Below are 72,089 nucleotides of genomic sequence, written 5' to 3'. Positions count from 1 at the left end.
TCAATTGTTGTTTCTAGTTACCCCCAAAATTGGGTATTTATACTAACTTAATAAAACTAGGGAAAAATAGAAAAAAAAAAAGAAAAAAAAAATAAATTAAAAGGGAAAGTAAAAATAAGAAACTAAAATAAAAATAAAAATAAAAGAAAGAAAATTAGAAAAAGGGAAAAGAAAACAAAGAAATAAAAATAAAAGAAAACGAAAATAAAAATAGAATAAACCCACAAATCCCCACCAAACCATCAACTACCCCCATTTCTTCCTTCAAACTTTCGAATTAAGCTGCTTAGCTTTGAAGCGCCTTCACCATCACCACCGTTCATCAATAATCATCATCAAATCGAGGTGGTTCGATCCTCATTAAAAACAATGTGCGAGTCTCGTGAAATGGTTCAATCGAACCGGTGGCTACTTCGACCGAACTACGGGGTTGGATCGATCGAACCAAGGGTGTGTTCCACCACTCCTCTTCGAATAACAAAACCCCCAAAGTCTCCGATTCGAAGTTCGGTCGAACACTCATTGGTATGCTCAAACTTGATTAATTTTCTATTTGCTCTGATTTGTGATGCAATGGTGGGCGATTTGTTGCTGTGGTTGGAGAAGTGGAGGAGATGCGGCAGGGGTTGATTGGAGATGGACGTAATTGTTGTTGTGCTCTGGTTGTTGACGGTGGTGTTGGTGAGGGTGAGCAGGGGCTGTTTTGGGCTGTGGTGGTGCGGCTGCTTGTGTGTGATTGCTGTTTTTGTGAGGTGAATTGGAGTAGGGGATAGGAATGCGTGGCTGCAGTTGGGGTTGCGGGTTGGTTTGGTTGGTTGAATGGTGGTGTATTGGTTGATACGGGTTTGGTTTGGGTGGTGGTGGTGCGGCTGCTGTTACGGCTGGAGGTATGTGGTGTTTGGTTGTGTGTGCTGTTGTTGGTGGTTGTGGGGTTGATTGTTGCGTGAGGGAGGCAGCAGGGGATGTTGCGGCTTGGTTGCGGTGGTCAGGTGGTTGTTGGCTGGTGCGTTGATTGGGTGGCAGCAGGGAGCACGGGAGTGAGGTGTTGTTGTGGGGTGTTGGTGAGGGGATGCTGTGGTGTGTTGGTGAGGGGCTGCTGATTTTGGGATTAGTATATGTGTGGTGGAGCAGGGGCTGTTGGTGTTGGTGCTACTATGGGGTAAAGCAGGGGAAGAGTGCTGCTTGTGTTGTTGGTGTGTGTGTGGTGTTGGATAAGGTGTGGGGTGTGGTGAAGGATAAGGGGCAGCATGGGTTGGCTCAAGTTTTGCGCCTCGAACCTTGGACCTCCGAACACGAACATGACCTTGAAACCCGGGACACCTACAACCAAAAACACGAGGGTATTACTAAGAGATAAAATAAAATAAAATAAAATAAAGGTAAAATAAAGTAAAATAAAATAAGATAAATAACACTAAACTAATAAAAAATAAATAAAACTATACAAATAAAGAAAGTGAAATAAAATAGACTCAAAACTAATTAAAATAAATAAAAGTATATTAGAATACTTTCAAGGGAAAAATAAAGAACGAAATATAACAAATCAAAAGCAAATAAAATACGAAAATAAACTAATTCTAATAAAAACTACGAAAAGAACTAAAACACGACAAAATTACCAAAATAAACAAGAAATGTTATTAAGAGAAAACAAGAGAAAGAAAGGGAAAATAAGATAAAATCAACGGGAAAATGACTCTAAAAATACTTCCTAAGAGTGACATAAATGTCACTCATCACCCTCATCATGGATTTGCTTTCTTATATGCATTTGGATTGAATGAATATGATTTGTTGTGTGGATATGGTTTCTTCCTCTCCCTTCCCCCCTTTGTGCCTCTTTTTTGAGCATTGAGGACAATGCTCCATTCTAGCTTGGGGGAGTAGCTATTCGCTAGCTTGGGGGGTTATCTATATCTCTTGGTGGTTTCTTAATCCATAATCTCATGATTGCTTGATTTATTTCTCCCATACTTGCCAAAGTCTATTATTGAGATTGGTTTTCTATGTTTTGATAGCCGTGAGCGCCTTATTGAGTTGACTTTTGGTATTTGTAGCTTTGATTGATCATGCTTTCATCTTGCACAATTGTATATGTATTCTTGAGTATTGTTGGTTTTGTGAATATTCGTGTGTATAGTGTCTTTCCATGGCATTCAAGTCAAGGTTTCAAAATGTTTTGTTTCAATATTGGACATATTTGGGCTTTAGCACCGAGAATACTCTCTTTTCTAGTTGTTAGAGCTTTTTGTGCAATTGGATGTCGAGGTTGGTTCACACATATATCATTGCCAAGGTAGTAGAACTTAAGGGCTATGAGACCTTAGCTCACTTGGTTTTGTGGTAAGATAGTTGTCACTTTCTAGCTAGTTGAAGCTTTAAAGGTGATTTTTGCTATTCCACTACCGTCATTTTTGTGAGGATGTCTCTATATTGTTCTAGCCTTCTACATTTCTTGCATGTGTGGCGTTTGGATCCTTGGCATTTCTAGCTTATATCGAGAATTTGGCTTGATTCTACCCGAGACCGAGACCGAACCAACCTAGGGGAAGACGAAGGCAATTAGGATTTTTGTTTTATTTTATTATTTTCCATTCTTTTTTCTTTTACATTTGCTCAATTAGTACCCCAATTTGAGCCATTTTCCTTTCTTTGGCATAACCACATTACAAACCAATGGACCTTTGCTTTATTTTAACCTTTATTAGTTTTTGTGAAGCATTATTGGGACTTGATTTGTATTTTTGGTTAATGAAAGTGAGAAAAAGAATGAAAAAGAAGTGAACTCAAATTTTGGTACTTGTGATTATCTTTGTTATGTTGAATTGTTTGAGCAAATGAGAAGAAAATAAAGGAAATGAAAGAAAAAGCCGCTCAAAGTTAAAAGAGGCAAGAGCAAAAAATTAAAAGAAATGAAAAAAAAATAGAAAATAAATTTTTTTTGAGAAAATAAAAAAATATTTGTTGTTTGGTTGAAAAAGAATAAGCTTGGGGGAGGAGTTGCTAAAATTTTTTATTTGAAAGTTGCTAGTTTATTGAGTTTGAATTGAGGAATGATCAACCTTGCTTCACTTCTAAGTTTACCACCAATTTCCAAATTTATTTCCACGCCCTTTACCCTAGCCTAAACGTTTCAACCCTTTTAAGACCTTTTGACCTTAATTAGTGAGGTTTAGTCACTACCGGTGGAGGGTAATCAAGCCAAGCCTGTTGAGCGAGCTATCGATGCCAAGATGTCGGGTAGCCTTAATGTTTTTCATTGTTTATTTCTTCCGGTTCCTTCGAGGAATCTCGAGATATCACCTTAAAAGTGGATGCAAAACTAGTGAGGACGCGGAAGTTTGGTTGGAGATAAGGAGAAGTGTAAGTCCCTTTAAGTTCTCTACCCATTGCATGCTTTATGTGTGTACCAACCTTAGCTATTCTTTTGCTTGGCTACCTTTAATGTCTAGAAAGGTTTATATTCTTGTGCACTTAGCCCGTTGTTTGTGTTTGGTTTGAAATGTCAAAACTCGAGTTTTCTTGATTTCACCTTTTCCTTGAATGTTATGTATTGCTAAGAGTTGTGGGTTAAACCACTTAGGAAACCCTCACGAGAGCTTACTCGTCCTCTTTGGCAATATGGGGGTTTAAAGGGCTTGATGCATACGCTAAATGCGTCTGTGATTCCTACGGCAGTGAGTTAGTGTACATTCTTTCTCTTTGTTTCTATTTTGTTTCTTTTGCTTTCAATAATTCCATCTTGTTCTCTTTTTCCTTAGCTTTGCTCGAGGACAAGAAAAGGTTTAGCTTGGGGGAATTTGATGAGTGACATCTATGTCACTCTTAGGGAGTAGTTTTAGAGTTATTTTCGTGTTTATTTTCCCTTATTTTCCATTTTATTCTCTTATTTTCTTTTTAATAAAGTTTCTAGTTTCACTGGTAGAAAAATTCAAAAAGGCAACCCTCTTTTGGCACCGGTTCAAGCCAAACCGGTGCCAAAAAGCGACCCAATTTTGGGCGGGATTAAATAAGTTGGTAAAAGGCACCGGTTCAACTCAAACCGGTGCCAAAAAACTAAAAAGCACCGGTTTGAACCGGTGCCTTAGTGAACCGGTGGTTTTTTTTTTAAAAAAAAACCCGGCCCTTTTCATTCAATTCCCTCCTTTCTTCCCGCTTCTTTCTTCCTCCTTTCCTTAACCATTCACCTTCACTGTTTCATTCGAAAAACCCAAACCATTGCTGTCTCCGTCCCCTCCTTTTCCCTCCACCACTGCTGCCACCTTGAACACCACCAGAAAACCCGAACCTAGTCTCCGTCCCCTCCTTTTCCCTCCATCTCTGGTGTTCGAATTGAAGAAGCCGCGCCGCAGCCCTGCTGTTCGAATTGAAGAAGCCTCGGTCTGCTGTTCTCCTCTTCTCTTCTCCTCTTCTTTGCCGCCGCGCCACCTTCAACCGCACCACCTTCAACCGCCGCGCCGCAGCCCTACTGTTCGAATTGAAGAAGCCCTGAACGTCGCCGCCGCAGTTTGGTCTGCTGTTCTCCTCTTCTCTTCTCTTGTACTCTGCGCCACCTTCAACCACACCACCTTCCACGGCAGCACCACCTTCCACGGCTGTTCTAGGTATAATTTTTTCCTTTATTCACAATTATTTTATCAATTATGTATTTTTATTAATTTCTTTTGCTTGTTGAATTGTTAAGCAAATTAAAATTTAGGGGCTTCCTAATTAGAAGATAAATATGATAATCAAATCACATTGAGATCTTAAAATAGTTTCACTACTACAAAAGGCGTGTATTTTAGACGCTTTTTAACCTTATTTTCGACACTAAAAAGCGTCGCAAAATTTTCGACACTAGAAGATTCTTGACTTCTAAAAAGCGTCGAGAATAAGTGAGTCGAGAATTTTGTTGGACATCAAAAAGCGTCGCGAATCTCGACGCTTTATTGTGTCTAACTTTTTATACGAAGTGTCACAACTTGCAACAGTTGGCGCACTTTCTTAACTTTGGCGACGCTTTTTGTAGTCAAGAATCTTAGGATTGGTGACACTTTTTTATGTCCAGATTTTCATACATTTGTTGTCTAACATTTGGCACGCTTTTCCTGTCCACGTTTTCTAATTTGGGGACGCTTTATCTTGTCCATATTCTTTTTTAAAAAAATATCAAAAATACTAAATTAAAATATTTCATTCACTGATTTCTAGTATACTAATATATATTACCAAAAATTTTAAGAAGTACGACAAAATTATACCAAAATTTTTATATTGCATTTAAATATATTATAGCAAATATACAATATCTCATAGTAATGAGTTTCTATTACAACAATTATAATTGCAACTTAGAATTCATTCGTGACTAGTTGTAGTGGAACAAATTCCGAATCACTAATTGAAATCTATATACTAATGCTGACTACAGAAATTACTACAAAGAAAATGAGAAAATTATCATACGGTTGAAAGTTTTAGCTCGAAGGTAAACCCAAATTTTCCATACACATAGTTAATAAAATCCAGTGCAGCCCTGACTTCATCCTTCACCTGAATTTATGCAAACACAAGTTAGTATTTGGCACATGCAAAAGTAACATAATTCAATTTACAACCATCAGCAGATCCAACTTACTTGGCCTTCTCTATAGAAGATATGAGCATCACCCTGAAACAGGAAGATAAATATTAGGACCAGATCAGCAATTAAACCACATGAATTGCAAAAGATTTAGGGATCAAAACAATGGCAACATGAAAGCTTTGTGAAACCATCACAGTATCACGCTTAGCAACTCGCAAAGAAGAATTGATGATGAGGTTATTTTAGGGGACACCACAACCTCCCCTTAGCTTATGTGTAGTAGATTCTATTTGTGAATCATTAATCAAGAATATATTGACAATAACTTAATATCTAAAGAATATACCAGCAAACTAATCAAATTGATAATTGTACAGTGAGATATACAATGAGAATCATTAATCATAACCACGAATTATTTTTGGACATAAGTTCCTGCATTTTCTGGTCCGTAGCTTGCATTCAACAACTTCCATTAGTCTAACAAATAGAATTACATATGAGATTCTTATTGTGCTACACTGTTACAAAACATGACTGACTAATAGTCTAAACTTTATAAAATATAAAATAAAATTAAAAAAGACGAAAAAGAATAACTAAATCATTTGTGTTAATTGAAATTAGCTGACAAGTGCTTCTAAGTTTTAATTATCTAGATTGGATGAGTTGGACCATGTCCTCACTATAATCAGGATGCTTGTGAAAAAGAAAATATTAGAAAACCAACATAAAATGATAGTGTTTTTGTCATAAAGCATGCTACACCACTAACAACAATGAAGAGCACTACATGCTTCTTAAAATAACTAGCATAATCAAAGGCATGGATATTTGATAAAGCCAACAACTTGAATCAAGAGCCCTACCATTTCACGAGGAGATCAGCAAAAATGATGCAGTGCTTCTTAAAATTAATCCAAGCCAAGCAACTGTCACGAATAGACAAAGAGAATCATTTGCATCTTCCAATTGCAATAAATAAGAGTCTTGCTTAAAAGAAGTAGACAGACCTCAATCATCATGCTGGCTAAGAATACGGTGGAGACAGAGTAACAGCACTTCGATCAACAGAAATTATAGGTCGCGTCGACAAGGCTGCTGATCTGAGGGACTATCTCTTTCTGAAGGGTTTAAGTCAGATCTGGTAGTAACAGATAAGTCAGAAGCAGCATTTTTTATCCTCGCTGAAGGTGGGTTTGCATCTCCCTTACTAACTTGACCAGTGAGCCCTGCATTCGACTGTAATAAATAAAACAAAAATGTAAAGTAGCTCACATTTTAAGAAAGAGTTTAAAACTTTAAAAGTAGCCTATTAACAGAAAGAGTTTAAAATTATTTTAGGTGGAACTTTTAATCAGAAGTTGCAAGATGATAATATGACTAGAACCGAAATTAAATTGTAAGAAGCAGGAAGTTCAAGGAAAAGATTATGCAATATAAAATTATAATAAAAATGCAATATATTTCTCACAATTAGTACTTAAAATGGCCAGTTTTTTTTTATGATTGACTATAAATATATGTTGCATTTTTCCAAGCAGATGAAGAAGGTTCACGAGTACTAATTCTTGAACAGAGTTGTGCCCTAGCCTCGTAGATGTAGTCACATCACCTAAATTAAAAATTGAACTAGCTAAGCCATTTTCTATTTAGTTAACAATAAATACTTGAAAAAAAAATGATATTGATGCAAACAAAGATACAGCAAGGCAAAAAACATACCTAAAGATTTTGTCTCAATGATACAACCATGCTTTCTAATCATGCATTCACAACAACAGATTCAATAACATGCATAATCAAAATTTATGTTAATCAATTCACGATATGTCAAACGAAAACTAATCGAGCATACAAGCTAATATATTTCCAAGATCACTGGTGGGAGTGACCAAAACACGACCACCTTTTCCAGCCATAGTCAGAATTTCAACAGTGTTCTCCGGATTAGACTACACAAAATCAATCAATAACATCAAAACCCATCAAGTAATATTCACAATTAACTACCACATTCATAAAAAAAAACCATTGATAACAAATTGAACCCCCAAATTGTAAATTTGGGTTTAAAAGAAGTGAAGAGAGAGAAAGAAAACCTGAGTTTTAGCGCCGCGGATGAGTTTAATAGCATCAGAAAGAGCTTGAAATCTGGTGGGCGAGTAATCACCATTACGCATCCACTCTGAATTGACGATGCATGCAGATTATAGTCGCCTGAAAATTCCAATAAAAAAGGGGGAATAATAGAATGTCAGTAAAATTGAAAACCCTAATTTTGAAATCGTTTTGGGAAGCAATTTAATATGAGATTGAGTAGAAGGAAAAACCTCGAGCACCATGATTGAGAAGAGGAGAGAAAATCCAGAAATTGAGAGATCGAAGAAGAGGATTTCAATGACGAAGGATTTTGTGTTGAGGTGCTGAGATCTAAGAGTTAGAGAGAGAGAGAGAGAGTTATGCGTGTGGTACTTTGGGTATATTCATGGGTATAAGCCGGTTTTTTACATTTCTTTTTTTTTTTCTGTTTAATTTTCCTTGGGTTGCCTTGAGTCACGTGCAAATCATACAAATTTGTGGACAGTTTTTCTTGTCAAGAATTGATTCGACACATAAAAGCGTCGAAAATAAGCGGGAATTTATTTTTACGTGGACACCCCATACACAACGTCAAACCAATAGCGTCAAAAAACTAAGGGATTTGTAGTAGTGTTTGGTATATATAAATGAATTGAACAGAAGGAAACAAAAAAACTTGAGAACAAGTGGTCACATGACTCTTGTTATTATCCCAGTTTGCGTCTAGTATTTGTATGCTTCAGTGTATATGGTTTGGTTCTGCTGCTAGATGGCTGTCATCGCTTGTAAGAGCTGTGTAAGTGAATGTAGATGCGGGCTTTATTTAGGAGTTGGGTTGTGGTTTGGGTGCTGTTGTGAGGGACAAGGAAGGGGTTGTCAAGGTAGTAGGGGTGCAGCAGAGTAGTGCTAATTGGGAGGTAAGGGTGGCAGAAGCAAAAGCTGTGATGTGTGGGCTTTGGCTTGCTGCAAACCCGGGGTTGCGACAGGTAATCATTAAATTAAGAGCTATTGTTTCGTAAATAATTTGAGAGCGGTTGTTTTGAGACTAATTGTTTTGTTGCAAACCTGAGGTAATGTGTTAATTATTTTTGCAAAACCTATATCCTACTAGCTGGTTCCAAGAATTTATTTCAAGTAAAATCTGATTCATAACTATACAATGTTTGCAAAAAAATGATCACTAACCTAGATTAACGTAGTATAGAAAATTATCTAATGGGATTCAAGCTGCACCAGATTGATTGGGATCATTAAGATTTAAAGCATGCAACTACTTTGGCCATTAGCCCCTTTAATTTATATATATTTTTATTATTTTTCTAAAAAATTTGCACTGTTATTTTATATTTATTAATTAGTTTGTGCGAGTTATGTTTGTTCCCTTTACTTACCCTCCTACTGATTGCTTCGACATATATTTATTAATTAGGTTTATTTTTGTATATTGTTTTTTTTTAACAGATTTGTGAGTTGAAGCACGAGTTTAATTAGCTTGAGGACTACATATTGAGCTCAAGTGGGTAGTTGCTATATTGGTATGACTCATAAACTATACTTAGCTATATTTTTTTCTATTTATCCATTTAATAAAAGGTGATTCATGAAATTTCAAGTTGTGTATTGTTTAATTGCAAATAAATACAACAATATATAGAATACTTGAATTGCATCATCATATGCCTAGATACCCATTCAAGGCTTTCTCATTAGGAGAAAGTCTTGAATAGTCCCCGGTTGGGACTGTTCTTGAATGTGTACTCTCACTTAGGTGGTGAATGTATGTTTTCTTTTCGATTTTAAGGAACATCTTGGCTTACCATTTCCTCACTATGTTCTCTGGGTACATATGTGGGTAATTAATTATCTACATCGTGTACTTGGAGAACTAGGGGGAAATGCTGCCGGATTTTCCTTAAAATTGGAAAGTTGACATACATTCACTAGTGAGAGTAGACATTCAAGGATGGGTTAGGTTGGAGTGATAAGGACCCTTTGGAAACATGCATTTTTTCACTATATGAATGGTATATTCACGTTTTGTACTTGAATTTGATTTACATAAAATATGTAGCACTTACACATTATAAATTATATGTTGCTATATATGTTTATAGACAATTTACTAAATGGAGAAGGATCGTGGTTGGATGTATGGTAGACGCGATACATTGGAATTTTGGAATGGGGTTCAAGAGTTTTGCGAGAGGGCTTTAGCTTATCAACGCAAACTGGGAGGCAAAGGCCTTTATTGTCCTTGTGTTGATTGTAATTGTGTAAATGTGGTCGATAGTGTTGAAATCATTAGAGATCATGTATTATGTCGTGGGTTTAGGCAATTATACCATGTGTGGATTTGGCACGGAGAAAGTGGAGAGTACAGTGGGGATCTTGATCGGAATGATGTGCGTGTTAGAAGCACTGAGATTCATGTGGACGAGGAATACGAGAATGATGAGTATATTGTTGATAATGGTGAGGATGGAGCCGATGAAGATCAGGCGGATGAGGTCGAAGATGAACAAGTGGATGAGATGTTGCAAGGTGTTGAAGGTGAAGTGTTTGAATTATTATCGGAGGCTTCCAAAAAGCCTTTGCATCCCGGGTGCAAAAAATACTCAAAACTATCGGCCGTGCTAACACTTTTCAACATTAAGTCGAAGCATGGGTGGACGGACATCAGTTTTACTTCTTTGTTGACCGCATTAAGTGATATGTTGCCTGATGGGAATGAAATTCCTAAGTCTTATTATTACGCAAAGAAGCTCATGTGTCCCTTTGGTTTGGAGTATAAGAAGATACATGCATGTCCTAATGACTGTATTTTGTATCGAAATGAGTATGAAAAACTACAGGAGTGTCCACGATGCAAGCGGTCGCGGTACAAGCGCATGAGTTGCAATCCTGGCACAGAGGGACCTCCTGCTAAGGTGTTGTGGTATCTTCCCATTATTCCAAGGTTTAAGCGTCTGTTCTCAATACCAAAAGACGCTAAAAACTTGAGGTGGCATGTAGAGGGAAGAAAGAAAAACAGAATGCTGAAGCATCCAGCTGACTCTCCACAGTGGAAGAACATTGATTTGAAGTTTGAGGAATTTGGTAATGAAGTCAGAAATTTAAGGCTTGGGTTGTGCACGGACGGGATGAATCCATTTGGCACTCTTAGTACCCAACACAGCACATGGCCGGTACTTTTAGTGATTTATAATTTGCCTCCTTGGCTGTGCATGAAACGTAAGTATGTAATGCTTTCATTGCTAATAATTGGTCCTAAGCAACCTGGAAACGACATAGATGTTTACCTTGCGCCGCTTATTGACGACTTGAGAAAGATGTGGGACGAAGGGGTTTCCGTTTTCGATGCTCATCAGAACGAGATGTTCACATTGCGTGCAGCCCTTATGTGGACCATGAATGACTTCCTTGCATATGGAAACTTGTGTGGGTACAAGGTCAAAGGGAAAAAAGCATGCCCCATATGTATTGATTACACATCAAGCGTATACCTGACTCATTCTCACAAAGATGTCTACCTACGGACTCGAAGGTTCCTTAGGCGTGATCACCCGTACCGTAGGCAGAAAAAGGCATTCGATGGAACCGTGGAAGAGGATACTGCGCCTAGACCATTGACTGGTGCTGAGATTAGTGCTCGGGTGAAAGGGATACGAACGGTGTTTGGAAAATCAGAAAAAACTGTGGTCTCAGCTGCTCTGTTTAAGAAAGAATCAATCTTTTGGAAGCTGTCGTACTGGAGAGAACATGACGTTAGGCATTGTCTTGATGTGATGCATATAGAGAAGAATGTGTGTGATGCTCTTTTGGGGACGCTTATGAATATCCCAGGCAAAACAAAGGACAGAAAGGGTGCACGGTTAGATTTGAAAGAGATGGGGATTCGTCCAGAATTGTGGCCTCAAGAAAAGGTTAGAAAGTGGAAGGAGCCGAGAAGAGCAAGGGAAAGGGAAAGGCCAAGGATGCGTCAAAGAAGAAAGTTAAGGGTAAAGGGTAGGATGAAAAGAATTATTTACCCCCGGCTTGCTATACATTGTCAAGGGTAGAGAAACGTATGTTTTGTGCATGTTTGTACGACATTAAGGTTCCATCAGGGTACTCATCTAACATGAAAAGATTTGTAACCTTAAATGGAGAATTGAAGCTGACAAGTATGAAATCTCATGATTGTCACATTATGATGCAAGTATTCCTACCAATTGCAATCCGTAGTATTCTACCGAAACACGTGCGGGAAGCGATTACAAGCCTTTGTTCGTTTTTCAATACAATTTGTAGCAAAGTTCTTGATCCTTGTACACTAGATGCTTTCCAAGCAGATGTGGTTGTGACTTTGTGCAAATTTGAGATGTATTTCCCACCCTCATTTTTTGACATAATGGTTCATCTGGTTCTTCATTTGGTGCGTGAGATTAAGTTGTGCGGTCCAGTGTTCATGAGGTGGTGCTACCCTTTTGAAAGACACATGGGTACATTACAAGATAAAGTACGGAACCGAGCTCACCCTGAAGGAAGTATAATGCAAGGGACAGTGGGTGAGGAGATAGTTAACTTTGTGGCGGACTACATAGCCCTTGCTCAACCTATTGGTCTTCCTACTTCTCGACATGAAGGTAGACTTGATGGTCATGGCACAATTGGGTCGAAACGAATGTCACCAGACCGAGATCAGTTCTTACAAGCACACCTTTATGTGTTGCACCATGTTACAGATGTGCACCCATATTTAGACGAGCACATGGCTTGTTTGCGTGCCGAATTTCCATCCAAAGGTGAAAGGGCACTTATGCAGTTGCACAATAAGAAATTTGTTTATTGGTTTCGTGAACGAGTAATGAGTGGATTGAATGATACTAATGTGGCCGATACAGTACGGTGGCTTGCATACGGTCCTCGGGATAATGTCCGTTCATTTGAGGGATATGACATCAATGGGTACACTTTTTGGACCGAGGCTCGTGATTTGAAATCTTGCTCCACCCAAAACAGTGGTGTAACTCTTGTGGCATCGTCAAGGGAGTTTGCAAGTTCTAAGGATAAATCACCTGTCGATGCAGAGTTGTCATACTATGGTCGAATTCAAGAAATATGGGAGCTTGATTATTGTGACTTCACGGTTGCTCTTTTCAAGTGTAAGTGGGTTGATAATATGCTAGTGCGCACAACAAGAGAATGGACTTGATTGTGCTTTGTATGTGATGAGATTCATGCTTGACATTGTGACTCATTGTACGGACACTCAACAGCTTGATGAGGTAAGTCCTACAACTTATTGAAATGCTATATTGATGTGATTTCACGCCTTAGACACCTAATATTACCAAACAATGGCATGTTATGAGAAACAAAAAAGCTATTTCACAAGAAAGGTAGAAAATGGGATGAATAGAAGTCATATGGGCAATGTTAGGGCCATTTTGTGTTAATATGCTCTTTTGATGTGATTTCTTTCCTTATACACATATAACTAGATAATATTGACATGTTATGAGATAAATAAAGTTCATTTAATAAGAAATGTAGGAAATGGGCAAAGTAAGGTCATATAGGCCATATTCGGGCCATTTTGAGTAAAAAGCGTCATAAACCTTAATAAAATGCTCTGTTATACAATTTTAGGGCTTACACACATACAACTACCCAACATTGACATGTTATGAGAAAGAAATAGTTCATTTGATAAGTAATGTAGAAAATGGGCTATATAGAAGTCATATAAGCCCTATTTGGGCCATTTTGAGTAAAATGCGTTGTTAAACTTCTTGAAATGCTATATTGATGTGATTTCTAGCCTTAGAAACATAATATTATCCAACAATGACATGTTATGAGAAACAAAAAAGCTATTTCACAAGAAAGGTAGAAAATGGGCTGAATAGAAGTCATATGAGCCATATTAGGGCCATTTTGTGTTAATATGCTCTTGTGATGTGATTTCTTTCCTTATACACCTATAACTAGATAATATTGACATGTTATGAGATAAATAAAGTTCATTTAATAAGAAATGTAGGAAATGGGCAAAGTAAGGTCATATAGGCCATATTCGGGTCATTTTGAGTAAAAAGCGTCATAAACCTTAATAAAATGCTCTCCTATACAATTTTAGGGCTTACACACATACAACTATCCAATATTGACATGTTATGAGAAAGAAATAGTTCATTTGATAAGTAATGTAGTAAATGGGATATATAGAAGTCATATAGGTAATATTTGATAAAATACATATTGTTTGCCTAATTAATTATTTTTAAAATAATGTTTTTGTATTTCAAGTTTTGCAAGGTCCAAAAGGATGGTCCGTTGACAATCAAGGAGCTTAATGAAGTTCGTGACATGTTGGCGTCTTTTATCACCTTCAACATGTAAATGGCATTGTAATTGTAAATTATTTATGTTAACTTTTGAACTATATAACTTATTATTCATTATATATGTACTTACTATTATTTGTATATGTAAGCAACTTTTTTTTTTTTTTTGTATTGCGTTTGGGAATATTTATATCTATATATATAATTGAATTTTTGTTTTTAATATTATTTTTGTATCTTATTGTACTAATTAATAATATTATTATTATTAGTTATTATAATAATAAAATTATTAATTATTATATTTAATATAACTGCTGGAATTACAGGTTATTATTATTGCAGGTTTTTTTTTTAAATATTATTGCACGATGAAAAAAAAAACTAAAAAAAAAAAAAAATTGGTTAATAGGCACCGGTTAGGCAGCAACCGGTGCCTAAACTATCTACCACCAAAAAAAAAATGGCGGGAGAGCAGTTTTAGGCACCGGTTAACCGGTGCCTTTTTCACCCTATGGCACCGGTTAACCGGTGCCTATTACACCCTATGGCACCGGTTTTGAACCGGTGCCAAAAACCATGTTTTTGGCACCCCTCACATAGGCAGCGGTTCAAACCGGTGCCTTAGACCGGGTTTGAACCGCTGCCAATTGCCTTTTTTCACCTAGTGTTTATTTCTTAGTTTTAGTATGTTTTTATTTAATTTCTTTATTTAATTGGTTTCTAGTTTATTTTCGTATTTTATTTGTTTCGATTCATTTTATTTCGTGCCTTTTCTTTGTTACTTTCATAGTGTTTATTATTTTTATGTTTATTTTGTTATTTATTTGATTTTATTTACTTGTATAGTTTTATTTAATTTTTATTGGTTTAGTGTTATTTCTTTTATTTTCTATTTTATTTTATTTATTTCCATTTTATTTATTTTATTCTTTGCCCTAATCCTCTCCTCAATGTTCCTCGGGTTTGTTTGTGTGTGTAGGTTCGAGTTCAAGGTCTAAGGCGAATTCCCAAGACATGCTCAAACACCAATCTATTGTTGCCCCTTAACCTTCACCCCACAATCACCTATCCTGCACCACACCAAATTCACAACCTATTTCCCTTGCTCCCAGCTCCTCACTCACTCCACAACAACAACTAGCAGCAATGCTGCCTGGAAAAACACCAACACGAGCCAACCTCCAACCATAGCAGCACTGCCTAGCTGATGGCAACCCCAAAGCATCCCACCAATTCACACCCACCTATAGCAGCCTTCACCTCAACACCAATCACAACCAATTGCAGCAGCCGCACTAACTCACTCAACTCAGCGCAACCGCAACACCATTGTACCACACACAGCATCCACGCACCTGAACCACCATCACCCACCAATTCCCATGCTCCCTCACGCACCAATCAGCCACCTGACCACCAACGACCACCGCAACAATCAATCACAATCCCCTCCGCACCACCATTCTCAATCACCAACAGTCACAGCAACCAAACCACGACTCTGACCACCGCAACCACTCCATTTTAGCCACCCAACTCGCAATTAATCGCAACCCACAAAAACAACCCCTGTACCACCGTCCACCTGCACCCGCAACTCCAACCAGCCATACCACCAGTTCAACCTTCAATCACTGCAGCCCTTCACCGTACCTCACACCAGCCATCATAAACCACCTGCAACAATCAGTCATGAAACCACCAATTCGCATAAGCAACGGCAAAAATCAGAGCAATCGCAAATTAATCAGGTTCGAGCAAACCGTTGAGAGTTCGGTCAAAGTACGAGTCAGAAACTTTTGAGGTTTTGTAATTTCAAGAGGTGTGGTCGAACACACCCATGGTTCGACCGAACCAACCCCGTAGTTCGGCCACACCAACCCATGGTTCGACCGAACCACTCCACGAGCTTCACACGTGGTTATTAAGAAAGATAAACGGCTTAAATTAATGATCGATGAGTGCTGTTGAAGGATGAACAGTGGCGATTTCATATGGAAGCTTGATGATGGATTTTGGTAAGGCGCAAAGTAGGGGATCATCTCTCATTTTAGAGCAGCCAAAATGTCGAAGAAGAAGGGGAAAAGGGTCTGATGGTTTGGGGGGGGGGGGATTTTTGGTTTTATTTTTCCTTTTTCTTTTATTTTTATTTCTTTCTTTTCTTTTCCCTTTTTCTTATTTCTTTCTTTTATTTTTATATTTAGTTTCTTATTTTATTTTTCCTTTTTACTTTATTTTCTTTTCTTTTATTTACTTAGTATTTTATTTGCTTGGTATATATACCCATTTTTGGGGTAATTAGTAATGGAGGAAACAATTACCAATTATTATACTCTCTAATTAGTTTTTAAGAGAGCTTCTTTCTCTAGGTTTAGGTTAGGATTAGAGTAGTTTAGAGAGATAAAGTAAGGGTTTCACCATTGTTGAGCTTGGATATTGTAGGCGTCGCTCGAAGTGCGCCTACGTTAAAGCATGTGGTGAATATGCTTGGCACTCATAGGAAATGGGAATTGACACATACGATTAGGGACAAATAAAGTAGGGAGCCGCCAACAAGTTTTTAAGGAACTTGTAAACCGTTCACGGATCATAAAAAGGCAACCACGATAAGGGACAACGATAGGCAACAACGATTGACCCGTGAAGGTTACACCCCATTCATAATCCATGAGATTACTAACTCCATATAGTTCGGAACCACGAAAGGAGGATCGGGGATGATGGTACGAAGTGAGTCATGGAGTCACATTCGCCCGTATTGGCCTCTACTCGATTCTTATATTGAAAAGCATTCATGTGATCTCAAAGGCATACAATAAAATATTCAATTTGCTCCAAACTATTATTAGGCTAAATTGGTTGAATATTAATGCAACATATAATTCTAAAATATTTGTGATCACTTGATTAAATAACAAGATTAAAAAGGAACCTAAACCGGTTCTCGAAATTATCTTATTAGGCGTGATTTTCAATTACATATTCCCTTTAAACATGCAATATAGTGATCCTAAATATAATAAAATAAACCTTAATATTGGAAGCAATTCAACAATAAAAGAGTTAGTCAAATCAAATATAAAATAACCTAATCATGATACTAGCAATAAGAAAATAAAATAAGAGTAATTAAATTAATTAATAATTACTCACATTTCGCACGTTCCTTTAAATTGCTACATCATGAATAAAATGTTAGTAACTTCAATAAAAATAATAAAGCAAATGAAAATTAAATTAAATAAAAAGTAGAATTGATTTGGTCCAAACCCTCAGTTATTTGTACCTTTCACGCCTTGGTTTAAGGACGGAACCTCGGGTTAAGTATAGACTCCTTGGAGTGCTTAGGGGAATTATTATGGAAGAATAAGGAGGCTAGAAATTAGGTTAAAGAGGGAGAAGAGGATGATTTTTGGTGCAAGGTGAGAGAGAATGATTATTGCTGCCTCGAACTGCAGAAAGGAGGGGGGTATTTATAGGGAAAATGAGCAGAGGGAACACACGGAACCCTAAAAAGATAAAAACCCTAAAAAAGCTACCGCGACACGGTCAGACTGTACCGTGACACGGTTAGACTCTACCGTGTCACGGGGGAAATTAGCGTGACGCGGGAAATATTTGACCTAAGGGAGTAAAAACGCGTGAAGGGATTACGCGGAAAAAACACGGAATTGTCCCGTGTCACAGCACTGGCACCGTGACACGGGAATTCCTACCGTGATACGGCAGTAATTCCCGTGTCGCGGCACAGTTCCCCGTGACGCGGGAAAGTTTTAAGCACCGTGACACGGCAGCAACCCACCGTGACACGGCAGAAAACGCCGTGACGCGGCAAAGTCCACTGTGTCACGGCATATGGCGCCGGGTCACGGTACTTATGCCAAGTCACGGGGCACTAAAAAACATGAAAATGCCCTCCAAATTACCGTGTCACGGGAATTTCTCCCGTGCCACGTCAGATCTTACCGCGTCGCGGCATTTTAGCTGCTGCGCGGTAATTCCAGTTTTTTACCTATTTTTAAAATCATCATAACTTTTGATCCGTAACTCGGAATAAAGCATATAATATATCATTGGAAATCTTATCAAGTCTAATTTTCAACCCAATTAGAATTAGGTCAAAAAAAGTTTTAGAATTTAAGATATGGCTGTTTTAGTAGAAGGGTGTCGGTTTTGGGCCGAGTTTAATGTTTTGCTCATATCTTTTTCGTTATAGCTCGGAATTGGGCTTATGATATATGGTTGGAAAGCTTATTTAAAGGCCTATCCAACAAAATAATAATTGGATCAAAATTTTATATTCATAAAATCAGTTTCTCTCAGTTTTGCGATGTGGACACGAAAAGTGGAAAATAGGTTATGGTTTAGGGAAATGAGCTAGAAATTGGATTGGTTCATGAAATATATTGGATAGAACATGGATTTAAGCACTCCAAATATTAAATACTCAACTCGACCAATAATGGCGGTGAAAGGTGTTCATCAACAGGTTTGGTTTTGGGGAGACATTTTTAGGTGTCTACAGAAGCCCCCACTTTGACTGAGTTTGTAGAAACGCCAGTTTCGAAAACGATAGTCAAAGTAGTCGATAGGGACGGAAAATGATTTAAGACGTTCTGCGATCCTAAATCATTCTGTATACGCCGATACCTGCAAAAAATGTTAATTCCACAGATAAAAGAGTAAAGGGATAGAACCCTTATCTGACACCAGTGTATCGGTGGCAAATGAGCTTGGTAGCTTCCTATGCTTGAAGGAATCCACCGAATGATGTTTGTTGAAATGCTTTCCATGCTTGAGGAAAGCCGACAGATGAGTTTGGTAGCTTTCTAAGCCTGAAGAAACCTACCGGATGACACTTTCCATGCTTGAGGAAAGTCGACGTATGAATTTTGTGTCATTCTATGCTTGAAGAATTCCACCGATAATGCCTTCCATGCTTGAGGAAAGCCGACTTCTTGGCGGTTTTCTATACTTGAAGAAAAATCCACCGATAACGCTTTCCATGCTTGAGGAAAGCCGACTTGGCGGTTTTCTATACTTGAAGAAAAACGCACCGATAACGCTTTCCATGCTTGAGGAAAGACGACTTGGCAGTTTTCTATGCTTGAAGAAATCCACCGGATAATACTTTCCATGCTTGAGGAAAGTCGACAGATGATGAGATTGCAAGTCTCTGTGTATCGAGAACCTTGCGTTATGAAATGATGGTGGTCCGCTTGTCCCCGGACGTGGGATGTAGAGGGTCCGCTTGTCCCCGAACGTGGGTTGTAGATGGTCCGCTTGTCCCCGGACGTGGGCTGTAGATGAGACCTGCAAAAATAAATTTGCCAATGGACTCGTACATACTGTGATTGACTTGACCACTAACTTTGCCAAGTTTGACTTGATGTGACATGACATGTGTATGACTTGTGAGTGTGTGTGTGTGTGTATATGTGTGTGTGCAGACACAAGCAAACGAAGATGCAAAAGCAAAAATTTTCCGTCAATTTTTGTCATGAGTGGAGGGTACCGACTTTCTCCCGAAAAAGAAAGATGTGAAAACTGAACTTTTATTTTCGAACTTCCTTCGATGAAAACTTGGAAAAAGTTTTTTGAACTTCCCCAAAATAAAATAATGAAAAGGGAGAGAAGTTTTGAACTTCCTCCTTGAGCAAGACGAAATAAATCGTATGGATTGAATTGCTTGTCTTGAAAATAATGTATGCATGATGCATGTTCTTAGGCCAGGAGGCTAAGGACAATTACATCATGTGACACGATAGATGAATGAACTTAAGTCATGGAGCTAAGCATCATATATGGTGTAAAGAAGCGATTTTGAACGTCACTTAGGTCTGGAAGCTAAGCACGTATAGTGATTATTGCATAATGAACGTTGCTTAGGTCAAGGAGCTAAGCACGATATGCTTTGTATAATTAAAAATCATTGATATATAAATGTTTCTTAGCACATTATGCGAAACAATGAACATTGCTCAGGTCAGGAAGCTAAGCAAGTATACAATGTTTCTTCTACTTAATGTTGTCTTTAAATATGATGAAACATGCACAATGTTAAAACAAGATTTCATGATAAAGGGCTCTTAAAGGGAATGATGATTTGGATATGAATGTGTGAGTGAAGTGTGTGAATGTGATACTAAGGCTGGCTGCAAGGGTTATGGTGATGGAAAGAGATGTGAGAAGAGTCAAAGATGATGGCTCTTCAGGCTGGGTAAGCTAATGTGATTTGGGTTCAAGCCCCCAAGTCTAGCTCTAAATGCTTGGATATGAATATGAATGTGGCCGCACCTCGATGTGAGGTTGCCTACGTATCCGTTAGGAATCAGGCCGAACGTAGCTCTAACCGAACTTTGCGCAAGTGTATGTACACCTCAAAGAGGTCTTTCAAGGGTTGTAATGTGGTTAAGTTGATGGTTTAAGGAAGAAAGGGGTAAAAGGCTCAAGACCTCAGAGAATCCCCAAGATGTGTAATTTTGAATTTGAAAATTTTGAATTTTGCAAGTTTATTTTCAACTTTTTTTTTTCTTTTTTTTTTTTTTTTTTTTGTTTTGGATTTCTTTTTTTTTTTTCTTTTTTTTTTTGAATCAATGTAGACAATCTCAGATCATGCGGTCCATCACTCACTTAGCATTCATGTTTCTCAGGCACGGTACCAAGCACTCGATGAGAGACGCAATTTGAGACGTGTTCATATCAAAGACATTGGAACACTTGCCTTTAGACATTGTTTTATTGTTGCTTTGCTGCTTTTTTTTTTTACTTGCTTTTTGAATGTTATACAATTACACATCTTCCAATCCCAGAGTTAAGTGAATGTGGGTTGAAGAAATGAAGGACAAACGTTAGACGAGGCTCAAAATGGTTAATGAAGAAATGGAATGTGATTGAACGGTTAACAGGGAATGACATGGTTGCAAAGGTGCCTCAAGTCATTGGTGTACCTTGGGTTTAGTTCGGTAATTGATTTTTTTTTTTTTTTTTTTTTTTTTTTTTTTTTGAGAATGAATGAATGAATGAAAAATTCTATGATCGTGATGTAAAGGAAAATTGCTCATTTTATTAATGGAAAAGGTGAACAAAACACATGAAACATATAAAAAAATTCAAAGTGGAAAACCTATGCTAGACATGAATGAGGGAATGGAGAAGAATGATAAAGAAAGAATTCTTGCACAAAGAATCTGCGTGCCTTGTATTTATTACTTCTTGCCGCCAGGGAGTTTGTTTGCATCCATCAAGTCTTGAATGACGTCCTTCAAATTCCAACATTGCTCTGTAGTGTGGCCCCTTCCTTGATGGTACTTGCAATAGGCATTGGGATTCCATTTGGCGCTCCTTTCTTCAGGTTTTGGCTCTGGAAATGGTCCAATAGGCGTGATCAAGCCTTGACCGTAAAGGCGATCAAAGGCCGCATCATAAGTCATTCCTAAATGAGTGTAAGTTCTTTTCTTCTTGGGCAATGGAGTATCAAGAGCTAACACTTCATTGATATCAACTTGGCTTATATTGTTGGTAGTATTTTCGTGCTTAGAAGACGAAGAAGAAGGATGGTCGTTCGTCTTGTTTTTCCAAGTGTTATTATTGTTACTACCAGCAGTCTTTATTAGTTCATCCTCGATATTGATGCCGATGTCGTATACAGCTTCGAAAGTGTTCAGTGGAAGAAATTTGAGATGTTCCCTATATTTATGAGTCAGATTTTGAATAAAGAGGCGAACCATCTCTCTTTCTTTGGGAGGATCTACCAAGAGTGAAGCTGTTTCCCTCCACCTGTTCAGGTAAGCGGTGAAGCCTTCATTCTCTTTCTGTTTGAGAATGGAGAGTTCACGTTAAGAAGTTTTAGTTTGAATGTTACACTTGTAACGATTCATGAAACTGTCGGTGACATCTTGCCAAGTCGCAGTATGCTTGACATCTAAGGAATAAAACCATTGTTGGCAAGCATGTTCTAAGGAGAGAGGGAACACCGTAGGGAAGAGTGTTACGTCCAATCCCTTAAGAGCCATGGTTGCAGAGAACGCCTTCAAATGGAATATTGGATTGTCAGTAGGCTTGAACTTTGGAATATCAGCAGTGGAGAACTTTTCAGGGAGTCTGTCCTTCACATCCAAAGGAGTGGGAGGCCGTTCCACATAAGTGAAATCCTCAGAGATCTTACTCATTTGTTGAGTCAGTTTATCAAGGGTGGAAACAGTGACCTTGTTTTGTTCCATGGTAGTGACCCTAGTGGTAAGGGTTTGCATCATGGAAGACAGTGCCTCAATGGATTTGTTGATGTTCTCAATGTCTTCTTTAGTGGCCATTGAAAGGTGATGAGTAACGGAGATGACAAAGTTCTCTTTGAACGCCTATTAGATTTGAGAGATTGTTGCGGTAATGGCTCGAACCGTATTGATCTATCCCTGTTCCTTGACCAAGTACTGTGAAATAAAATAATTCACTTAATTGTTTGACTCATTGCTCAAGATAGGAAAGGGAGGAAAAAATAGACCTTTGAAAATAGGTGAGAAAACTCCACTCATTTTTTTATTATGACGAAAAAAAGGTGCATGAACCTAATATACGATCATAAACAACCTGGTGCACGACTCGAGTCGGAACATAAAGAAAGTGTGTGGACTATACTTGACTCGTGAGTGACTAAGTGATGTTATAAGACTCGTGGTATGATCGTATGGCTAGACATGTGAACAATAACCAAAATGACTGACGCGAGGACCAAATTAACACGGAAGACTAAACTGACGCTTTTTTTTTTCTTTTTTTTCATAGGAGGTGACGTGGCACGGGACACTTCTCCCGTCAGACGGGATAAATTCCCGTGTCACGGTCAAAATATTTTTTTTTTTATTTTTTAAAAGGTGACGTGGCACGGGACACCTCTCCCGTCAGACGGGATAAATTCCCGTGTCACGGTCAAATATTTTATTTTATTTTTTTTTTTTAAAAAAAAAAAGGGTGACGTGGCACGGGACATTTCTCCCGTCAGACGGGATAAATTCCTGTGTCACGGTCAAATTTTTTTTTTTTTTTTTTTAAAAAAAAAAAAGGGTGACGTGGCACGGGACACTTCTCCCGTCAGACGGGATAAATTCCCGTGTCACGGTCATTTTTTTTTTCTTTTTTTTTGAAACGGTCAAAAAAAAAAAAAAAAAATTGAAACGTTGCTTGTTTGTTTTTAAAGGGAGGATACCATCCGACTTAAAAAAAGACATAAAAACAAGACTTTCCCTAAAATACGGTCAAAAAAGTGGTGCACGACTTAAAGCAAAAAAATGTGTAAACACGACATGTGAGTGATTAAGTGAGGTTATGGACGCGTGTTTTGACCGTATAGCTAGATACGACCCAAAATTGGACACAACATTCGCACAAAAATCGAGAACAAGAATGACAGGACACTTTCCTGGGCACCGTGTCACGATGCAAACAGTCGTGACACGGTGCAGTCTACCGTCAGACGGTAGACTTTCCCGTGTCACGGCACTGTTCACCGTGACACGGCAGAACATGCCGTGACACGGTGCGCAGTTCCAGGTCAGTTTTGTGATTTTTTTTAGATTTTAATCGATTTTTAGTCCGTACTAATTACTATGTGAGAATAAAAACCCTCGGTCATGGGTCAAAGAAAAAGAGCAAACACATTAGGGTTAGCACCGAACAAACACATAGCATTTAGGCACGATGATACAAAAAAAGTTCGCAACCTAAAGTCAAGATCTATGTTCAACTATTGGTCAAGCTTTGGGTGTCAAAAGGGTACCATGGTTAAGAGTTTGGACGCGTTAGCAAGGCAGCCTCCCTTGAGGGTGTATGCCAACGGGCGGCTCCGCGAGTTCGTGATGAAATCGAACTCAACTCCATGGTTTGGGTGAATTTAATGACTCGGATGAACCCTTATTGCCATGAGCGTTTTTGGGTTAATAGAGCTTAAATTCCCCGGGGCTAAGACGCATGTAGAACACATACGTTTTTTCAGAAAAATCGAAGGAAGTCGACTGTGGGAAAAGAGAATAGGTCACCGGACTGATTTTAGGACTGCCGTGACACGGCAGACTCTGCCGTGACACGACAGTCAGAAAATCTGACTGGTGCCCTGTTTTCCTTCGCGCGCAACCAAGTTATCCAATTTTTCCTACGAGACTGACCTGAATGCGACGTTAAAACGTCTATGCAGATGCAAAAATGCCAAATTAATCACAGGAATATTTTTTTCAAGAATCTTTCAAGTCTCATCCACTCATCTTAATTAAATACCGATCACTCAAATCGATAAATAATTAAGAATCCTCCCCAGTGGAGTCGCCAAATTGTAGGCGTCGCTCGAAGTGCGCCTACGTTAAAGCATGTGGTGAATATGCTTGGCACTCATAGGAAGTGGGAATTGACACATACGATTAGGGACAAATAAAGTAGGGAGTCGCCAACAAGTTATTAAGGAACTTGTAAACCGTTCACGGATCATAAAAAGGCAACCACGATAAGGGACAACGATAGGCAACAACGATTGACCCGTGAAGGTTACACCCCATTCATAATCCATGAGATTACTAACTCCATATGGTTCGGAACCACGAAAGGAGGATCGGGGATGATGGTACGAAGTGAGTCATGGAGTCACATTCGCCCGTATTGGCCTCTACTCGATTCTTATATTGAAAAGCATTCCTGTGATCTCAAAGGCATACAATAAAATATTCAATTTGCTCCAAACTATTATTAGGCTAAATTGGTTGAATATTAATGCAACATATAATTATAAATATTTGTGATCAGTTGATTAAATAACAAGATTAAAAAGGAACCTAAACCGGTTGTCGAAATTATCTTATTAGGCGTGATTTTCAATTACATATTCCCTTTAAACATGCAATATAGTGATCATAAATATAATAAAATAAACATTAATATTGGAAGCAATTCAACAATAATAGAGTTAGTCAAATCAAATATAAAATAACCTAATCATGATACTAGCAATAAGAAAATAAAATAAGAGTAATTAAATTAATTAATAATTACTCACATTTCGCACGTTCCTTTAAATTGCTACATCATGAATAAACTGTTAGTAACTTCAATAAAAATAATAAAGCAAATGAAAATTAAATTAAATAAAAAGTAGAATTGATTTGGTCCATACCCTAAGTTATTTGTACCTTTCACGCCTTGGTTTAAGGACGGAACCTCGGGTTAAGTATAGACTCCTTGGAGTGCTTAGGGGAATTATTATGGAAGAATAAGGAGGCTAGAAATTAGGTTAAAGAGGGAGAAGAGGATGATTTTTTGTGCAAGGTGAGAGAGAATGATTATTGCTGCCTCGAACTGCAGAAAGGAGGGGGGTATTTATAGGGAAAATGAGCAGAGGGAACACACGGAACCCTAAAAAGATAAAAACCCTAAAAAAGGCTACCGCGACACGGTCAGACTGTACCGTGACACGGTCATACTGTACCGTGACACGGTCAGACTCTACCGTGTCACGGGGGAAATTAGCGTGACGCGGGAAATATTTGACCTACGGGAGTAAAAACGCGTGAAGGGATTACACGGAAAAAACACGGAATTGTCCCGTGTCACAGCACTGGCACCGTGACACGGGAATTCCTACCGTGACACGGCAGTAATTCCCGTGTCGCGGCACAGTTCCCCGTGACGCGGGAAAGTTTTAAGCACCGTGACACGGCAGCAACCCACCGTGACACGGTAGAAAACGCCGTGACGCGGCAATGTCCACTGTGTCACGGCATATGGCGCCGGGTCACGGTACTTATGCCAAGTCACGGGGCACTAAAAAACATGAAAATACCCTCCAAATTACCGTGTCACGGGAATTTCTCCCGTGCCACGTCAGATCTTACCGAGTCGCGACATTTTAGCTGCTGCGCGGTAATTCCAGTTTTTTTACCCGTTTTTAAAATCATCATAACTTTTGATCCGTAACTCGGAATAAAGCATATATCATTGGAAAACTTATCAAGTATAATTTTCAACCCAATTGGAATCAGGTCAAAATAATTTGTAGATTTTAAGATATGGCTGTTTTAGTAGAAGGGTGTCGGTTTTGGGCCGAGTTTAATGTTTTGCTCATATCTTTTTCGTTATAGCTCAGAATTGGGCTTATGATATATGGTTGGAAAGCTTATTTAAAGGCCTATCCAACAAAATAAATTGGATCAAAATTTTATATCCGTAAAATCAGTTTCTCTCAGTTTTGCGATGTGGACATGAAAAGTGGAAAATAGGTTTTGGTTTAGGGAAATGAGCTAGAAATTGGATTGGTTCATGAAATATATTGGATAGAACATGGATTTAAGCACTCCAAATATTAAATACTCAACTCGACCAATAATGGAGGTGAAAGGTGTTCATCAACGGGTTTGGTTTTGGGGAGACATTTTTAGGTGTCTACAGATATTGAAGAGGAAGATTGATCATCTTGGTTGTAGATTTTTAAATTCAATCAATGAGAATCTCTAACTCTCTCTCCTCTATTTTTATTTGCTTTATTTTGATTATTATTTTAGTTGTTTGTATTGCTTGTTAATCATGTTTATTCTTTATTATTTGTTAATTAATCTTGTTATTAGCATGATTAGTGACTAATTTCCCTATTAAGGGGATGGTTGTGGTGTAATTGGATCTTGAGCATGTTCTAGGGTTTAAAATTGATTTATTTGTGATTAAAGTCTTTATATGCTTGATATTCTTTAATCTTCTTGCAAGTGCACATTGTTGGTTGATTAAAGATGAATCTTTGCTAACAAGGAACGGAAGTTGACTTAGTTAAGGTTCATTATTATCGATTGTTATTTAATAGTACCTATATGGTTCTAATGTGGAATCATAGAGGCTATGTTAGGAGAAGCCAATTTACCCTGGAAGGCGGCTAGATTGGATCCTTTACTTCGATATTCGAGCATGTTTAGTTCATAATTAATTCAATTTCTATGCCTTTGTTTATGTTCAAGTGAATGCTATACCTAAGCCATTTCCCTTAATGTTTTATTTCTTGTTTTAGCATCTTTAGAATTTAGTTTATTTATCTCCTATTCTGGACTAGCTTAATTGTCGATAAACATTTGGTGGTGTTTATTCGTTCCTTGTGGTTCGACCCCTATGCTTGCCTTATACTCGTATTAGGTTTGTTTAGGTTGTACAAATTGTATTTGATCTAGGGACATACAATTGACGACGCGTTTATTCCCTTGTCAACGGCAGGTCCCTAGCCGTCAGAGCCATGCTGCATTATTTTTGGCCTACTCTTGATGTATATGCTAAAGAGTTGGTGAAGAGGTGTGAAAAATGTCAGAGTTTTGGCAAGGTTATTCACCGCCCGACTACTGATCTGACGGTCTACAGTCTAGTCCCGTTTGCTAAGTGGGGCATGGATATCTTAGGTCCTTATACGCCTACACCAGGCAGAAAGCGTTATATTTAGGTGGATGTGGATTACTTCACCAAATGTGTGGAGGCTTAGCCGGTCAAAAACATCATGACAAAGGACATCATCTTTTTCATTTGGAAGAACATCATCACCCGGTTTGGGGTACCTATGTCTATGGTGTTCGATAATGGCCCTCAGTTTGAAACACCTCACCTTAAGACTTAGTTGGGAGATCAAGGGATCTCACATTGATTTGCATCAGTCGGCCGACCCCAACAAACGACCAAGTTGAAGCCTTCAACAAGCTTATCTCAAACGGCATTAAAAAGAAAATTGAAAGAGCCAGTGGTTATGGGCAAAAGAATTTATTCATGTCCTATGGGCCATCCGGACAATTGCTAAAGGGGAAACCGGTGAAACCCCATTTCTCAGGGTGTATGGTGCTGAAGCCGTCTTTCCCATTGAACATTACGAGCCGACTCTCAAAGTCATGCTTTATGATGAAGAGGCAAATTGGGAGGCCATGCGGCTGGCATTGGACTCCCTCCCGGAACGCAGGGAAAATGCTTCCCTACGACATGAGATATACCGTCTGAGAATGACGAGAGCCTACAACAAGAATGTACACAAGCGCCCTTTGAAAACTGGTGACTTTGTGTTACAAAAAATGAAGGCAACCGGTAGAGCCAATGAGCTTGGAAAGCTAACCCCCAATTGGGAAGGCCCCTACCGGATCTATGAAGAAATCAGGGATGACACCTACCATCTGGAAACCCCAGACGACAGACGCCTACCTAGAACTTGGAATGTAGATAACTTAAAAAAGTACTACTTTTGACAATTGTAAATTATTGTAAACAAAGAATCTATTAATGAGAAATCAGGCCTTGTTTTCAAATTATTTTGTTATCTTTATAATTACTTTTCCATCTAGGATATACTCAGATGGATTATTTTGCTTAACCTACAAAGTTCGATACTTAGTGGTGAATTCAATGTTCAAATAACACGTGGCCTATGGCAAGATTGAAAAACTAGGCACAAAAACGCTTAGTAGATATACAACCGGTCTTAAACAAGACCAAAGGCCAATGGCTGGATGGTTGCTTATTTTATAAAACCCCCTGTCCCAACATGGACAATGGCATCCGACGACAGCCCTCTAGGTGCAATCGTCGCATAGAGCAGACTCTTGGTCAGCTCTATGTACCTATGCAGACGACAAAGATTGAATGACCAAATTGGTCAACTCATAGTCGTCTTACCAGAATAGTCTACAGAACGATTAATTTTCTAAAATACCGAATGCCCTTAGGCATCAGTCGATTTTTGACCAATGTTCTTACCTAGATTATTTATTCCAAAATTGCACACTCTCTCCCAATTGGGGCAAAAGAGTTGTGTAATGTCTATGCAATAATCCCAAACGGAACATTACCGCCTGGGTAAGAGGCTTGAAGCACCCGTTTTAATGGCCGGCTGTGCACTTGGTTTGGGGCAATCACCATTGTGATTGATTGGCCTAAAAACATCTAATACTTCTCCAAGTATCAAATGTTTCCAAGCGAATCAATCAATTTGAAATGAAATCAACCACACAGCCGTCTAGGGGCAAGAACAACAGGATTACTATCTGCCGCATGCTTTTTATAAGTTAGGTTAAATATCCAAGAATTACATTATATACGCAAAAAATTCAAACGCAAACATGTATTAAAAACTGACTGAGTCGGAATACTTCACAATAATATTGAAAGTGGCATAAAAGCCAGAATAATTGTAAACCGGAATCACACCCGGTGAAGAATCAGAAGAAACAAATTGTTAACCCAACTCCACAGTTGGTAAAAATACAACATACTCGGCTTATAAGTCGGAAAAGAAAGATAATTGGCACACTGTCGCAGAATTTTGGGAGGCTGGTTTAAGGCTGAGGTGGAGGCTGCTGACTCGGCTGGTTTTCACCGGTTGGGAGGGCTTCTGATTGATCATCAGCTGCCTGAGGCTGGTTTCCTTCATTTTGCTCGTCCTCTGCTGACTCCTCTTCATTATTTGAGACTTCGTATCCCAGCTCTATAGTTCAATCCTTGAAGCGAGGCAGACCTGCCTCTCCCAACACTTGGGCATCATACACCGCAGTGGCGTAGTCACACCTAAGTTTATAGACTTCAAAGTCTATATCCGGATAGAGGAGACCCCAAGTTATATTCAAGCGGGTTACATTGTCCCGCTCATTCTCCTCCATCAGAGGCTTCTACTCCTTGGAAATTTCATCTGCATGTTGGTTCCGCATGTTGATAATCTCCAGCCCAAACTGGGATACGTCTGCCCGGAGCTTCGTGTTCTCCTTGTCAGCGTCTTCTAATGCCTTGAGCTCAGCTTTAGCATCGTTCAGTTTTTTATCTAGGTCATTAGCCCGGCTGTTAGCTTCCTCGTTGACACCCGTCAAACTCCGGATCAGCTCCTCCTATTTCCACTCTACTGCTTTAGTATTGAAATCACACATATAATTAGCATATTCATTAGAGTTGAGGTTTTCAACGGCCCTCCGTTTGGCGTCATTTACCTCTTCTTGTTTCCGCCTGAAAGGAACCCCGGAGCCTATCAACCTTGAGCATAACCTGAGAAAAGGGAAGTCGGATTATAAAATACATAGTGAAAAAAGAAGAAAAACGTCATAATTAAGTTGGAGAATCGTTTACCTCGCCCAGTTGGTCCATTATCCGGTCAAAGTCCACCACCTGAAGATTAGGTATGAAATTCTTCTTAGGTAGGGTGAGGGTCCTCACCATCCATTTGGCAAACCCAGGAAGATCTGACTCGTTGGATGTAAGATCTGCACCAAAAGAAGTACTTGGTTAGAGGGATGCAGCGTAGTTGGCATTCATTCGTTGTCGGCTGCTGACTGAAACCCCTAAAGGGTCAACCTTAGTCTTGACTCTTATAAAGTCAAGCGACTAAGGTATTTCAATCTTGTTCTTACCTTGGGTTTTGGATGGGGCTTAGAGGTATCCTCCTCCCCAGTTGTTGTCGCACCGGTTGCAACATTGGGTGGTTGGCCACCCTTCAATGCCGTAGAGGCATCCGACGCTTTCTTCCCCGAGTGTTCTGAGATCTCGCTCAAAATCTTCATGGCGGAAGGCGATTTTCCACCGGTCGTAAGATAATCCGGATTGGCAGCAGGAGTTGTCTGGGAAGGATTCTTTTAGGCGCCCTTGGCAGCTAGAGTTTTGTCCAGCTCCTCCCCTTTCCTTTTGAAAAGCTTGGAGATGGAGCGTGGAACACGTTTAATGGCATCCTGCAAATTAAGAACTAAAAGTTACCAGTCGTCAAAAACCCTTGGAAGAAATTTAAAGGAAAACTACATGAGTCAGGCGATCTTACCCCGCCTTTCTTAGCCTCCTTGGCCTCAACGGCTGCTCTCTTAGAGAGCGCGCTCTCTTTGCACAACAGAAAAGCTGCATGCAAGTGGATCTACCCTTGGGAAACATGGTGCTTAACCCACAGGCAGATTGGAATCTTTCGTCCTTGAAATAGTCAGGGTGGGGGATCCAGTTCTTTGGTAAAATGATATGAGTCCCATCCCCCAAGGGCTCAGTAGTGGTTTCGAAGAAACCCGGCTCCATTATTTGCTCTCAAGCCCTAGTAGAGAGCGTCGATGTAGGGAATATTTCTAGCGTTAATCCCCTAACTTGAACCTCACTGTAATCATACACTAATGTATGGTGGCGTCCAAAGGGAAAGAAGATAAAGCAAAAGAGTCGCCAACAAGTTTTTTAGGAACTTGTAAACCGTTCACGAGGTGAGGGTTACACCCCTAAACGATCCAAGAGATCGTCAACTCCATAAGGTCTTGAACCAAATAGGGTTTGGGGATGAAGGTACAAATCCAACCTAAAAGAGATTGAACCTGCCCTAATAATAGGCCTCTACTTTATTCAGATCGTATTCATGTGCGCTTTCTGACTAACATGTAATCAATAGGATTAACCCTAAACCTTTTTATCTATGTTGGTTGAATATAAATGCACAAATAAATCTATTATTCGCGATCACTTGAATTATAATCAAATGAACCCTAAACAAGATTATTAATTATCTTATATAAGCGTGATTACAAGTACAAATTCCCTTTGAATATGCATAAAAGGTGTGATCAAGCAATAACAATAGGTATCAAGCAACATAATAATAATCAATAAAAATAATTATAATCATCATTATAAATCATAACAATTATAATCATATTAATGATTAAAGCATAATAATAGCAAGATCCTAGGCATGATACTAACAAGATTAATAACAAACCCTAGCATGTCACTAAATAATAAAAATCAAATCTTTAACCCTAACATGATACTAACAATCATAAATATTAGGAATGAAGAACATAGGAAGCATCATACTTTTAATCATACTTGGTATTAAAGTTACCCTAGACATGATACTAGGAATTTATAATAACTATCTAAACATAAACTCTATATCATAGCATCAATGAAACCATTAAATTACTTACTTCGATGCCTCGTACCTCGCTCTTTCTAATAACAAAATACACACGTTAGTAATTTCAAGGAAAATAATAAACAAAACAATTAAATTAAATGATTGAAAGAGAGATTTGGGACCAAACCCTCAGAAATTAAAACCTTTCACGTCTAGGGCGAAGACAACTTCGAATATGGCTAGGTGTATCTAGATCAAATGAATGCAGAATTTTGTATTTGAGAGAAACTAGTTTAGAAAAGAGAGAGAGAGAGAGAATTGGTAGATTGTAGAGAGAATCGATGATTGTAGGTGATTGAAGAGAATTGAAAACGGAGTTTTTACGACGTTATTTATAAAAAAAAATCAGCCAAAATGATAAAATATCAAAATAGAGTTCTGGCGCACATAAAATTAAATTAGTGCCAACGCTGGCTATTGGCGCCAGACGCCAACATAAGCGTCAGGCGCCAAGCGTAGCGCCATGCGCTACAGCTGGCATTTGGCGCTGATTTGGAAATTCACGCATTTTCTTAAAATCACATAAAAATTGTCGCACAGGAGGATAAAATCGTATTTTTCCTCAAAAATGCTCTTTAATTTTAATTAAAACTCTAAAAAGTCAACAAAAGTCAATTTATCAATGCTAATTGAATTAGGAATGAAAAGAACCTTCTAGAAGAATCTAGAAGACTAAAACCATTCCTAATTTGCATTAGTAACGATAAATCTATATTAGGCTCTCCCCTAGATCATTGGGCCGCATATAAGGCTCAAATCGAGCCCAGTTTAGTAAATTGGCCATAACTTCCTCAATATTCATTTGGATTGGGCTTATAATATATCGTTGGAAAGCTCTTGTCAAGCCCCATCCAACTACACTACTATTGGACCTATATCATGGACCAACCTAAACTGGATTGGCTGTTTTCTTAAAATAAGTTTTCAAAAACAGAGAGAAGAGAAAATAAATTAAAACTATCCGCAACACTAAACTTTCCACACTTTGACTTCATTCGATTATGATTCGACGCGAAAGGTACTCATCACCGGGTTTGGTTTTGGGGAGACACAAATGGGTGTCTACAGAAGCCCCCACTTTGACTGAGTTTGAAGAAACGCATGTTTCGAAAAAAAAAGTCAAAGTATCAATAGGGACGGAGAATGATTCAAAACGTTTTGCGATCCTAAATCATTCTTGTAACGCTGATACCTGCAAACTAGCGTTAGTTAAACAGATAAAAGAGTTAAGAAACGCGTATCTTGCTCCGTCGAGCACACGTCTCTGAAGGTAACCGATTTGCTGCCGCATTGCTGTTGTTTTTTATGACCTCCTGCCAAGAGAATGCCATTCCGCTTGAAAACCGCTACGCTTGTAACTGCTTCCAATTTAGAAGATTGCTTTGCTTGAAACGATCCTCTTCCGCTTTGATAATATTCCACGTCCAAGGGAATACTATCAAAGATTGCTTCGCTTGAAACAATCCTCTCCCGCATTGATAATATTCCACGTCCAAGGGAATAATGTCGAAGATAATTTCGCTTGAAATCACCTTCAGTTGTTTGTGACAACTCTCCACAATCTAGGGAATACTGTCGAAGATATCCTCGCTTGAAGCCATCCTCATTTGTTTCGATAAATTCCCAAAGAAATTATCGAAGATCTCCGCTTGTCGATCTTTTAAAAGTTCGCTTGAATTTTGCTTCCGCTATGCCTGTACGTCAGCGCTTTTGTTGCTTTTGAACCTGTACGTCGGTGCCTTTTGCAAATGAACTAGTATGTCGGTGCCTTTTGTTAATAAGCCAATGCTTAGGCGCTTTAAGCTAAGTGAGACGATCTTTCATTAGGTCGATCACTTTATGCAATAAAGCCGATTACTAAAAATTGTGTCAAATTTCTTAGAGGGGCTAACTGGCGTACCAAGGAACCCAAAATATATTGCAAAAAGGTAGAACAACCTCGCTGAGTGGCTGAACATCCTGGCGCCGCTGAAAACACATTAGCGCCGCATAACTGGCTGTAGCGGCAGACGCTGGGATTGGCGCAAGGCGCCAAGCCTATCTGTTGACGCCAAGGTCTAGCGCTTGGCGCTAGAATAGGGTATTCCTTAAATACCCCTTTCTTCTTCATTTTCGCTATTGCTTGTCGCGTTTTTGCTTGAAATTTTCCAGAATTCATTTGCTTCGTTCTTGTTCGTTTCTCAACCAAATTCGCTCAAATTTGTTGAAAATCAAAGCTTATTTCATCTATTTTCCCGATCTTTGTAAGTTTTCTTCGAACTCACACAGGTTTTTATGAATTTTGCATGTGTTTATTTTTGAATTTAATGAAAATTCGAAACTTAGAATGCTTAATTCTCTTTGTTTGTCAAATTTTATGCCATGAAATTGCTTGATTATGTTTATATATTTCCTTGGGAGTAATTTGAGACTTGTTTGACTCAATTTGGTGAAGAAATGTACTCATCACCGGGTTTGGTTTTGGGAAGACACAAATGGGTGTCTACAGTCGGATGAGTGCATTTCCTGCCAAGGAGAACAAGTTCCTTATTGTACCGGCCCAGAGTCTGATTATGTCTTAGAGTTGGTGTGGAGATCAAATAAAATTTCTCCTTCCACCCAGACCACTTGGACACCTTGTCCAAAGTCATCAAGTATTGGGGAAAAGTGGTAAGAGTATACCATGCCCCATGGTCGCCTGGGGACTTGCTCAAGTAGTGCATATGAGCAAAAGCAGAGAAGCTGGGGGCAAGATTCTGGAGCTTTCAGGCGGCAATATAACTTAAAATATTCACCCACGAGTTTAGGGTGAGCTGCCAGACACCCAGATCATACCCCTTCATGATTTTCCTAATCCCAGTATGGAGGGGGAACCGGAGGCCGGCTTCTATTACCGCCACATAACAGACATAATAGTTATCTGCATTTTCAATGTTGTCCTCCCAGGCCATAACTGCGTCCCCAGGTGGAACGATAATATCCCACTACTTTCCAAAGGGGTGTTTTTCTTTGAAAACCCTAAAGCAACTCTTTAGGAGGGCTATGTCACCCAGAAACATTCTAATCTTCTTCGGGTCAGGGTTGTCAACTACCTTTGCCGACTGCTGATAATCAGTTGCGAAATTATCTTGATCGGAGCCAGAAGCCTCGGCTCCCGATCTTTCAGCGGCCTCATTGCCGCCTGACCCTTCCCCGGATCCATTAGAGGAGGCAACCTCTTCACCGTCTACCTCTCTTACACTGGAGCTCCCGGAGGAAGAGGGAGCCTCATCATTAGAACTGCTGCTCTCATCCAAACCCTCGTCGGCGGGCACTTCCATAGCGCGCCGACTCTTAGACTTTATGGCCATCTGTTTGACTCTAGACGTTTTGTCATGCACAGACACAGAGAGGGAGGAATTCATGGATGAGCACAGCAGTTCCGATAGTCCAGAAAAGGCACCCCCTGTTCTAGATTCAACCGTCCTGGGAGACTGGCGGAATGCCCTAGGCAGTGCCGAGTTTGTGGATTAACAGCTCATTTTATTTTTAAAGACTATGTATAAAGATGGAAAAAGAATGTTGATATGTCTATTTTATATAGTGTTTTACCCCCGTCCCGTGGTCATTATTAGTAGTGTTTTTGGCTCTTTCGGGCCACTTTTATTACTAATTTGTGTGTTCTAGTGTTTTCGTAGTTTTAGTTGTATTTTACAGGAAATTGCACTCTTGGAGCATTTTCCCGGGCCTTATTGGATCGACTACGGAAGCTAGAAGGACACGGCCACCTTTGGAGCCCAAGATCGGTGAGAGCCGGTGACTAAGGGCTCGGTTATTTGGATCACGAGGTAATTGGACCATGTATTCGAGACCCGAGAGGAAATATGGATTGGGCCGAGAAATCTAGCCCAATCGAAGTCCAAGCCTTGAAGATGAAGACCGGGGCCGATCGGGCAAGCATACGCCCGATCGGGCGGCTGCGCGCATGAGTGCCATCAAGGAAAGGCGCGCCCGATTGGGTGAGCGTAGGCTCGATCGGGCGCGGCATATCAGAAGGAGCGTTGTAAAAAAGGCGGGCCCGATCGGGCGCGTGTTTTTCCTAGAGTCTGATTAAGTTTAGTTTAATTCGTGTTTTAGGGGAAGTATATATACGTTTTGTACGGAATAATTACTGACCTTTTTCTCTTAGACTTTCTCTCTCTACTTAGTATTTTTCTCTCTCTTAAATTCTCTCTAAACTCTTGTTCTTAATTCCTTCATTAATTCCAGATTTATTTTGGTACAATTTCTTCCCTTTTTAATTTCAGCTATTTTAATTGTTTTCTTGATTATGTTCTTATTTATTTATTTGATTGGTTTAGTTATGATGATTAGTGAGTAGTTTAATTCTAGGGTTTATGGGGATCCATAATTAATATGAAGGGATAGTTTGTTATTATTGATTGTTGATATTGCATGATAATTTCCTATTGAATTGTTTTAATTCTTTGCAATTAGGTTATGAATCGAGCAGATGTAATTTGATTGTGAATGTTTAGCAATATTGAATTGATGAATCGAGCAGATGTTGATTTAATATTAAAGGCTATTTTTAATAGGAACTTAGGTTTAATAAATTGTGAGAGCCTGTTAGATTTATGTTGATTAATAAATTGCGAGAGCCTGTTAATCATGTTATCTATGCATTGTTAATTATTAATTACTTCGTTCTATCCCGGAATATTAATTATTGGTGAACCTGTGACCCTAGGTTTCCTTATTATTGAATCTTTTCTTCCTAAACTCATTCTTCGTAGTATAGAATTCACACTTAAAATATTGGTTACTTAGATAATTTAGATTATATTAATTAATTAGAATTAAAAAGACCTGTTTCCCTGTGGAGTTCGACCCTACTTCCCTATCTACCTTAGTTAGTGATTTAGGTAATTATTTTTTGATAAGGGGATACGACTTTACCCTGCTAAAATTGGCGCCGTTGCCGGGGAAACGGTTTTATTTTTATTTTCTGATTATATTTTTGTAGTCTAGATTATCCCCCCTTTTGCCTCAGAGAACATTAGTTCTTTGAGGCAAATCTCATATTTGTCTTTAGTTCTTTGTTTATGCCTAGGTGTTCTAGATCAGGTGACATCCCTTTTGATCCTGAGATCGAGCGTTCTTTTCATAGGCAAAGGAGACTCTACAGACAAATTCTGGCGGGTTCTGAGGAGGATAACGATCGTAGAGATCCTCCCCCTAATTCTAGTGATACAGATATTCCTTCAGATTCAGAATCAGAGATGACGGCCCAGAAGAAACTCAGTGATTATTCGCAACCGAAGCTCACAGATTTCCCGCACCTTACTCCTACTCCGGCTCTAGATGGAGTTCAATTTGAGATCAAGCCCCAATTTATCACTATGATAGAGAGGAAGCAGTTCAGCGGAGCTAAGGGTGAAGATCCTAATCTTCACATCGCAGATTTCTGCCAATATTGTAACACCATTAGAGAAGCCGGGGTTACGCAGGACCAAATCAGGGAGATTCTTTTTCCCTTTTCATTATGTGGCAAAGCAAAATTATGGTTTAATGATTTGAATAGAACTGCACTTGGTATTACTGACTGGGAAACTCTTGCTTTGAATTTCTATAATAAATATTATCCTGCAGAGAGAACAGCGGTACTAAGAAGTGTTATTCAGAATTTCGCTCAAGAGGCCGAAGAAACGTTATATGAGGCTTGGGAGAGGTTCAAGGATCTACAGAGAGAGTGCCCCCACCACAATCTAGCACAATGGCAATTGATCCAAGCATTTTATAATGGACTTGGAAATTCTTCTAGATCAGTAATAGATTCGGCAGCTAGTGGGAGGTTTATGAATTTAAATGTGGATGATGCAGGACAGGTTATCGAAGACATGGCAATACACAATTCCCAATATGGGAATTCGAGGGGGTTTGCAAATAAGGGAAAACATAATGTCGATTCCGTATCCTTTTTGCAAGCTCAATTAACATCTATTTGTCAAAAATTAGATAATCTTACTGCTGCTCCTAACTCTGTAGCTAATGTTTCTGCTGTTGCTAACCATGAAGCTTTTTGTGAAAATTGTGGAATTGTAGGTCATTGGGACCAAGATTGTAGGAGCTCTATGGAACAAGTTAATGCCTTCCAAACCTATAGGCAAAATAACCCCTATTCCAATTCCTACAATGCCGGTTATAAAAATCATCCTTATCTTTCATACCGGAGTACCAATGTACAAAACCCTCCACCTCCACAACAACCACAACAGCAACCACCACCACAGCAAAAATATTATCATCCTAATGCCGGCCAGAAAAGCCAAGCATCACCCTCATCATCTCCCGACCCTGCCATGACAGAAATTAGAGCGATGCTAGCCAATATGCAAAAGCATATGGAGAGTAGGGATGCGCAAATTGATTCTATTCTAGCCCATAATAAAATCATGGACAATCAAATTGCACAACTTTCATCTACCCTACAATCCCGTCAGCAGGGAGCTCTACCATCACAACCAATTCATCCTACAGATCATGCTAATGCAATCACTCTAAGGTGTGGTTCACATTATGATGGACCTCCTATGCCAAAGGAAGATGGACCAGTTCCTGATCTAGATTCCTCTATACCAAACGGTAATCTTGCTAGCCCTGCAGGGCTACAAATTGATACTAACCCTACTAATGTTTCTGTGCAGAGTAAATTGCAGGATAAGGGAGGAGATGTGCAGAGCCTAGTTGTCAAGCTTCCATTCCCTAATAGACAACTGAAGAGTAAGCTTGATAAACAATTCGGTAAGTTTTTAGAGGTTGTGAAAAACCTGCAGGTAACAGTTCCTTTCACTGATTTAATCACTCAAGTACCTGCTTATGCTAAATTCATGAAAGACATCCTGACTAGGAAAAGGGCCTTTAATGAAGTAGAAACTGTAGCTTTCACAGAGGAGTGTAGCGCTTATTTGCAAAATAAATCCCCTCCTAAATTAAAGGATCCCGGTAGTTTTTCTATCCCTTGTCACATTGGGAATGTTTTTATTGATAAAGCTTTATGTGATTTGGGTGCTAGTGTCAATGTCATGCCATCATCTATCTGCGCTAAATTAAATATGGGAGAATTAAAAATTACTAATATAACTTTGCAAATGGCAGATCGTTCGGTAAAATATCCCTTAGGTATTTTAGAGGACTTACCTGTCAGAGTTGGTAAATTTTTTATTCCGGTTGATTTTGTTGTTTTAGATATGGCAGAAGACACACAAATACCTATTATATTAGGTAGGCCTTTCCTCCACACTGCAGGAGCTATTATTGATGTGAAAAATGGTAAACTAACCCTTTCTGTAGGTGACGATAATGTTACCTTTAATTTAGGGAAGGTTTTGAAAGGGCCTATGTTAGAGGAAAATTGTTGTTATATTGATACAATTGATATAATGGACGATATTTGTGTTGATAGCTTGCCACAGATTCTTGCAAAGGATCCCTTACAGGAAGTTCTCTGCGGGAACTTATTCAGCGACAATGCAAGCGTTTGGGGTAATGAGATACAGGATATTGAAAAGGCTCTTTCCTTAGAAGAGTTAAGCCCCAAGGAGACAATGAAGGTAGTAAATTTAGTTCAGGAATCAAAACCTGCAGAGGTCAAGAAACCTGAGCTAAAACCTCTCCCTTCTCATTTGAAATATGTTTTTCTAGATGAACAGGAACTACACCCCGTGATCATTAGTACTGCACTCACTGACCTACAATCTTCCCAACTTCTAGGGGTCCTCAAAACCCATAAGAAGGCTATAGGGTACAATATTGATGATCTCAAGGGTATTAGCCCTGATTTTTGCATGCACAGGATTCATCTAGAGGAAAATTACAAGCCTTGTATTCAACCCCAACGAAGATTAAATCCCAACATGCAGGAGGTAGTCAAGAAAGAGGTGATGAAATTACTTGATGCAGGTATCATCTCTCCTATTTCTGACTCCAAGTGGGTAAGTCCTATGCAGGTAGTACCGAAGAAGGGTGGGATGACTGTGATAACTAATGAGAAAAATGAATTAATTCCCACTAGAACTGTAACAGGGTGGCGTATGTGCATAGACTACCGTAGATTAAATATCGCCACTAAAAAGGATCACTTCCCTCTTCCCTTTATTGATCAAATGCTTGAGAGGTTAGCAAACCACAAATTCTTTTGCTATTTGGACGGGTATTCGGGATTTTTCCAAATTCCGATTCACCCTGAAGATCAAGAAAAGACTACTTTTACATGCCCTTATGGCACTTTTGCATATCGTAGAATGCCCTTCGGTTTATGTAATGCACCTGCTACCTTTCAACGTTTCATGATGAGCATTTTTTTCTGATTTCATAGAGTCTATTATGGGGGTCTTTATGGATGATTTTAGCGTATATGGTTCTTCATTTGATTTATGCTTAATTAATCTCGCTAAAATTTTTAAAAGATGTGAAGAGTGCAACTTAGTACTTAATTGGGAGAAATGTCACTTTATGGTGACAGAGGGAGTAGTCCTTGGCCATATTATATCTGATAAGGGCATACAAGTAGACAAAGCTAAAATATCAGTGATTGAGCAATTACCTCCCCCAGTCAATGTAAAGGGAGTTAGAAGCTTCTAGGGTCATGCGGGGTTTTATCGCCGCTTTATCAAAGATTTTTCTAAAATTGCTAAACCACTGACACAACTTTTGCTCAAGGATGCTTCATTTATTTTTACTGACGAGTGTCTTGAGGCTTTTAACAGGATTAAGCAGGCTTTGATATCGGCACCCATCATATGTGCTCCCGATTGGAACCTTCCTTTCGAGATCATGTGTGATGCAAGTGACTTTGCACTAGGAGCCGTGCTCGGACAGAGGAAGGACAAGGTTTTGCATGCTATTTATTATGCTAGCAAAACCTTAGATGAAGCCCAAGTCAACTATGCCACCACAGAAAAGGAGTTTCTTGCTGTTATTTATGCTTTAGAAAAATTTAGATCATATCTAGTTGGTTCTAAAGTTATTGTTTTTACTGATCATGCAGCACTGAAATACTTGATAGCCAAGGCTACTCCGGTGGGTTCTCTTGCTCCAAGATTTCAATATAGAAATAAAAGATAAAAAGGGAGCAGAGAACGTAGTGGCAGACCACTTGTCACGTATCAGGTATAATGAGGGTAAGGATTCTTTACCTATAGATGATTCTTTCCCTGATGACAACCTGTATGCAGTTGTAGAGCATCACCCTTGGTATGCTGATCTTGCTAATTATTTAGTGGGTGGTACTCTACCTCCTGACTTGTACTACCAACAGAAAAATAAATTCCTGTATGATGTTAAACATTATTTTTGGGATGACCCTTTTTTGTTTCGTGAGTGTGCAGATGGATTATTTCGCAGGTGTGTTCCCGAATGGGAGGTTCACGGCGTCCTTTCCAGTTGTCATACTTCACCCTATGGTGGACATCATGGCCCCACTAAAACGGTGGCTAAGATTAACGAGTCAAGCTTCTTTTGGCCTACTATGTTTAAAGATGCTAACACTTTTGTGCAGGCTTGTGACTCTTGCCAGAGGACTGGCAACATCTCGCGGAGGCATGAGATGCCCCAAACTGGAATTCTCGAAGTTGAAATATTTGATGTTTGGGGTATCGATTATATGGGGCCGTTCCCATCTTCCAATGGGAATTGTTACATACTTGTAACTGTCGATTATGTGTCCAAGTGGGTAGAAGCCATAGCTTCACCAACAAATGATTCTAAGGTAGTCATCAAGCTCTTCAAGAAGATCATATTTCCCAGGTTTGGTGTTCCACGAGCTATTATTAGTGATGGGGGTTCCCACTTCCATGAAAAACAATTGGATAACCTCCTCAAGAAGTATGGCGTATATCATAGAACAGGGCTTAGCTACCACCCTCAAACTAGTGGTCAATTTGAGGTTTCTAATAGAGAAATCAAGGCGATCCTAGAAAAGGCAGTAGCCAAGTAAAGGAAAGATTGGAGCATGAAGCTTGATGACACACTTTGGGCATACAGAACAGCATTTAAGACACCGATTGGTACTAAACCTTATAGATTGGTTAATGGTAAGGCATGTCATCTTCCCGTAGAATTGGAGTACAAAGCCTTTTGGGCGATCAAAGAGCTTAATATGGATTCTAAGGCCGCGGGTAAGAAGAGACTTCTTCAACTCAATGAGTTGGATGAGTTTAGATTGTCAGCATATGATAGTGCGCGGATCTACAAGGAGAAGACCAAGAAGTGGCATGACAAGAGGATCTTACCAAGAGAGTTAGCACTGGGTGATAAGGTTCTTCTCTTTAATTCTAGATTGAAGATTTTCCCAGGAAAGTTGAAGACTAGGTGGTCCGGTCCCTTCACTGTCACAAAGGTGAACAAATTTGGTTCGGTGGAGTTGGTGAATGACAAAGGTGAAGAGTTCAAAGTAAATGGCCAAAGGTTGAAAGTGTATCATGAAGGTGCTACCATTAGAGATGTGGAGGAGACTCTCCTAACTCCACTTCCAACATGAGCTTCAAGGTGGTAAGAAGGTCATGCGGGACCTAGATAAACCAGCGCTTTGCGGGAGGCAACCCGTATTTCATTCTTTCTAGACTAGTTTTCCTTTTTCCTTATTTTTTTTTAATTTTTTTTTAGAGAGGCGAGGAGAGTGATATTTCACCAGTTTTAAGTGTTGTTGTACAAGTATGATTTTGACAGGTAATAAGACTTAGAAAAAATTTGAAGAAGAAAAGAAATCGGAGAAAAAGGGCCTCTCGGGCCCGATCGGGCGCGCAAGCTACCCAGAATTCAGCAGCATTTTCGCCCGATCGGGCGACGCAGCCCGATCGGGTGCGTAAGCGAGCTAGAAATCGGAACCAATTTCGCCCGATCGAGCGAAACAGCCCGATCGGGCGCGCAAGCCATGTTGAATTCAAAGATTATTTTCGCCCGATCGGGCGTTTTTTTTAGAAAATCGAGTGAAAGGAAAAGATATGTCGGGCGAGCAAAGGGCGAAAATTTTGTTCGCGTTCGCGCCCGATCGGGCGCGCAACTTGAGTTCTGGAATTCCAACCTTCGCCCGATCGGGCGCGCCTACAGGCCGTCCCCCCTTTATTTTCTTTTCTCTTCTTTCTTTCCTCACTTTCTCCTTATTTCATCTTCTTCATTTCACTTTCTCTCTCTAAAACCTCCATTTTCAAACCTTCAACTTACACTTCAATCCAAGATCTCCTCCAATTCTTTCTTCCAAATTCAAAAATTCTTACATATTCATTCTCCCCTTATCCTCCTCTATCATCTACACTAATTTTCCCCCACTTTCTCTCAAATTTTCTCAAACCCTAAGACAAATTTTCCACTTTTTACAAGAAAATGGCCTCTAAGCGTTCAAGGAATCAAAGGGGTGAGAGCTCAAGTGCACCACAACCAACAATCAACCCGGACCTTCAAATTCCGGGATGGGAGGAGGTTGTAATTAATCACCTCGGAGGAGCAACGGGTTAGGATGGTCAACCTCATCGATCGTCTGGTAATTTCTACCCGTTTCATTCATCATCCTACATTAGTTAGGCTAGGTCTTGATAAATATGTAGAAAAAAAGTTCAAGGGCATAGGCATGAGTTGTTTTTTTCAAATGTGCCATGATACTTATGATTATTTAACATTGGAATTTATCTCAAGTTTTAATGTTATTAAAATGAATGCACTAATCACTCATGTACAATTCCGATTATTAAACAACGATGCGAGACTAACTCTAAAAGAATTTGGAAAGTTGTTTGATCTAAAATCGGATAAACCTATTGAGCCCTCTCAAGACCACACCGCCGTGGTCTATAAGAGGTTAACTGGGGAGGATTTAGTGAACCTCCAACATGCCAAAGGGACGTGGATTCAACATCCCGTCCCAAAGCTTTGGCAAAGATTTGTCGGCCTCACTATATTTGGGAGACATGAACCGGCAAATGTTCGGAGAGATGAATTGGAACTATTGGCATCCTATATAATTCCTAATGCTGAAAAATTGAACATACCCCATAGGATAGTTAATCATTTCCAAAGGGCTGCCAATGCGGCCGAGGCTTGTAGGTCTAGAGCACCTATTTACTTTGGGGGGTTAGTGATCTATATTGCTAGGAAACACTTAGGTTGGAACCCCGATGGCCATAGGAAAGTTGTGGGATCAAACCTAATGGACCTACCCTATTTAGGGAGTATGAATTGGGTACAACCGGTGGGGAGTGATACTTGGTGGATTGTCCACCGACAATTGGGTAGGAGGGACCAAGCCTTTACCTTACCCAACCCCGCCTTGACCAAATTTGAGAGGGGGAAGCCCTCTTATACTTTCGAGATAAATGGTCAAGGTGAGGTTCAACCACCTCACCCCTCACCACAACCCCACCAATCCCCCATTCACCACTCACCACACTACCAACCACCCCCACCTTTCACCTATGGCATGCCCACTTCCTCGGTCGATTACAATGTCGACCCCAATGCCCCATATGACTTTTCGGATTTTAGGAGCCAATTAGACCGCATTGAGACGGGGCAAGGGAGGGTTGAGGGTATGATGCAAAACCTAGACTCTAGGTTAAGCACCATAGATGGGCGGGTTGGTCTTATAGAGAGGAACCTAGGGAGGGGCCATTACCCCATGTATGATGATTATGCCCGTCGGGGGGCTATTCCTCCCGATTGGTTCCAATACCCCCAAGGAGGGTATTCTCACCCCGGTGCATATGATACTTACGTGGACTACTCTTCGGTCCACGGATATGGGGGTATGGGTGGGAAGGTAGACCCTAACTACTATGCGGGTCGTTCGGGGTATGAAGGTGGTGGCTCTAGCCATGGAGGAGCCGGTTCTAGCCACGGCGGGGGTTATTCTAGGATGGATGAGGATGAGGAGTAGACTACTCTCCCAAGTCAATGAGGGCATTGCTTGATTTGGCTTGGGGGGTTGTTCTTTCACTTGGAAATTCTCTTCCTTTTCTCTCTTTATTTGCTTTCTAGTATAGTTTTTATTTGCTTTCCTAGTGTAGTTTTTTATTGCTTTCTTATATATGAAAAATACAAAAAAATTGAAAAAATAAAAAAATTCAAAAATACGTTCCAATGAATTGTAAATCATGCTTCCCCGTGACCATACTTGAGAAAATTTATTTTGATTCTTGGTATTTGATGATGAATTTTTTGGATTTGTTGGTCATGATTTGAAGTCTAATTGTTTGGATTCCTAAACTTGCGTCAATTTTGCCCAACTACTGGTGAATATAGTGCTTGACTAGTTGATTTGGTTAGGAAATGTGTGATAGTTCCATAATTCCTAGTATGTCAATGAATTTGAGTATTGATTTGCGACTATGAGTAGCGTTTCATGACTTTTTATTATGCACATGAGGAGGACGAAGGCGTTCATTCTTTTAGGTAGCCTTCAGAGTATTTAGATACATTTGTTCCCTTCTTGCTACCCATGTTGTTGCTTGTGCCCTTTTATTATTTATAGCCACAGTACAAGCCTTAATTGCCCCATTGGTTACTAGTCCCAAGCTTGGCTTGGGGGAGCTATTAGTGAGTGAGGTGAGGGAGTTTGTAGTGTGCACATTATTTGCACAATTTAGGTGGGTTTTGAGAAGTAATTTGTTCTTGATCATATTTTTGTTTTTATGAGTTTGAAAGTTGTATATATTGAGAAAAATAAAAGTGTGATGAAAAAAAAGAAGTTAAAAAAAAAAAAAAGTGAGAAATTTGAAAAAAAAAGAAAGTGAACTTCTAAGAAAAAAAAAAGAAAAAAATGTTTGATGTTCAAATGTTCTAAGTGAAGGTTAATCAAAAGAAAAGAAAAGAAAAAAACAGAAGTTGAGTTTCAATGTAAATATTTCAAGTTATGAGTTCAAGGTTTGTTATTCACTCTTGTTCCATATTGTCATATTTTTGTGAGTGAATTTTGTAAGTATTGGGATTGTTTTTATTGTTTGGAGTATATTTGGTGGTTTGTTGTTGGAGTTGGTTATGTTGGAGATGTGTATGATCATTATATTTTATCATGGGTTTATTAGGATTTGGCTCCCTTAATGCATAGCTTTTCTCTCACATAATCCCAAATTTATTCTACCTTTACCCAAGCCTTACATTACAAGCTTAAAAGACCTTCCGACCTTGTGCATAGAAGTTGTGTAAATGTGAAAGTGTTGTTTTTCAATGCAAGTTATGACTTGGCATATTTCGAGTCGACTAGTAGGATGAGCGTTCAATGTTTTTTTATACACACGAGAGTGTGAGTTGGGAGGGCATTGTTCACATTAAAGGGGTTGGGTGGAGAGCGATCGAGTACATTCTTTACTCGCCACATAAATGAGAATCGAGTGTGTGAGCACTAGTCTTGAATTCTATATACTCTTGTGGTTTTCTCTACTTGACAATTGTTGGGGAGGAAGGGTGTTTAGATGAATAAGATTGATTGATGTTGAAGCATGTTCATTTAATTTTACCTTGAATCGTATGCTTTTGATTTGTTTATTGGGGTGAAGTATGTTATATATGTTCATTAATGAGCTCTTTGCTTAGGGACAAGCAAAAGTTTGGCTTGGGGGAGTTTGATATGTCTATTTTATATAGTGTTTTACCCCTGTCCCGTGGTCATTATTAGTAGTGTTTTTGGCTTTTTCGGGCCACTTTTATTACTAATTTGTGTGTTCTACTGTTTTCGTAGTTTTAGTTGTATTTTAGAGGAAATTGCACTCTTGGAGCATTTTCCCTGGCCTTATTGGATCGACTACGGAAGCTAGAAGGACACGGCCACCTTTGGAGCCCAAGATCGGTGAGAGCCGGTGACTAAGGGCTCGGTTATTTGGATCACGAGGCAATTGGACCATGTATTCGAGACCCGAGAGGAAATATGGATTGCGCGCATGAGTGCCATCAAGGAAAGGCGCGCCCGATTGGGTGAGCGTAGGCTCGATCGGGCGCGGCATATCAGAAGGAGCGTTGTAAAAAAGGCGGGCCCGATCTGGCGCCTCTTCGCCCGATCGGGCGCGTGTTTTTTCTAGAGTCTGATTAAGTTTAGTTTAATTCGTGTTTTAGGGGAAGTATATATACGTTTTGTACGGAATAATTACTTACCTTTTTCTCTTAGACTTTCTCTCTCTACTTAGTATTTTTCTCTCTCTTAAATTCTCTCTAAACTCTTGTTCTTAATTCCTTCATTAATTCCAGATTTATTTTGGTACAATTTCTTCCCTTTTTAATTTCAGCTATTTTAATTGTTTTCTTGATTATGTTCTTATTTATTTATTTGATTGGTTTAGTTATGATGATTAGTGAGTAGTTTAATTCTAGGGTTTATGGGGATCCATAATTAATATGAAGGAATAGTTTGTTATTATTGATTTTTGATATTGCATGATAATTTCCTATTGACTTGTTTTAATTCTTTGCAATTAGGTTATGAATCGAGCAGATGTAATTTGATTGTGAATGTTTAGCAATATTGAATTGATGAATCGAGCAGATGTTGATTTAATATTAAAGGCTATTTTTAATAGGAACTTAGGTCTAATAAATTGCGAGAGCCTGTTAGATTTATGTTGATTAATAAATTGCGAGAGCCTGTTAATCATGTTATCTATGCATTGTTAATTATTAATTACTTCGTTCTATCTTGGAATATTAATTATTGGTGAACCTGTGACCCTAGGTTTCCTTATTATTAATTCTTTTCTCCCTAAACTCATTCTTCGTAGTATAGAATTCACACTTAAAATATTGGTTACTTAGATAATTTAGATTATATTAATTAATTAGAATTAAAAAGACCTGTTTCCCTGTGGAGTTCGACCCTACTTCCCTATCTACCTTAGTTAGTGATTTAGGTAATTATTTTTGATAAGGGGATACGACTTTACTCTGCCAAATGTATACAAGTTGAAAAGGAAAAGCTAAATATTGTACGGGCGGTTACCTTACGATTAACTCTGAAAACTGCTAGAGAAGGTGACTGGGTATTGTAAAGTTAGCACGCGAAAATCTTGAGAATTTGATGCAGAGGGAACCAGAGAATCTCTCTCTAAAAATCTCTCTCTCTCTCTAGAAAGTGAAATGAAAATGAAATAGTGAGAGAAGGGGGGGGGGGTAAACTTCTATTTATCAAATGGTGAAACGGGGGCATCCCCGTTGAACTTTAAATTTTACTAGCTGTTGTTTTCCCAAATCCCAAGAAGCGCCGTAATTCGGCGCAGCCCACTAAAATCTAGGTCAAGTGATCTAGATAGAGGCACACCTACCAATGACCCTATAAATAGGGCGATATTTCCCCATTTTTGGGACACATTCAATCATTTATTACACCTACTTTCTCACTCATCAGAGAAACACCTGAGCTTGGAATCCAAGCGGATACCCATCTAAATTTCCGTACTCTTTATTCTCTTTCATGTTACTAACTTGATCTTTGGAGGCGGAGCTCCTACCACCCGGAGTCTCCGTTGTTTTTGCAGGTACAACTCAGTCGAACTAGTCTTTATGACGTAACTCTCTCGAGGGACAAAAATACCAAAAACAACTTAGGTGTTTAAGGCTTTAACCCTCCCAATCATTGACCCTGTGAAACAATAACAAATGGAGCTCATGCAAGAAAGCTTGAGCAAAATATCCAATTAATATAGATTCTAGGACATTAGCTCGCAAGGGGTCTCAGTGGATAAGGAGCTTCTTCCGCAAAAGTTCAATGCCAATAACATCCCTAAGTTCCAGCCAACAGATTTCCCTTACTTCCACTTAAGGGCATTCAAGACTATAATGAACATTAAGGGGATTGATAAGAAAGTCTTTCATTCCTTGTTTTCTTTATCTCTTGAAACCATTTGTCAACAATGGTTCTTTTCCTTTAACAAAGAGAAAACCTCTTCTTGGGATTCCATAACAAACGCTTTCGTAGATAGATATAAGTGCAACATCCAAGACGAAATAGACCACAGACAACTTGAGATGTTAAAACAAAAAGAAAACGAAGGGTTCACTTCTTTCTTCAATAAATGGATGGAAACGTCTGCTAATATGGTAAGGTTCCTACCGAAAATGAGTCTGTAAGGATGTTCATCAAGAACCTTCAAGAAAAATACGCAAAGCACTTAAAATACCAACACATCTTAAATACTTTCAAGGCTGTGTATAATATAGGCATTGACATTTAAGATGACCTTCTGAAATATAATAGATCGAAAGGAAATAAGAACAACCATCCTTCTTCCTTTCCCATTATCAAAGTACATGCTACGAACACCTCTAAACCACAAATCAAAGGTCGAAAAGAGTGTTCACTACACTTGGTATGAGTTATGAAACAACTTTCAAAAAGCTACATGATGTACACATTCTATACCACATTTTACCCTCGGTTTATAGCTATTTCTATGTGATTTCTAAGCTCTACGGAGCTATTTCTCGCTAATATCCTCTTCTCTAGTGTGGCTTGGTCTATTTGATTGATTTTACAGGCATATGAAGATTTTCGAATGATTTGGACGCATTTTGGATTGCCACGAGAGCTTAGTAGGATGGAAGAGATTTTTCCCGTGTCCGCCCAGGAGGGCAACATTGCCCTGGCAGCCAGGGCGAAGAAGAAAAGAAGAGAAGAAGTTCAGCCCCCGTCCGCCCGGACCGGGCGGCATTGCCATGGCAGACCGGGCGAACAGGATGTCGTATTTAAAGCCAAAGTGTTGGTCGCGCCCGATCGGGCGGAGTTTCGCGGATCCTATTTTCCGTTTTTCCGGGTTTTCTTATTTTAAGGGATATAAATACCCCTTTGTAAAGCCGATAAAACTCACTTAGTTATTATCTTAGCAGTTTTTAAACACTATTAGAACCCTAATATTCTCTCTAGATCTAGATTAATTTGCACTTTCAAGTTTTGATCTTTGTTCATCAACAATTGGTACTTTTCTTCATTCAAGCAATTGGTATTCATCTTTATTTCTTCTCTCACTTTTAATTGTTTATTATTCATGCTTTCTTCATTGATTATTGTTTTTGCTTCCATCAATATGTGTGAGTAGTTCTTTATTCCAAGATCTAGCGGAACCCGAATATGATTAATGCATGATTTAATTCTTTAAATTCTCTAATAATAATTGTAATTGATTTGCTTAATTGATTATGCTTATGCTAATACTAGATTAGGGATAATTGGTATTGTTATTAATCCTTTGTTTTAATCGCAACGGGAGTTGGGTTTTGACGGATTTGAATAATTCAATTAAGGATTTGAAGTTCATCACGGGAGTAGTTGAATGGATGATTAGGAAGTATGAGTAATGTGCTTAAGGTCTCTAATTTACATGATTCCACGGAAGTAGGCTTGACTGTGATTAGAGAAGCCATTGATAACTCGAGAGAGACCATTGGTATTATTCATGGATTACTTTTCCTCTTAATTGAATTGAATTATGTGTTAGGGGTAGAACGACTATTGCATTAATTGTATTCGTGGTGAAGCTTGATCTTGGATGTTTTTAGCATTAAATTGTCATTTTATTTAGATTTAATCGTTTTAATTAGTCCTTTAGATATTGATTCTCATTTATTGATTTGGTTACTTGCTTGATAATTGCTTGAGTCTATTTAATTGGTTGAACCATAGTCTCTTGGGATCCGACCCTTGCTTGCCCGTCTACATAGTAGTGGTTTAGTTAGGTTTATTTTTGTTAGGTATGCGATACGCCTGTCAAATTTTGGCGCCGTTGCCGGGGACTAACGGTTCTATACTAGTTATTTGTGATTCGTTTTTACTAAGCTTTATCTGTTGCTTCGGCTATTGTCTCTTGTGTTCTTCAGTTCTTTGTTGCATGCAAACTCGACGTTCAGGGTCAGACGATTTAATTTCACTTGATTCTGAAATTGAAGCAACCGCAAAGAGACGAGGAGGTAGAAGAAGAAGGAGGAATCAACACTTTAGAAACATGGTCGATCCAGGCACAAAATCTCTTTTGGAATATGGCATTCCCGATACCACAACGGGACTCCTCTCTAGCATTGTCAGACCACCCGTTACTGCTCAGAACTTTGAATTGAAGCCACAGTTCATTCAATTCATCTCTAATGATTCATTTGCAGGCACACCTCACGAATGCCCTGTCAGTCATATTGATAGTTTCTTGGAAAAATGCGATACCATGAAACTAAATGGTGTTACAGATGATGCTATTAGACTTCGCCTATTCCCTTTCTCATTACGGGATAGAGCGAAGGAATGGTTGAGAGATGAAGGTACTGGCTCTTTTGATACATGGGAAAAACTAGTGAAAGCTTTTCTAGTCAAGTTCTTGGGACAAGAAAAGACTGCGAGGTTGAGAAATGAGCTATCTACTTTCGGGCAGTCAGATGATGAGTCCTTGTATGAAGCATGGAGGAGGTTCAAGCGATTGCAGAGACAATGCCCTCATCATGGTATTCCTGAATGGATGTTGATCCAAACCTTTTACAATGGCTTGACCCATGAGTTCCGAATTTATATTGATGCTGCATCTGGGGGTTCTCTCTTGACTAAGAACCCAACTGAGGCAAAGGAGCTAATTGAGAAGATGGAGGCAAATGATAATTACCATCCAGGAGGACGACGCAATGTTAAAAAGGGAGGTATGCATGATGTTGATGCTCTAACACTTTTAACTAGTTCTATGCAGGCACTGACAAGCAAGTTTGACAAATTCCAAGCAGCATCTTCAGGCTCATCTACTGAAACTTGTCAAATGTGTAATGTACAAGGTCACATTGCCCCTGATTCCCACAAAATTCACAGGAGATGTCGATTGAGGAAGCCAATGCATTCTACACTTCAAATCCCAAAAGGCCATATTATCCTCACTCAAACACATACAATGAAGGTTGGAAACATTACCCAAATTTCTCTTACAAGAATACCCAAGCTCAACAAAATCCCCCTCCACCACCACCTCGAAACAATAACTATAATGCTCCACCCGGTTTTCAAGCAAGACCACCTCTAGTCCGACAACCTATGCAACCACCTCCACAAAAATCCAACCTTGAGCTAATGCTTGAGAATTTCTTTGCCACAACGAACAACAACATCCAACAACTACAAGCTCAGAACAAGCTCATGGAAATCAGATAAGTCAACTTGCTCATCAAGTTGGCCAATTTTTGAAGACTCCGGGTACTTTTCCGGGTCAAACAGAGCAACCACCAAAAGGGCATATGAATGCTGTGACTTTGAGGAGTGGAAAGCAATTGGAAGATCCTCCCATGAGAGAGTCATCCAAGAAGGTTGTTGACGGAGTAGTCCCAAAGGAGAAGGTGGTCGATGGTACCGCGAATGGGGAAGAGTCAAGGGCATCAACTCCACCACCACTTGTCCCGTATGTGCCAACAATTCCTTTCCCGCAAAGGTTGGCCCAAGCTAAGTTAGAGAAGAAGTATGGAAAATTTCTCGATATTTTGAAGAAGCTTCACATCAACATTCCATTTTTAGATGCAATATCAGAGATGCCATCTTATGCAAAATTCTTGAAGGATATGCTCTCTAACAAGAAGAAGCTAGAGGAGAATGCTACTGTTGCGTTGAACGCAGAGTGTAGTGCTATTATGCAAAATACACTTCCTAAGAAATTAGGTGATCCGTGTAGCTACTCAATTCCAGTAAAGCTTGGGGACATAGAGATCAACAAGGCATTATGTGATCTTGGTGCAAGTGTGAGCCTCATGCCGCTCTCTATTTGCAACAAGCTTCAAATGGGTGAACTAAAGCCTACACGCATGTCTCTACAATTTGCAGATAGGACGGTTAAATTTCCCTTGGGTTTGAAGATGTTCCTCTTCGTGTGGGAAAATTCTTTATCCCATGTGATTTTGTTGTGATGGAGATGGAAGAGGATGCACATGTCCCTATTATACTTGGTAGACCATTCTTAGCCACTGCAGGTGCAATCATTGATATGAAGAATGGAAAAATCACTTTTGAGGTGGGAGACGAGAAAATGGAGTATTCACTCTTGAACGCTACGGGAACTCCTTCCATGGGAGAGACTATTTGCCAAGTGGATGTCCTTGATGATCTAGAACGTGAGCAACTTCCCTTAATCAAGAAAGACGATGCATTGGAAACGGTGTTGGTAGGAAGCACCAGTGAGGAAGATTGGGAAACAAGGGAGTACACGCGGCTACTTGAGGAAGGAAAAGCAAATCCAACCACCGCTCTAGTGAAGGATGTCCTTAGTGTATCAAGTGTTGGGGAGAGTACTACGCCTCCCGAGGTAGAGTTGAAACCCCTTCCCTCCACTCTTAAATATGCATATCTTGGTCCTACTAATACATATCATGTTATTGTTAATGCTGAACTTAATGACACGAAGTTAGAGCAACTGCTCGCCGTTTTGAGAAAATACAAAAGTGTTATTGGGTACACCATTGATGATATTAAGGGTATTAATCCCTCATTTTGTATGCATAAGATAATTCTTGAGGACGATCATACCTCCTCCATAGAACCTCAACGACGACTTAATCCAAATATGATGGAGGTAGTTAAAAAAGAGGTTCTTAAATTGCTTGCTGCAGGAATAATTTACCCTATCTCAGATAGTAAGTGGGTTAGCCCTGTACAAGTAGTCCCTAAGAAGGGAGGTATGACCGTTGTTAAGAATGAAAAGGTTGAGCCAATTGCCACTAGAACTGTTACAGGTTGGAGAATGTGTATCGATTACAAGAGATTGAATAAGGCCACTTGGAAGGACCATTTTCCCCTTCCCTTTATTGATCAGATGCTTGAACGTTTGGCTAAGCATTCCTTTTTCTGCTACTTGGACGGATATTCTGGCTTCTTTCAAATTCCCATTCGTCCATGTGATCAGGAAAAGACTACTTTCACATGTCCCTATGGCACCTTCGCCTATCGTAGAATGCCATTTGGATTATGTAATGCTCCAGCCACTTTCCAACGTTGTATGATGGCAATTTTCTCAGGTCTTATTGAAAATTCAATCGAAGTTTTTATAGATGACTTCTCTGTCTATGGAACATCTTTTGATGTATGTCTTGAAAATTTGGAAAAGGTGCTCCATAGATGTAAAGAAGTCAATTTAATTCTAAACTGGGAAAAATGCCATTCTATGGTACAACAAGGAGTCGTTCTAGGCCATGTGGTGTCAAATAAGGGTATTGAGGTCGATAAAGCAAAGATAGAGGTCATTGAGCAATTACCCCCTCCAAATTCTGTAAAAGGAATTCGGAGCTTTCTTGGTCATGCAGGATTTTATAGGCGATTTATTAAAGATTTTTCGAAAATCGCTAGACCTCTAACTGAGCTTTTGGCCAAAGATGCCCCATATGTTTTTACTGATGCTTGTCTTGAAGCTTTTAACAGGTTGAAAGACGCTTTGATCTCCGCTCCCGTTATGCAACCCCCGGATTGGACCCTACCATTCGAGATTATGTGTGACGCTAGTGACTATGCGATAGGGGTCGTCTTGGGGCAACGGAAGGATAGAAAACTCCACACTATTTATTACTCTTGTAAAACTCTTGATTCTGCTCAAATGAATTATGCCACAACTGAAAAAGAGATGCTAGCGGTAATTTATGCAATAGAGAAGTTTCACTCATACATTGTTGGCTCAAAGGTGATAATTCACACAGATCACGCGCGCATTGCAATATCTGATGACTAAGAGTGACGCCAAGCCACGGTTGATTCGATGGGTCCTTCTATTGCAAGATTATGACATTGAGATAAGGGACACGAAGGGGACTGAGAATGTCGTTGCAGACCATCTTTCTCGCCTCTCTCTTGACAAGGGGGATTAAGATGACCTACCCATTGATGATTCTTTCCCTGATGAACATTTATTAGCACTTTCTCAAATTGAATCACCTTGGTATGCTGATCTGGCTAATTTTTTGTCCACATGTACATTGCCCCATGGCTACTCATCTCAACAAAAGAAGAAATTCTTTTATGAGGCCAAGAGACATTTTTGGGAGGATCCATTTTTATACAAATTGTGTGCAGATGCAATGATTAGAAGATGTATCCCGGAAGGTTAGGTAAGCCATGTTATTACTCATTGCCACGACTTACCATGTGGTGGACATGCAGGTCCTACAAAAACAGCCGCGAAGATTTTACAATGTGGTTTTTATTGGCCAACTTTGTTCAAGGATGTCTATGCCTATGTTAAAGCATGTGACCGTTGTCAACGGACCGGTACTATTTCAAGGAAGCACGAGATGCCACTCAATAACATACTCGAGGTCGAGTTGTTTGACGTGTGGGGGATAGATTTCATGGGACCATTCCCTTCTTCCTATGGTAATCGATATATTCTAGTAGCCGTTGTCTATGTCTCAAAGTGGGTTGAAGCAATTGCTACTCCAACCAATGATGCTCGGGTGGTAAGTAAGTTCTTTAAGAAAGTTATTTTTCCTCGTTTTGGTTTACCACATGTGTTAATCAGTGACAGGGGAACACATTTTTTGGAGAATCGGTTTGAAGCAATGCTGAAAAAGTATGGAGTGCAACAAAGGGTTGGAATTGGCTATCACCCACAAACTAGCGGTCAAGTTGAGGTGTCCAACCGAGAAATAAAGTCTATTTTGGAGAAAACAGTCGCTAGAACAAGAAAGGATTGGTCTGTTAAGATCGATGATGCGCTATGGGCATACCGAACGGCATTCAAAACGCCTATTGGTGAGAAGAGATTGATACAGTTAAATGAGCTAGATGAGCTTCGCCTTGAAGCTTATGAGAGTTCGAAGTTGTACAAGGAAAGAACAAAAAGGTGGCATGACAAGGGTCTCATGAGAAGAGAATTCAAGGAAGGAGATCAAGTCCTCTTATTCAACTCAATATTGAAGCTATTCTCCGGTAAGCTTCGTTCTAGGTGGTCGGGCCCATTCAAGATTTGTAAAGTCTACCCCTATGGCACTATTGAACTATGGAACAAGGATGGTGACACTTTTAAGGTGAAAGGCCAAAGATTAAAACACTACCGAGTTGGTGACCCAATCGATGAGAGAGTAAACATCACGCTCTCTAATCCGGCAAAAGAAAGTTGAGCAAAAAGGCGGTCGAGCTTATGACCATATAAACAAGCGCTTACGGGAGGCAACCCGCCTTTATTTTATTTTATTTTTATTTTTATTTTCATTTTACTTTAATTTTTCTTTTTTTTTCTTAATTTTCCTGTCTAAGAGAATGACAAGAGAATTACAGTGCCACACTCATCGTTACAAATGGTTATGTAGGTGAAGAGCTAAAGGAATGGGGCGATAACGAATAAAAGCTTCATTGCCCGGTTAGCCCGGGCAACGTTGCCCTACCGGGCGCGAGAAGTAGCAAGAGAAAAGGAGGAGACAAATTTCGACCTCCCTCCGCCCGGTCAGACCGGGCAATCCCGCCCTACCGGGCGCGAGCCGCACCGAAGAAAAAAAGAAGGGAAGAAAACGAACGGAGAGGAAGAACCTCCTCCGCCCGGTCGGCCCGGGCAATATTTCCCTACCAGGCGCGAGCTACAGTGGTTTCGAAAAAAAAAATAAATCGAAAAACCGGACTCCTCTTCTTATTCTTCCCCCTTTACTTCTTTTCCCATACTTCTCTCTCTCTCTCTCCTCCAAAAAAAACCCCCAATTTCCAAACCCTAACCCCAAATTCCAATCATCAACTCCTACCAAATTTTCCCCAAATTTCACATCTTTACCCATCATCTACTTCCTCTTCATCATTCTTTGCATTTTTCTCCATCAATTTTCCACCATACCCATATATTTTTCTAGAGAGAGAAAGCTTGAATATTCATCCATGGCTACAAGGAAGAGGAGTAGGATTGCTACTAAAGAACTGGCCTTGGACCTTGAAAGTGTGCCGGAATTTCCACATATCAAGTTTGTACGGCAATTCCCCAACCAAAAGGTTAGATTTTTGGAGCTTATGCATCGAAAGGTAATTCCTACCCGTTTTATTGATCATGCTTTTCTTGCTAAGTTAGGAATTCATGATGAATGTAAGCTTTTATTCTCAAAACTTGGTATGACTCAATTATTCAATATGGTTCATAACACTTATGAAGATCTAACCCTTGAATTTTTGAGCTCTTTTGGAATTGAAAAGGGGAGGAATGGGTTGGTGACCATAGACTTTCTTTGGATGGGTTTTCTAGGAAATTTGGGTTGCCATCACATGGATTACAATCTCAACCGGACCATTTAATTTCGGGGGATCTTTGGTTAGCTTTAATCGGTGAACAAATAGACTCTTGGCAACATGCTTCCGCTAACAAAATTCACCAACCCGCCCTTCGGTTTGGAACCCGTACTACGGGGTGGACCATTTTCGGGAGGATAGAGCCCCATAATGTGAGAGTTGATGAGGCGGCAATTTTGGGTAGTCACTTGAAAACACAACCTGCCGAACATGCTTACACTATGAACATAGCCCACCTTTTCGCCCTTCACCTTAGGAAACAAAGTTGTACTTTCACCACCCTCAAGGCCAATGGCGAACACACTCAAATTCCTATAGTTCTTGGTGGCCTTGTTACACACTTAGCGGTCAAGGAAGGTTTTGTTGAGGCTAGCAAGCAACCCGTAGTAGGTCCTATCCTCTTGGATCAACAATACTTCATTTCCGCGGTTTGGATTTCCATAGAATCGAATAGTACTCGATGGCTCATAGGTAAAACCTCTCGTTCTATCTTTTTACCTGCACCCGAGCTCACTAAGATCCACCCTAATCAACCTTCTTACCTCTTGGAGACCCCGGGGCAGCCAATACTTCCCATTGCCCCTGTCATGACCACCTTGACCTACTCTAGGCGATCGGATACGGGAGCTTCTTCTTCTTCTACCCCCCCGATCATGATGCCATCATGGCCGTTATCCGTGGTCTCGAGTTGTCCCAGCAGGGCCTCTCCTCTCGTCTTCAGACCATAGAGACCGACCTTCGCCTTTGTATGTATCCTATTTATGATTTTTTTTTTTTGCAGGCAAGGTCACATTCCCAGGGATGGCCAACATCCTTCTTGGTATGTCCTTCCCGATGATGGGAACTCTTCTGGTGGAAATGGAGCAACTGATGATGATGTTAGCGATGATGAGAACCTTCCCTGAGGTTCTCGAGTAGTGCACTACCTACCCCTCGTTGCAATGAGGTCATTGTCGAGTGTAGCTTGGGGGAGGATGTATATAGCCTTTGTTTTGTTATGTTCTCTTTTTCTCTTATGTCTTGCTAGATAGATTTTATTGCTTTGGGTAGTTTAATTTATTGCTTTCATAAATTAAAAAAAAAAAAAAAGGTGAAATATGATGATGGACAACTAGTAAACAACTTCCCTGTGCCCCTTTCCTTGATGATAAAAGGTTTCTGGCTTGATTCTGAATGAAAGACTTGCAATGCGGATTAAATGATCATGATCGGATTTAGGATTGTCTTGGCCTAATGGAAGTCAACTTTGTTCAACTGTGTATGAATCTGGAGCTTGACTGTGTTAACTGTGAGGCTTGAGCCTTTAGTATTCATTCATGTGTGTTAGTTTCTGGTGTGACATTGATCTTAGTTTTGACTTGAGACTTTTAGTAGTGTGTCATGATACATTGCACATGCACGATGAGGAGGACGAAGGCCATGTTCATTAGGTAGCCTCCAGATTTATTTAGAAATGTCTGTTCCCTTCTTGCTTACCCATGTTGTAGCCTTGTCTATGTTTTTCATCTAAGTCACAAAATTAACCTATCGGCCCCAATTAGTAACTTATCCCAAGTCTAGCTTGGGGGAGCCATCTATCTGGGTATTCTCTTTGGTTTGTGATGATGTTTTGGAGAAGTTTAATTTGAAGCTTGAAGGTTCTGGAAAATTTTGCTATATGGTCTATTTTTTAGCTCTTATAGTTTGTTATAAAAAAAATAAAAAAAATAAAAAAAAAAAAAAAAGAAAAAAAGAAAAAAAAAGGAAAAAAAAGGAAAAAAAATAAGAAAAAAATTTCAGCTTCTTGAATGATAAATAAAAGAGCTTCAAAAATAAAAATAGTGCGATGAATTGTTATGTAGGGTGAATAAGGTGGTAGTTGCTCTTAATTCAAGTTATGTTCGGAGTGTATATTCTTGTGAATTAGTTCGATGGGATTTTGATTTGTATCGTTCATTTTTTATGGCATCCCTGAGAGACTATATTTGCCTACATTTTCCAAATTTTCCCTACCCATTTTCACCCGGCCTACACTACAAGCTTGAAAAAGACCTTCTGACCTTCGTGCATAGTATTGTGTTCATGTGAAACGAGTCTTTTGTCAAAATGCTGGAGTATTTGTCACATTTCGAGTCGACTTTTGACTAGGTTGAGCGGCATTATCACCCTTTAAACACGCGAGTGTTGTTAGTTAGGGGGGTTATCATTATTAGTGGGGATGGAGAGAGATCGGTCTCATTTTTTAGCTCGCCACATAAAATTGTGCAGAGTGACCACTAAGTGAGATATTCTAGTCATCGATTCCTTATGTGTACATGGTTGGCTCTGTTTGATGGCTGTTCAGGTTGATTGATAATCTGAATGAGGTGATTGGTTGGCTAAGATGCTTGCGTGTCCGATTTCGGTTTTGAGTATGATATTTTCAAATGTACTATGGGGTGAAGTATGTTTATTTGGTTGTTACTAATCAATGATTGTCTTGCTTGAGGGCAAGCAAGAAGATAGCTTGGGGGAATTTGATGTACACATTCTATACCACATTTTACCCTCGGTTTATAGCTATTTCTGTGTGATTTCTAAGCTCTACGGAGCTATTTCTCGCTAATATCCTCTTCTCTAGTGTGGCTTGGTCTATTTGATTGATTTTACATGCATATGAAGATTTTCGGATGATTTGGACGCATTTTGGATTGCCACGAGAGCTTACTAGCATGGAAGAGATTTTTCCCGTGTCCGCCCTGGAGGGCAACATTGCCCTGGCAGCCAGGGCGAAGAAGAAAAGAAGCGAAGAAGTTCAGCCCCCGTCCGCCCGGACCGGGCGGCATTGCCATGGCAGACCGGGCGAACAGGATGTCGTATTTAAAGCCAAAGTGTTGGTCGCGCCCGACCGGGCGGAGTTTCGCGGATCCTATTTTCCGTTTTTCCGGGTTTTCTTATTTTAAGGGATATAAATACCCCTTTGTAAAGCCGATAAAACTCACTTAGTTATTATCTTAGCAGTTTTTAAACACTATTAGAACCCTAATATTCTCTCTAGATCTAGATTAATTTGCACTTTCAAGTTTTGATCTTTGTTCATCAACAATTGGTACTTTTCTTCATTCAAGCAATTGGTATTCATCTTTATTTCTTCTCTCACTTTTAATTGTTTATTAATCATGCTTTCTTCATTGATTATTGTTTTTGCTTCCATCAATATGTGTGAGTAGTTCTTTATTCCAAGATCCAGCGGAACCCGAATATGATTAATGCATGATTTAATTCTTTAAATTCTCTAATAATAATTGTAATTGATTTGCTTAATTGATTATGCTTATGCCAATACTAGATTAGGGATAATTGGTATTGTTATTAATCCTTTGTTTTAATCGCAACGGGAGTTGGGTTTTGACGGATTTGAATAAATCAATTAAGGATTTGAAGTTCATCACGGGAGTAGTTGAAGGGATGATTAGGAAGTTAGAGTAATGTGCTTAAGGTCTCTAATTTACATGATTCCACGGAAGTAGGCTTGACTGTGATTAGAGAAGCCATTGATAACTCGAGAGAGACCATTGGTATTATTCATGGATTACTTTTCCTCTTAATTCAATTGAAGTATGTGTTAGGGGTAGAACGACTATTGCATTAATTGTATTCGTGGTGAAGCTTGATCTTGGATGTTTTTAGCATTAAATTGTCATTTTATTTAGATTTAATCGTTTTGATTAGTCCTTTAGATATTGATTCTCATTTATTGATTTGGTTACTTGCTTGGTAATTGCTTGAGTCTATTTAATTGGTTGAACCATAGTCTCTTGGGATCCAACCCTAGCTTGTCCGTCTACATAGTAGTGGTTTAGTTAGGTTTATTTTTGTTAGGTACGCGATACGCCTGTCAAATTTTGGCGCCGTTGCTGGGGACTAACGGTTCTATACTAGTTATTTGTGATTCGTTTTTACTAAGCTTTATCTGTTGCTTCGGCTATTATCTCTTGTGTTCTTGATTTCTTTGCTTCTAGTTCTTTGTTGCATGCAAAGTCGACGTTCAGGGTCAGACGATTTAATTCCACTTGATTCTGAAATTGAAGCAACCGCAAGGAGACGAGGAGGTAGAAGAAGAAGGAGGAATCAACACTTTAGAAACATGGTCGATCCAGGCACAAAATCAACACTTTAGACGAGGAGTGATACTTGGTGGATTGTCCACCGACAATCGGGTAGGAGGGACCAAGCCTTTACCTTACCCAACCCCGCCTTGACCAAATTTGAGAGGGGGAAGCCCTCTTATACTTTCAAGATAAATGGTCAAGGTGAGGTTCAACCACCTCACCCCTCACCACAACCCCACCAATCCCCTATTCACCACTCACCACACTACCAACCACCCCCACCTTTCACCTATGGCATGCCCACTTCCTCGGTTGATTACAATGTCGACCCCAATGCCCCATATGACTATTCGGCTTTTAGGAGCCAATTAGACCGCATTGAGACGGGGCAAGGGAGGGTTGAGGGTATGATGCAAAACCTAGACTCTAGGTTAAGCACCCTAGATGGGCGGGTTGGTCTTATAGAGAGGAACCTAGGGAGGGGCCTTTACCCCATGTATGATGATTATGCCCGTCGGGGTGCTATTCCTCCCGATTCACTTACTCCCGATTGGTTCCAATACCCCCAAGGAGGGTATTCTCACCCCGGTGCATATGGTACTTACGTGGACTACTCTTCGGTCCACGGATATGTGGGTATGGGTGGGAATGTAGACCCTAACTACAATGCGGGTGGTTCGGGGTATGGAGGTTGTGGCTCTAGCCATGGAGGAGCCGGTTCTAGCCACGGCGGGGGTTATTCTAGGATGGATGAGGATGAGGAGTAGGCTACTCTCCCAAGTCAATGAGGGCATTGCTTGATTTGGCTTGGGGGGGTGTTCTTTCACTTGGAAATTCTCTTCCTTTTCTCTCTTTATTTGCTTTCTAGTATAGTTTTTATTTGCTTTCCTAGTGTAGTTTTTTATTGCTTTCTTATATATGAAAAATTCAAAAAAATTGAAAAAATAAAAAAATTCAAAAATACGTTCCAATGAATTGTAAATCATGATTCCCTGTGCCCCATACTTGAGAAAATTTGTTTTGATTCTTGGTATTTGATGATGAATTTTGTGGATTTGTTGGTCATGATTTGAAGTCTAATTGTTTGGATTCCTAAACTTGCGTCAATTTTGCCCAACTACTTGTGAATATAGTGTTTGACTAGTTGATTTGGTTAGAAAATGTGTGATAGTTCCATAATTCCTGGTATGTCAATGAATTTGAGTATTGATTTGCGACTATGAGTAGTGTTTCATAACTTTTTATTATGCACATGAGGAGGACGAAGGCGTTCATTCTTTTAGGTAGCCTTCAGACTATTTAGATACATTTGTTCCCTTCTTGCTACCCATGTTGTTGCTTGTGCCCTTTTATTGTTTATACCACATTACAAGCCTTAATTGCCCCATTGGTTACTAGTCCCAAGCTTGGCTTGGGGGAGCTATTAGTGAGTGAGGTGAGGGAGTTTGTAGTGTGCACATTATTTGCACAATTTGGGTGGGTTTTGAGAAGTAATTTGTTCTTGGTCATATTTTTGTTTTTATGAGTTTGAAAGTTGTATATATTGAGAAAAATAAAAGTGTGATGAAAAAAAAGAAGTTCAAAAATAAAAAAAAAAAGGTGAGAAATTTGAAAAAAAAGAAAGTGAACTTCTAAGAAAAAAAAAAAGAAAAAAATGTTTGACGTTCAAATGTTCAAATGTTAATCAAAAGAAAAGAAAAAAAAAAAAAGAAGTTGAGTTTCAATGTAAATATTTCAAGTTATGAGTTCAAGGTTTGTTATTCACTCTTGTTCCATATTGTCATATTTTTGTGAGTGAATTTTGTAAGTATTGGGATTGTTTTTATTGTTTGGAGTATATTTGGTGGTTTGTTGTTGGAGTTGGTTATGTTGGAGATGTGTATGATCATTATTTTTTATCATGGGTTTATTAGGATTTGGCTCCCTTAATGCATAGCTTTTCTCTCACATAATCCCAAATTTATCCTACCTTTACCCTAGCCTTACATTACAAGCTTAAAAGACCTTCCGACCTTGTGCATAGAAGTTATGTAAATGTGAAAGTGTTGTTTTTCAATGCAAGTTATGACTTGGCATATTTCGAGTCGACTAGTAGGATGAGCGTTCAATGTTTTTTTATACACATGAGAGTGTGAGTTGGGAGGGCATTGTTCACATTAAAGGGGTTGGGTGGAGAGCGATCGAGTACATTCTTTACTCGCCACATAAATGAGAGTCGAGTGTGTGAGCACTAGTCTTGAATTCTATATGCTCTTGTGGTTTGCTTTACTTGACAATTGTTGGGGAGCAAGGGTGTTTAGATGAATAAGATTGATTGATGTTGAAGCATGTTCATTTAATTTTACCTTGAACCGTTGGCTTTTGATTTGTTTATTGGGGTGAAGTATGTTTTATATGTTCATTTATGAGCTCTTTGCTTAGGGACAAGCAAAGGTTTGGCTTGGGGGAGTTTGATATGTCTATTTTATATAGTGTTTTACCCCCGTCCCGTGGTCATTATTAGTAGTGTTTTTGGCTCTTTCGGGCCACTTTTATTACTAATTTGTGTGTTCTAGTGTTTTCGTAGTTTTAGTTGTATTTTAGAGGAAATTGCACTCTTGGAGCATTTTCCCGGGCCTTATTGGATCGACTACGGAAGCTAGTAGGACACGGCCACCTTTGGAGCCCCAGATTGGTGAGAGCCGGTGACTAAGGGCTCGGTTATTTGGATCACGAGGCAATTGGACCATGTATTCGAGACCCGAGAGGAAATATGGATTGGGCCAAGAAATCTAGCCCAATCGAAGTCCAAGCCTTGAAGATGAAGACCGGGGCCGATCGGGCAAGCATACGCCCGATCGGGCGGCTGCGCGCATGAGTGCCATCAAGGAAAGGCGCGCCCGGTCGGGTGAGCGTAAGCTCGATCGGGCGCGGCATATCAGAAGGAGCGTTGTAAAAAAGGCGGGCCCGATCGGGCGCCCCTTCGCCCGATCGGGCGCGTGTTTTTCCTAGAGTTTGATTAAGTTTAGTTTAATTCGTGTTTTAGGGGAAGTATATATACGTTTTGTACGGAATAATTACTGACCTTTTTCTCTTAGACTTTCTCTCTCTACTTAGTATTTTTCTCTCTCTTAAATTCTCTCTAAACTCTTGTTCTTAATTCCTTCATTAATTCCAGATTTATTTTGGTACAATGTCTTCCCTTTTTAATTTGAGCTATTTTAATTGTTTTCTTGATTATGTTCTTATTTATTTATTTGATTGGTTTAGTTATGATGATTAGTGAGTAGTTTAATTCTAGGGTTTATGGGGATCCATAATTAATATGAAGGGATAGTTTGTTATTATTGATTGTTGATATTGAATGATAATTTCCTATTGAATTGTTTTAATTCTTTGCAATTAGGTTATGAATCGAGCAGATGTAATTTGATTGTGAATGTTTAGCAATATTGAATTGATGAATCGAGCAGATGTTGATTTAATATTATAGGCTATTTTTAATAGGAACTTAAGTCTAATAAATTGCGAGAACCTGTTAGATTTATGTTGATTAATAAATTGCGAGAGCCTGTTAATCATGTTATCTATGCGTTGTTAATTATTAATTACTTCGTTCTATCCCGGAATATTAATTATTGGTGAACCTGTGACCCTAGGTTTCCTTATTATTGATTCTTTTCTCCCTGAACTCATTATTCGTAGTATAGAATTCACACATAAAATATTGGTTACTTAGATAATTTAGATTATATTAATTAATTAGAATTAAAAAGACCTGTTTCCTTGTGGAGTTCGACCCTACTTCCCTATCTACCTTAGTTAGTGATTTAGGTAATTATTTTTTATAAGGGGATACGACTTTACTCTGCCAAATGTATACAAGTTGAAAAGGAAAAGCTAAATATTGTACGGGCGGTTACCTTACGATTAACTCTGTAAACTGCTAGAGAAGGTGACTGGGTATTGTAAAGGTAGCACGCGAAAATCTTGAGAATTCGATGCAGACGGAACCAGAGAATCTCTCTCTAAAAATCTCTCTTTATCTCTCCAGAAATTCAAATGAAAAAGAAATAGTGAGAGAAGGGAGGGGGGGTAAACTTCTATTTATCAAATGGTGAAACGGGGGCATCCCCGTTGAACATTAAATTTTACTAGCTGTTGTTTTCCCAAATCCCAAGAAGCGCCGTAATTCGGCGCAGGCCACTAAAATCTAGGTCAAGTGATCTAGATAGAGGCACACCTACCAATGACCCTATAAATAGGGAGATATTTCCCCATTTTTGGGACACATTCAATCATTTATTACACCTACTTTCTCACTCATCAGAGAAACACCTGAGCTTGGAATCCAAGCGGATACCCATCTAAATTTCCGTACTCTTTATTCTCTTTCATGTTACTAACTTGATCTTTGGAGGCGGAGCTCCGACCACCCGGAGTCTCCGTTGTTTTTGCAGGTACAGCTCAGTCGAACCAGTCTTTATGACGTAACTCTCTCGAGGGACAAAAATACCCAAAAAAAACTTAGGTGTTTAAGGCTTTAACCCTCCCAATCATTGACCCTGTGAAACAATAACAAATGGAGCTCATGCAAGAAAGCTTGAGCAAAATATCCAATTAATATAGATTCTAGGACATTAGCTCGCAAGGGGTCTTAGTGGATAAGGAGCTTCTTCCGCAAAATTTCAATGCCAATAAAATCCCTAAGTTCCAGCCAACAGATTTCCCTTACTTCCACTTAAGGGCATTCAAGACCATAATGAACATTAAGGGGATTGATAAGAATGTCTTTCATTCCTTGTTTTCTTTATCTCTTGAAACCATTTGTCAACAATGGTTCTTTTCCCTTAACAAAGAGAAAACCTCTTCTTGGGATTCCATAACAAACTCTTTCGTAGATAGATATAAGTGCAACATCCAAGACGAAATAGACCACATACAACTTGAGATGTTAAAACAAAAAGAAAACGAAGGGTTCACTTCTTTCTTCAACAAATGGATGGAAACTTCTGCTAATATGGTAAGGTTCCTACCGAAAATGAGTCTGTAAGGATGTTCATCAAGAACCTTCAAGAAAAATACGCAAAGCACTTAAAATACCAACACATCTTAAATACTTTCAAGGCTGTGTATAATATAGGCGTTGACATTTAAGATGACCTTCTGAAATATAATAGTGCGAGAGGAAAGAAGAACAACCATCCTTCTTCCTCTCCCATTATCAAAGTACATGCTACGAACACCTCTAAACCACAAATCAAAGGTCGAAAAGAGTGTTCACTACACTTGGTATGAGTTATGAAACAACTTTCAAAAAGCTACACCACAAAGGACTAGTCATGACCATAAGACCTATCAAAGACCTAGTTTTAGAAACTAGTTCACCTAAGTGGGATCCTAATAAACACTACAAGTATCACCAAGGAAAGGGTCACGACACTGAGGAGTGTTGGAAAATCTGAGAAGCTATTTAAGACCTGATCGATGACAATAAAACTTTCGAGATTCTAGCCATCGCAGAAGATCAAACATTCTTCGATCCTTCACTCCTCATCACACCTGTAGGGATAACCCATAATCGAGATAGCTTATATAAACTCTGTTGATGAAGTCTCCATGATTGAGGAGGATGAAAGAATTTTCTTAGATAATACCAGGGAAAATTTGTCAAGCCTAAAAGAAGACATTCGAAAACTACAAGTTGTCATTGCCATGCTCTTGAATGTGGTAGAAGGACTAGCAAATCGGATGATGGTTATCGAACAAAATTCTCACCAAGGATTTAATGAGGAACTCAATGCTCCTAATCCACGGCAAAAACGGACCATTGAAGAATACACACCAATATATATGACTTATGATGAAGCTTTTGACTATCTTCATGATCAAGGTCTCATTCATCCTGTTGGCCCCAGTTAAAACCCACCACCAGAGAAACGATCTCCCAATTAGGATCCAAATTCTTGTTGCAAATATCTTAGAGGCCATGGTCACACCAGCAAAAATTGTTTTACCCTCAAGGATCGCATTCAAGACCTCATAGATTCAAACCACCTTCATGTTCCTTTGAGCAAAAGGAAGGCCAAGAATAGTAACAATAGTAATAGTGGCTGGAAAGGAAAGAAGAACGACAATCCTTCTTATTCCAAATCTACCCACTCAAAAATGTTAGCACGTTTAACTTAAATGAGGTCCTTGCCATGAATAAACGAGGGCAAAAGATAAACTTCACACCAATTGCTATAAGTTATGACACAGCATTTGATCGCCTTCATGTTAAAGGTCTCATAACTCCTATTGGACCATTTGAAGATCCACCAGTCGAAAGGAGGAAGGCTAGCTGGAACCTCAATGCGCACTGCAAATACCATCAAGGTAGGGGTCATACTACTGAGAATTGTTGGAAGCTGAAAGAGGCCATCCAATATTTGATCAATAATAACAAGCTTCCTACACCTCCAGTCGGCAAGAAGACCGAGTGATGATAAGGCACAAGACAAGAGGCGAGCTTCAACAACAAGATTTCATGACCTCTTTTTCTATTTCTTTTATCTATAATTTGCCCAATAAGTCTAGGATAGGCACCTTTCTCTCTTAGATTCATTTTGTAGGAATTTCTTTTACTTTTTCCTTTTAATAAAATGAGCATTTTATTTTCTTGCATATGATCATTGCATTACTTCGCATGAAAAAAATGGCAAACTAAGCACAAGGTATACCAATGATTTGAGGCACCGCGTGTACCCATATCATATCTCCTTTCACCCCTTCAAATATACAATCCTTTCTTGATAAACCACTTTCAGCCTTGTCTAACGATAGACCTTTTTTTCTTTGACACACATCTACTTAACCTTGGGATGGGATAATGTGTAACTTATGCAATTTTCAAAGAACAAAAGCTTGAGTGTATCAAAAATTAAAATGGAAAAAAAATAAAAGTGTGCAAAAGGGAAACTGCTCCAATGTCATTGATATGAACATGTCTTTGATATGAACACGTCTCACATTGCGTCTCTTATCGAGTGCTTGGTACCGCTCCTGAGAAACATGAATGCCGCCAAGTGAGTGATAGACCGCATGATCGGGATTTCCCACACTTATTGAAAAAAGGTTCAAAATAAAAAAAAAACGCAAAAGAGAAAAACAAATAGAGTAAAAAATATAAACAAAAGAGAGTTCAAAAGTAAGAAACCTCAAGCATGAAAATACAAATATTCACAAGCAAAGTTGCACACCTTGAGGGATTATCTAGGGTCTTGATCCTTTATCCCTTTCTTCTTCAAACCTTTAGCCTAACCATGTTACAACCCTTAAAAGACCTCTTTGAGGTATCCACACACTTGTGCGAGGTTCGGATAGAGCTACGTTCGGCCTGATTCTTAACGGATACGTAGGCAACCTCACATCGAGGTGCCGTAATAAAAATGCATTCATATTTACGTTCATAATTGATCATATCAATGGGATATCCTATGCTCATCCCTATTCATTTAGAGCTAGACTTGGGGGTTTGATCCTTACATTATTAGCCTACTTAGCCTCAAAGTCACCACCATTTTACTCTTTTCAATAAATTTTTCCACACACTTAGCCCTTGCGGCCTAACTTTAGTGTCACTATTACACACATCACAGATACATGACAAAATATACTTCCCTTAGGAACCCTTTGTCATGAAATCTTTAACACAACGTTGAAACATGCTTTATCATATCAAAATAACTCATTGCTTGTAATCGTTATCGCATCACAAAGTATGAAGTGCTTAGCCTCCGTGCCTAAGTTACCTACATACTTTCATTATTGAGTCAACTAGGATAGCTTAGAATTAATCAATCCTTGTACTATAAGAGACAACGTTAACGCATTAAGCTAATTCAACATGCACCATTACAACACTTCGATTCTTTTTCACATCTTTCTTTTTCGGGAGAAAGTCGGTACCCTCCACAAAAAATGACGGAAAAGTTTTGCTTTTTTGCATTTTCGAGTCGCACAATAGCATTACAATGCACACACGAGTCATGTTATGTCATATCACATCGAGTTAAGTCTAACACATATGTCAAAACACATTAAGTCACACACGTGTCAATCACATTGAGTCATCCTCAAGTCAGTCAATCACCTTAGGTCAACCCTAAGAAAAGGTATTAAGCCTTAGGTAAACCCTAAGAAAAACACCGGCAAAGTCTTTTGGCGATCTTTTGATTTTTACAGGATACAACCATCAAGCAAATCTCCTGTTCGCAGCCAACCGAACTATCTCAACAAACATTCAAAGCTCTTTGTTCAAAGACGCGTAGACATATCATCAAAGATTTTTTGTTGAGAGACGCGTGGACATATCAAAAAGCTCTTTTGTTCAGAGACGCGTGGACATATTAAAGCTCTTTTTTTCAGAGACGCGTGGACATATCAAAGCTCTTTTGTTCAGAGACGCATGGACATACCATCAAAGCTCTTTTGTTCAAAGATGCGTGGAAATATAAAAAAGCTCTTTTGTTTAAAGACGCGTGGACATATCAAAAAGCTCTTTTTCTTTGAGACGCGTGAGCATATCTTTCAAAGCTCTTTGTTCAGAGAAGTGTGGACATGTCTTTCACGCTCTCTTGCTGAGAGACACGTGGGCTACCTATTAAATCTCTTTTATTCAGAGACGCATGGACATTTCTTTCAAAAGCTCCATTGTTTAGAGACGATCGAGTGAACATCATCAACATCGAGATGGAATTCCCTAGCTTGTGGAAGGTTGTCACAACCACAAAATGCAACAAAAAATCAGTTACCCTGGAGACGTGTGCTCGACGGTGCAAGATACGCGTTTCTTAACTCTCTTACCAGTTTTAACTAACGCTAGTTTGCAGGCATCAGCGTTATAAGAATGATTTAAGATCGCAGAACGTTATGAATCATTCTTTGTCCCTATTGCTACTTTGACTTTTGTTATTGAAACTTGCGTTTCTCTAAACTCAGTCAATGTGGGGGCTTTTGTAGACACCCAAATGTGTCTCCCCAAAACCAAACTTAGTGATGAATATCTTTCATGTCATTTGATTATCGAACGAGGTGAAAGTTTAAAAAGTTTAGTAATGAGGATGTTTTTATCAAAATATCTCTTCTTTCTGTTTTTAAAAATACTTTTTTTCTTACCCTATTTATGAAAAACGTGCATTCGAATTTAGTTTAGTCCATGATAAGGTTCCAATAATAGTATAGTTGGATAATGAGGAAGTTATGGCCAAAATACTAAACTGGGCCCGGTTTGGTTCTTACATATGGCCCAATGATCTAGCGGAGGGCCTATTATTAATTATCATTCCTAAAGATATTAGGATTGATAATAGTATTCTAGAATACTTTAGAAGGTTCTCTTAAATCCTTATGTATTTAGGATTGATAATTATGTTTCATGAGTTTGAAATTGAATAAAACTACTCCTTTTGAGAATCCTTGTTTTGCACGAAATGAAATATATTCAGATATTATTTTCGTGCCACATAATTTTTATCCAAATCTTATATGGCTGGATAGATCTTGAAATTATATTTCCAATGATATATTATAATATTAATTCCGAGTTATAACGAAAAAGATAAGAATGAGATATGAAACTCTATCCAAAGCTGACACCCTTCCACTATTTCGACCATATCTTTTTATCTACGAAAGAATTTAATCTGATTCTAATTGGGTTGGAAAGTAGAATTCACTTTATTTCTAACAACATATTATATGACTTATTTGGACTTCTTTATAAAAAGATATGATAAAAACAAAATTTGCAAAAATGTCTTGCATCACCAAATGACAGGTTTGTCGCCTGGCGACAAGCACTGTCGTTGGTGACAGAAGCGTGTTTTATTCCTTTTTGAACTCTAATTTGTTCTTATCGATTCCAGACTATTTTCTTATAAATAGGGTCCCTGGACCACCGCTTTCAATCATCAACTCTCAACTAGAATTCTCTAATTCTTCTCTCTTTCTCTAAGCTAAAGCTTATTTTCTCTCTCCCTCTTCTAGCCTAGCCTTTAAAAAACATAATTCCTCATACATTGGAACTAGACACACCTAGCCAAGTTCGAAGTTGCCTTTGTCCTAGACATGAAAGTTTTGGTATTTATGAGGGTTTGGTCCCAAATCTCTATTTCAATTGTTTAATTTAATTGTTTGTTTTATTATTTTCCTTGAAGTTACTAACGTGTGTATTTTGTTATTAGAAAGAGATACGAGGCATCCAAACAAGTACTTTAATGGTTTAATAGATATTTATATATAGAGATCATGTTTAGGTTATTATTTTGATTCCTAGTATCATGTTAGGTTGCTTTTCTTAGTATCATGTTTAGGGTAAAGAATAAGTTTCTAATTTCAATTATGATTTCTATGATGCTTCCTATTTTCTTTATTTTTATCATGTTAGTACCATGTTAGGGCTAAAGCTTTGATTTTTATTATTTAGTGACATGCTAGGTTTTGTTATTAATATTGTTAGTATCATGCCTACAATCTTGCTAATATTATTATGCTTTATTAACATGATCATGATAATTATTATTTTCATGATAATTATGCTTTATTAATTATTATTATTATTATTTTCATGATAATTATGTTTTATTATTATTGGGATTATAATTATTATAATTATCATTATGATTATTATTATGTTGCTTGATGATTGCTATTGTTATTAATTGATCATGCCTGTTATACATGTTTAAAGGGAATTTGTACTTTTGATCACATTTAATAAGATAATTAATAATCTTTTTTAGGGTTAATATGATTATTATTCAAGTGATCGCCAATAATAGTTTTATTTGTGCATTAATATTCAACCAACATAGTTGAACAGGTTTAGGGTAAACCTATTGATTGAATGTTAGTTAGAAAGCGCACATGAATACGAGTAGAATAAAGTAGAGGCCTATTATTAAAGCAGGTTCTTTCT

General features: G+C 39.0%; 1 protein-coding gene and 2 non-coding genes across 3 annotated transcripts; 1 reads left to right on the top strand and 2 right to left on the bottom strand.

Moving 5' to 3' along the window:
• Positions 1-37,515: 37,515 nt before the first annotated feature.
• LOC145557057 (small nucleolar RNA R71) lies at positions 37,516-37,622 on the bottom strand. Its single transcript, XR_014092136.1, has one exon. It is a non-coding gene; the product is annotated as a small nucleolar RNA R71 (small nucleolar RNA).
• Positions 37,623-50,823: 13,201 nt separating this feature from the next.
• On the top strand, positions 50,824-52,741 carry LOC145643010 (uncharacterized). Its single transcript, XM_081694175.1, has 2 exons — positions 50,824-51,747; positions 52,034-52,741. The coding sequence occupies exons 1-2, from the start codon at positions 50,824-50,826 to the stop codon at positions 52,739-52,741; spliced, it is 1,632 nt and encodes a 543-aa protein (XP_081550301.1).
• LOC145557241 (small nucleolar RNA R71) lies at positions 51,208-51,314 on the bottom strand. Its single transcript, XR_014092287.1, has one exon. It is a non-coding gene; the product is annotated as a small nucleolar RNA R71 (small nucleolar RNA).
• Positions 52,742-72,089: the final 19,348 nt, after the last annotated feature.

The sequence above is a fragment of the Chenopodium album genome, chromosome 8 (assembly GCF_948465745.1).
Source record: "Chenopodium album chromosome 8, dcCheAlbu1.1, whole genome shotgun sequence".
NCBI lineage: Eukaryota > Viridiplantae > Streptophyta > Magnoliopsida > Caryophyllales > Amaranthaceae > Chenopodium > Chenopodium album.
The sequence above is the reverse complement of the archived record's forward strand: the minus strand, read 5'-3'. Positions and strand labels throughout refer to the sequence as shown.

Excerpts from the sequence above, each read along its gene's own strand:
- LOC145643010 (XM_081694175.1), top strand. The coding sequence starts at position 50,824 with ATGGTCGATCCAGGCACAAAATCTCTTTTGGAATATGGCATTCCCGAT. Across the intron at positions 51,748-52,033 it reads CTCAAACACATACAATGAAG|ACTCCGGGTACTTTTCCGGG; the intron begins GTTGGAAACATT and ends CAATTTTTGAAG.